Raw genomic sequence first — 60,948 nt, 5'->3', positions numbered from 1 at the left:
TCTGCTCGCAGAACCAGACAGGGCAGGAGGGATGCGCACCTATAGTTGCACACACGTCTCGGGTAGCCTCACACACAACTGCGGGACCGCGTGTGCAGTACCAACAGTTGCCGCGGGACGTCTCGCCGTTGTTATCGCGAGAGCAAAACCAGCGCCCCGCGCCCAGTTAGAGGCACGTCGGTTCCACTGCGCAAGCGCGGTTCTGCCAGCGCCCCTATTTTCCGTAAGGGCGTGTCGGTGCGAGGTCCAGACGCCGAGGGAGGGCCGCCTACGGGAGCTCGCCTGCGTTTTCTCCCCCTCCCCGGGTCAATTCTCCATTTCGCTTCCGGTCCCTCACTTCTGGTCCTTCCCAGTTATCCTTCCGACTCAGAAGCCGGTGGTGCGGTCACCTAGAACCTTCAGTTCCCGTCCGGGTCGGCCGCGCCTGGGGCGGCGAAGCTCCCTGGGCTAGGCCCGCGCGGCCTGAGGGCGGCGCCCTCCCTCGCACCATGGTGAGTGGGGCGGGGAGTGAGGGAGGCAAGTGGCGGGCCGGGTTCGGGGCGCCCAGGGGACCCCTGCGGGTTACAGGATCCGCGGCTGGGACGCGGGGGTCTTCGCGCCGCGTGAGCCCAGAGGCCGGAGGAGGCTGAGCCTCGGCGCCGCCGCGCCGTCCGAGGCCGTGCTTAGTCCGGACGGCGCGCTGTAGTTCCCCACCGGGAAGCCGAGGCTCCGGGAGGCGCAGGGCCGGCGCCGCGTCCCGTGGGGGGCCCAGCAGCGGTTCCTGCGCTATTTGCCTTGTGTCTGCTCTCCGGCTCCCCAACGGGGAGCTTCCCGAGGGCAGGATATTCCCACCTCTGCCTCCTTAACGCCTGACGCGGTGTCTGGCGCGTTGTCGGGGTCCAGGGATGGACGAATGGCCGGCGTCGTGTGACCGCAGGAGGGTGTGATCGCTGTGGTCGGGCGCCGGTGGTCGGCTGCTTCATTTGTTCTAGAAGCGCTCACGACGGAGCACGCAGAGTGCCGGCACAAGGGAGATACTCTTACATGTTGGTTACCATGATGGTCTCATTAAGCGAAGCACACGACGCCGTAATAAATGGTAGAAGGTGTATTGGATGCCACTGTAGACCGATGAGCCCAACATCCGGAGGACGAGAGAAACCGGTGGACAAAAAGCAGCCCTTTCTATTCTCCAGCCCTCGGAGGATATGCCCCGTATTACTGCTTCATACTAGCCGGCTCAGCCTCTTGATTCTGCCTCTTGTTTCTGAACTCTGACAAACATAAGGAATCGCCGGTCTCCGTTCCCTAGCAGGACAGAAGGATCCCTGGGCCTGGATGTTTCTGGCAAAGTGTCACCACACACATTCATATTTGTGGGTTTCCGTCACCCCTGGTACATGCCCTTATCACAAGATTTATGGTTTTTTTGGGGAAATTCCTATGAGTTCCCTCAAAAGGAAGAACCGTGACCAAATTCCTAGTACCCAGCGTGGTGTTTCAAGTATGGAGTAAGCATTGAGAAATATTAAATTAAATACTTAGAATCTGTAGGCTTTAATGAAATAGGTAGGACACAGCCTCAGCCCTCAAGATGATGGCTTCTCCTGGGAGAACCTCTGTTTTATCCCTTAGTAGGTATTGTGTTCATTTATCTACCAAACAAACTTGACAAGTTTGTTTCTGTGTCCATTGAAAGGGAGAGTCAAAAAGATTTAAATTGAGCTCGCTTTTGCTGAGCATCTGATGACTTCATGTATTTATCTCATTAAATCATCGTGACATCTTTATGAGATAAAAGGTATGATCCCTGCTGTAAAGGTGGGGGAACTGAGGCTTAGAGAGACAACTTCTCAGGGATGGTAAGTTGGAGAGCTGGGAGTGAAACTCAAGTCCTTGACTCAGCAAGTACTCTTTCTACTTACACTACAACCCAGAAAATGTGTTCGTGCCTAGCACTGTGTTTCAGGGATAGTTGACTTGACATTAGTGCAACAGTATTTATATAAAACTCACTTTGTAAAAGTCAGTCTTTCCTCCCTCAAATTTCACTGGCAGGGAACAGACAGTTGTGATGCTGGGTGGAAATTGTGTGGTAGGTATAAACCCAGACAAAGGGGGGCAGCCTGGCTGGGATGAAGGGGCCACAGAAGAATTGTCTGGGACGGTGATAACACAGGTAAATTCTGAAGGATGAGTGGCCAGATCCACGGGGTTTGGGGGAGTGGAGAAGTAAAGAATTTAGGTAGAGAGAGCAGCATAAGTAAGGTCACAGGATGTGGGCATCTTGTGATTGATGTTGCGATTGTTACTGTGTTCATGTACTAGTGTAGGCATTCCGTTTGTGCCTGTGTCCTTGTGAAACTTTTCTCTACAAAGTAAATGAAACGTTTTTCTAGAGAGTAAAAGAAAAAGCTCTTTAAACATGGATGTTTTTCTTCCCTTCTCTCTCCTTTTAGGCCCGAAATGCGGAAAAGGCCATGTACGTATCAACTCGATTTCGTCTGTAAATTTCTGTTTGGTCTTTTGATATAGCTTTCTTTCTCTACCTGTGTTGAAATAGTATTCGTATAGTAGTTGCCCATACATTTGTTTTCCCCATAGTGTTTTCTGACAGCTCCCAGAACTTATTCTGGATGAACATTGGCTCACCTGGGGTGGTGCAGGGGCTGTTAGAGTGACAGCCCATAATATTAGTCTTTTTAACATCTGGATGTGTTGCTCACCACAGTGGCCTGATGAGTAGAGTTTCCCACAGTCCAGTCCTTACACGCCGTGTGGGTGAAAGGAACACAAATCCTTATAAGCCCTACTTTTTGGAACATGGAAACCCATAACTTCTCTGTGGTTTCTTGATTGCAATATGTATATATGTTTATGAGTGATGGTTGACATTCAGTATGGTCATGAGTAGATTACCCATCCAGGAACTTGGATGATAAGAGATCTTCGAGCAGGATCTAACGGAGTCTTCTCTGTTCCCGGTAGGACGGCCTTAGCAAGATTTCGCCAAGCTCAGCTGGAAGAGGGAAAAGTAAAGGTTGGTCTAAATCTTCCTCATGAATGTTTAAATTATTGAGAAGAAGTGCAGTACAACTCCCTCCTGAACAGACTTCGGACTCCAGATCTTCCTCTTTCTCGTCCATGCTTTCCTGTGTCTTATGAGTCTGTACACTTGAATCCCAGGTAGCTGGGGCAGTGTGATGATCTGACTACTTGTGCTTCTGTCTACTCTGTAATATGATGATTGGGTTTCCATGTTATCCCAGCACTGTCTAATACTGAATAGTACAAAGTGGGGTGTGCTGTGAGGAGCAGCTCTAACCTGAAACCAGTAATGACCTTAGCTCATGGAGACTCAGCCAGGTTAGGGGTGATATGTACTGTTGTTTGGATATATATTTTTTTTTAATTATACACACACCCGCACACACACCTGTATACACACAGACATGCATGTATGTTTATGTTTGTTTTAAACACTGAGAGCTGTCATTTCCTAAGGTAGTATAAGTATGCCATGAAATGGGTATAACCGGTGTACTTCGCCATCTCTCTGTAACAACTGACCCTGAACAACACGGGTTTGAACTGCATTGGTTCACTTATACACGGATTTTTTCAACGGTAAATACTACAGAACTACACGGTTTGTGCTTGGTTGAATCTGTGGATGCGGAGGAAACACGGATGCTGAAGCCCGACTGTAAGTTAACTTAGGTTAACCCCCATGTTGCTCAAGGGTCAAGTGTACTGGACTTTTACGTTGTTTCCAGTGGCTGCCTGTACCAGGTGCAATGCAGTGAATGTTTTTGCCTGTGTAGTTCTTTCCTAAGGAGAGGCTGCAGCGTGAGCCATAAGGCTTGAAGAAGAGCACCTGCAACTGAAGCTGCAGATGTCTTTAGCCTGTTAGACATTTCAGGCTTCAGGCCTGAGTCAGTCATGAATGTTGCACAAAGCTTGTAATTTCATACAGTACAGCGGCAGCATGTGTTTTGCTTTTCCTTAGGAACGAAGACCCTTCCTTGCCTCGGAGTGTACTGAGCTGCCCAAAGCCGAGAAGTGGAGACGACAGGTACGTGCTGGGTGAATCTGATCTTACAGGAGAACAGGTCTCTGATGGCTTTTGTACCTACATGACTCTTCAACCAGAATTCTAAGAATTTTTAATTACTCATTTTGAATTATATATTTCTTATGCTTTCAGACTTACTCAAAAGTCATAAAAATATATTGCCTTTTATTTTTTCCACAGATCATTGGCGAGATCTCAAAAAAAGTGGCTCAAATTCAGAATGGTAAGCTAGCTTGTCTGTTTAAAGTGCTCGATTCTCAAATCCACAGGTAGCCTTGGGGACGTCAGCCTCCTCTCTCCATGATCAATAGGACAAGTAGGTACAAAATGAGTAAGAACGTAGAAGAACTGAACAATAATATCGATCAGTCTGACCTAGTTGACCTTTATGGAACAGTCCACCTCACAGAAAAGAGCACCTTTTCCTTTTTTAAGAGCAAATGGAATATTCACCAAAATAAAGCATATTTTAGGTTATAATATGAACGTTAGCAAACTTAAAATAATTAAAACTTCGCAAAGTATGTTCACTGATTTTAACACAGTTAACACAGAAATGGATAACAAAAAGACATCTGGAAAATTCCTAACTATTTAGAAATTAAACATACTTCTAAACAACCCATATATCTAAGAGGAAACCTCAAGGAGATTAGAAAATATTTTGAATTGCATGAGAATGAAAACATAATGTCAGAATTCAGGGGACAAAAAAATTTATGGCATGCATGTAAAGCAGTGTTTAGGTGAAAATTTATAGCATTAAAATAAAAGAAAATAAGAAAGGTCTCAAGTCAGTGATCTAAGCTTCTACCCTAAGAAACTAAAAAGGAAGAGCAAATTAATTCCAAAGTAAGCAGAAGGAAGGAAATAATAAAGAGAAGAAGTCAATGAAATTGGAAACAAGATGAATAGAGAAAATAGAACAAAAGCGGGTGCTTTAAAAAGATCAGGACTTACCTGGTGGCGCAATGGTTAAGAATCCACCGGCCAATGCAGGGGCCCACGTGCCGCACGCAGCAGCAACGGAGACTCAGCGCAGCCAAAAATAAATAAATAAAATTAAAAAAATAAAAAGATCAGTAAAATCGATAAACTTCCAGTCAGACAGACTGATCAAGAAAAAACGAAGACACATGGGACTTCCCTGGTGGTCCAGCGGTATAGAGCCCGCCTTCCAGTGCAGGGGACACAGGTTCAATCCCTGGTCGGGGAACTAAAATCCCGCATGCTGCAGGGCAACTAAGCCCGTTTGCCACAACTAGAGAGCTTGTGTGCCACAAACTACAGAACCCATGCTCCCTGGAGCCTGCACTGCACAACTAGAGAGAGAAAGCCCACACGCTGCAACAAGAGAGAACTCCGCACACCGCAAAGAAGAGCACACACGCCGCAACAAGCCCCGCAAGGAAAGCCCGCGTGCGGCAACAAAGACCCAATGCAGGCAAAAATAAAAACAAAAACCAAAAAAAAAACCCTCAGCTAACTGGGAATTGAAGGGAACTTTTTTTTTCCCCTGATAAGGCACTTCTACCAAAAAACCTATAGCCAGCTATAGGTTGAATGCTTTCCTCCTAAGATCAGGAACAAGGTGGAGATATCGATTCTCACCGCTTCTATTCAGTATTGTACTGGAATTCCTTTCCAGTACAATAAAGCAAGAAAAGGAAATAAAAGGCCCAAAGATTGGAAGGGAAGAAAAATGCTCTATTCTGAGGTGACATAATTTTCTATGTAGAAAATCCCAAGGAATCTACAGAAAGATTTCTAAAATGAATAAATGAGTTTAGCAAGATCACAGAATAGAAAGTCAATACACAAAAATCAATTCTGTTTCTGTGTACTAGCAGTGAACATTTGGAACTAGAACTTTTATTAAAGTGTTATTTACAGAAGCATCAAAACACAAGAAATACTTAGGTATAAATCTAACAAAGTATATATATGATCTGTATGCTGAAAACTATAAAACAGTGATGAAAGAGTCAAAGAACCAATCAAATGGAGACATAGACAGTGTTTGTGGGTGGGAAGACTCAATATAGGAAAGGTGTCGATTCTTTTTCGTTTCAAAATCTATCACAGTCAAAATCCCAGCAGTGGTTTTTGGTTTATGTTGACGAACTGTTTCTAAAATTTAAATGGAAAGGCAAAGGAACTAGAATAGCCAAAACAGTTTTGAAAAAGAAAAAAATTGGAGTATTCATAACACCTAATTTCATGATTTAATGTAAAGCTAAAGGTATTCAAGACAATTGGGTATTGGGGAAAGATAGACACACAGACCAGTTGAACAGAGTAAGAAGTCCAGAAACAGGGGCACACGTATGTGGTCAGTTGACTTCACAAAGTACAAAAGCAATTCAGTGGAGAAAGGGAGGGTTTCTCCCTTGGAATAGCCCCAACTGCTCCCGGCTCCCATCTGCCAACGACAACACCTCAGCAAACTCCCTGTCGTCATCCCTTTAAATCCGTCCCTTAGGGACTTCCCTAAGGGCGGCCCAGTGGTTAAGAACCCGTGTTTCCACTGCAGGGGGCACGGGTTCGATCCCTGGTCAGGGAAGTAAGATACAGCGTGCTGCGCAGTGCGGCCAAAAAATAAGTAAAAAATAAAGAATCTGTCCCTTAGGCTCAGTTCTCAGGCCCTAGTCTTTCTCAAAGATGTTCCCACTTAACAAGGTGGGAACAAGCCCTTTCCTGAAAGGACTAGACTAACACAGACTGCCGCCAACCCTGATGCTGACGCTGCCTCACTGCATCTTGGCTGACATTGATTGGACGCTGTGTCCCCACCTCTAAGAGTTTACTGTTTCAGTGGTGGTATAAATGGAGCTGCAGGATTGCTTCAGTTTGTATTTCTGTGGTTGCTAATGAGGATGAAGTTTCTTCCCCCGCAGCGCTGCTGAAACTGTGCATGATTGTTGCCCTTCCATGATTTCGGTGTGGGTGTGTTTTCTTACAAATTGAAATAGTATCTTTGTGTTATGCACCTTTTTAGGTGTTGACATTCATTCTTAAGGCTACACATCGACTGGTATTTTCAAGAAACGATAGGATGTTTTTGTTTTCTAGCTGGTCTAGGTGAATTCCGAATTCGTGACCTGAATGATGAAATTAACAAGCTGCTAAGAGAGAAGGGACACTGGGAGGCCCGGATCAAGGAGCTCGGTGGTCCTGACTATGGGGTAAGCAAGCCGCAGCCCTGGGGCTGAGCTCGGGTGCTGTCTGCCTGCAGGGTGGCTCCTGCTGCCCCCGCAGCCCTGCCACAGAGCAGGCACTGGAGAGATGAAAGGAGGCTTGAAAGTGCCTGTTGCGCGTGGACAGGAAACGTGAAAGCACGGGCTAGTGGTGCTTAAAGGTCCACAGCGCAGGCCTCAGTACGTGTACTGGCCAGGTGTTCCAGAGTGAGCCGCTCAGGCTCCCTGGGCCTCTTGTTTGAAATGACCTTGGCCCCTCACAGCCTTCTCTGAACTCCTTGAGAATTGGGACAACCATTCCATGGTCGGCTTCTGTACTCAAGGGGGCCCTGGGGACATGGCTGTGTTTCCTTTCTCTGGATTCTTTAAATGCAGTATTCTAGAACAGTGACTTTCAAGCTTTTAGGCCCATGACCCACTATAAAATAAACACACACACACACACTCACTCACTCACTCACTCACTATATCACAACACAGTACTGAAAAAATACTTGGTATATGTTGCTGCACTTTGATATTTTCTATTCTGTTCTATCTTTTTTATTTTTCTGTTCTATCTTGATTTTTTAAAAATTGATGATTATGACCCATGTAATGGATTCCACGACCCGCCAGTGGGTGTCAACTTTGAAAAATGCTGCCCCAGGCCCTGCCCCATTTTCCCAGGTCATTTGAACCCGTAGTATGTAGTCAGTGGACTGTAGTATGTTATGGAAAAAATACGTGCAGTTTTTCTATGTATTTAATGCAAAACCACAGTTCTCACGTTAGTACCTGGCCTAAAAATGAGGCATTTATTCTTGTTGCAGAAGGAAAGGCACTTCCACTCCTGGAGTACCTGTGCTAGGAACGTTCTCACTGCATCTTCAGTAGTTCTGTGATGGTGATTTTGCTCCCTGTCAGACTGCTTTAGTGCAGGGGTTTATTACCCTTCCTGGAAGGGTTACAAAATTAATATGTACAATATTCTTAAGTTCCACCACCCAGAGTCAACAGTAATGTTTTTATGTATTTCCTTGTAGAGTCTTTTTTTTTATTAATTTTTTTTATTTGTTGGCTGCGGTGGGTCTTCGTGGCTGTGCGTGGGCTTTCTCTAGTTGCGGTGAGCGGGGGCTACTCTTCATTGCGGTGCGCGGGCTTCTCCTTGCCGTGGCTTCTCTTGTTGCGGAGCATGGGCTCTAGGCGCGTGGGCTTCAGTAGTTGTGGTTCGCAGGCTCCAGAACACAGGCTCAGTAGTTGTGGCGCATGGGCTTAGTTGCTCCGTGGCATGTGGGATCTTTCCGGACCAGGGCTCGAACCCGTGTCCCCTGCATTGCCAGGCGGATTCTTAACCACTGCGCCACCAGGGAAGCCCTATCGTCTTTTTAATGCTAAAGAATTTTATTTTCATTTTCTATGTACAAAAGTAACATTTAGGGAATTCCCTGGTGGTCCAGTGGTTAGGACTCAGCACTTTAACTGCCGTGGCCCAGGTTCTGTCCCTCGTCGGGGAACTAAGATCCTGCAAGCCGCTCAGTGCAGCTGAAAAAAAAAGAAGTGACACGTTTAGAGTTTGTTTTACAAGATGGTGGTGATGGTTGCATGACGCTATGAATGTACTAATACCACTGACCTGGACACTTAAAAATGGTTAAGACGGCAAATTTTATGTTACGTGTATTTTAGTACAATAATAAGAGAAAAAGTAATATATTGTTATTAATTTCAGAAAAGTATAGAGCAGAACACCATGCAGTCATGATCCTTTTAACTAGGAGCAACTTCTGGAATATTTCTGTCCATTGTTTTTCCATGAGTCCTGTAACTGAGGTCATACTCATGTATGTACAATTTTGGTTCTAGGTTTTATACTTCTTTTCAAAATGGTAACTTTGATTGTATAAAGAGTACCTACTTTTATGTAAAAGAAAAAAGAATATATAACAAAAAATATAAAAATTCTAAAGTATAAAAAAATTTATATATTCTATGTGTGGTACAGATTACATTATATATTTTCCTACCACTGAGAAATGACTGCTATTAACATTTTCTACTTATCTTTCCAGAATTTCTTCTATATACATATATATTTATTTTTACAGATAATGGTTCATTATTCTAACTGTATGCTTTGTTCACTTAACAGTTTATCAGACACATATGTTCGTGTCAGTAAATAATCATTTATATAATTGTTTCAAAAAGCATTTCTGAGCTCATAGAAAGTTCTACAAATTGTATAGAGAAATCCTATGTACCCTTTATACAGATTTACCAGTTTTTAACATTTTTCTCTATTTGCTTTATCATTTTCTGTGTGTACCTTGAGATTTATTTTCTCTGAACCGTTTGAGGCTTAAATACATCATGTTCCTTTACTCCTTAATACTTAAGGGGTATTTCCTAAGAAATACTTTTGTGTGTATTTCCTAAGAATAAGAATGTTCTCTTATATAACCATGGTAGAGTTTAAGACATTTAACTTTGATACAATCATTTGGCTGTTTTATTGATTTCCATCCTTTATGGCCTTTCCCCTTATAGTACAGAGCCTTGTCCAGGGTCACATACTGTATGCAGTTGTCAACATCATCATTTTTAGTGGAGAGAATTCCATCTTCTGGATATTTCATTTGTCTTCTACTGCTTGTCATTTAGGTTTTTTGCAATTTTTTTAAAGCTTTTATTCACTTAACGTTATATTGTGTTTTTCTAAGTCAATAAAAGAGTTCCATACGAACCATCATTTTTAAGCTATAGGATATATTCCATCCTGAATATGCTATAATTTACTTAAATCATCCTCTTACTGTTAGGTATTTAGGTTGATTTTTAAGAGATTAAAAAAAGTACCTAAATATATTTCTGTTGTACATGAATGTTTTCTCCCTTTAGCATTATTATCTTAAATCTATTTGCAAGCATGGAAATACTGGGTTTAAGGATCAGATCCATTTTCTCTTCTTCCTTCCCAATAAGAAAGTTGGCCCTAAAATGCTGGATCATGAAGGGAAAGAAGTCCCAGGAAATCGAGGTTACAAGTACTTCGGAGCAGCGAAAGACTTGCCTGGCGTCAGAGAACTGTTTGAGAGAGAACGTAAGTAACTGGTGTTCGCCGGGGTGTTAGCCTGGAATTCTTGGTCCTGCTTGTAACAGTAGACATGCTGTCTGCAGGGCACTCTTCCTATGCCATTTCTTAGCCGCACAGCAGCCCCGTGTCCTCAGAGGATTATCGTTCTCAGGTGGGCACACAGTTGGGGTGAGAACGGGAACCCAGAACTGACAGGTGTCAGATTGTAGGCTCTGCCCATACCCGTCTGAGTGTGAACGAGGAATCTCCCTGTTTGCAGTTCAGTCAGCTTCATTTTCAGTTACGTGTTTAGTTGAAAAAACTCTTAACTGAAGGACACATGACACCTTGGGCCAAACCCCGAAATGCACAAGTGGAAGAGAATGAATCCAAGCCGGGTACCCTCTCCACTCCTGCCCTTCCTTCCACAGCCCTGGGAGCCTCCAAAATGCAGTTGAAAACTGCTGGTCTGGAATTTCTGTGTATCTCAATTTTGACTTTTCAAGAAGCAGTCCAAGCATTTTATAGAAAGCAGTGTGGAAAGTAGAGAAGGATGAGACCAGGATTCCTCCCACTGCTGGCGTTCTGCTGTTTCCTTCCAGTCGGTTTTCCTATTTGTTTAAAAATACAATTCTGCTCATTCTTAAATTCATTACGCACACACTGGTTTTGCATGCATGATTGACATCACTTAAAATAATTCAGAGTTTAAATATCATGCCGTTTATTATGAATGCAGTATAATTTTATTATAGATAAGTTGTAAAATACAGAAAATCAGAAGAAACACCCACGTTTTCACAACTTATAGATGATGGTTGTTGACATGTTGGGGTGTATCCCCTTCCAGAGTTTTAAGGCTCCTAAAATGAGAGTGTGCTGTGTATGTTACTTTTTTTTTTTTTTGCTTTTACATTGTTTCTAAATTTATTTTTATTTATTCCAGTCATACAGTGTTTTTTGTTTTTTTTTTAACCAAGAAAGTGCGCAACTTAGTCTTAATGCGTATAATGGAAATAGTAGCACAGGGACTTCCCTGGTGGTCCAGTGGTTAAGACTCTGTGCCTCCACTACAGGGGGCACGGATTTAAACCCTGGTTGGGAAACTAATATCCCGGATGCCGCACGGCAAAAAAACAATAAAAATAGTAGCACAGTCCCCTTGACCCCCATCCCAGTGCCCTGCTAGAGATGACCCGTCACTGGTATTATCTGTTTCGAATGTTCCCTTCCAGCCTTTTCCATGCACTTCCATGCTTATTTTATCAACTAAATTACATCAGCGTAAGTGACAGGTGACTCAACCCCAGTTACTTTAGGCAGAAAAGTCTATAAATTTATTGGCTCACATAACTGACAGGTTTGCCTTCAGGAATGGCCGGTTCCAGGTCACATTGCTCCGTTTTGCAGTTTTGGCTTCCATCCTGTGAGCTTTTTTCTCTGTCTCACTCTCCTCTTGTGGTGGCTGGTTGTCCGTCATCGACTTAAATTTTGTTCTCTCTCAGCAACAGATTTCCCCCCACCCCCCCACCAACAGTTGAAGCAGAATTCCCAGAATTGAGTCTGGTTGGCTTTGGTTGGATCACAGCTCCATCCTGTGGCCGGAATGCATGCAGTGCTCTGAGCCTGCTAGGTTTCAGCCCCGTCCTGGATGCAGCCCACGCGGTGGAGGGGTGGACAGGGTTGTGTGTGCAGTCCGTCCATGTCCTCTCATAGTTCTCCTTAGAATGCCAAGTGATGTGACGGATTAGAGAGTCTCAGGGATTAACCGTACTTGGTGTGACCATCCCTCCTTTGGTATTTAGTTATTTCTAGATGTTTATAATTATAACATTTTTGCTGATCTGGTGCTTGAAACAATGTATTATTTTTATTTTTTTGTTTCCTCCCCATTACTAATGAAATTGACAATCGAATTCAGTTACTAAATGAAATTTTCATACGTAAGAGTTTTTTTTCTTCAATTATCAGCTTTCATTCTTTGACTAATCTGTTGGATTGTCATTTCCCTTTTGATTTTCAAGTATTACTAAATATTCTGAATAGTAATTCTTAGTCTGAAAGTATTTTCTTCAGGAATTTCTCATTTATCTTTTGTGTTTGTAGTTTCTTTTGTTTTATCTGTATTCTTAGTTTTTTCATTAAATATTATGGCATTTTCTGTGTTGTTAAAGCACCTGTGAAGCAGCATTACTGGGGCTGCAGAATCGCCTCCCCTCCGCCATGCTTGAATTGCAGATCACAGTCCTTGGCTGTCCAAGTTTTCATTGTTGTATGAATAACGCTGTGATGCACACCTCTGTCCGTAAAGCTTTGCCAGCTTTTGTTTCTGTTTTTAAATTAGGATAGATTCCTTCTAAATGGACTAATTGGGTCAAAGATTTCAACACTTATTTAATTTTACTTATTTATTTATTTTAAATTTATTTATTTATTTACTTTTGGCTGCATTGGGTCTCTGTTGCTGTGTGCAGGCTTTCTCTAGATGCAGCGAGCAGGGGCTACTCTTCGTTGCAGTGCACAGGCTTCTCATCGTGGTAGCTTCTCTTGTGGAGCACAGGCTCTAGGTGTGCGGGCTTTTAGTAGTTGTGGCTCGTGAGCTCAGTAGTTGTGGCTCAGTAGCTGTGGCGCAAGGGCTTAGTTGCTATCCGCAGCATGTGGGATCTTCCGGGACCAGGGCTTGAACCCGTGTCCCCTGCATTGGCAGGTGGATTCTTAACCACTGCGCCACCAGGGAAGCCCTTAACACTGATTTTAAAAAGGGTGGTACCACGTATATAATCCCATTACTAGTGTAGAGAAGTGCCTATTTCATGATATTTTGATGAACACACCTACTATATGCCTGCGTAACATTGTATGAGGAGAAGGCTTGAGTGAGATTATGACGGGGAATTCAGCTAAGCTGGTGAATTCTTTCTTTTAGCTCTTCCTCCTCCAAGAAAGACACGCGCTGAGCTCATGAAGGCGATCGATTTTGAATACTACGGTTACCTAGATGAAGACGATGGTGTTATTGTGCCTTTGGAACAGGAATATGAAAAGAAACGTAGGTCTGCGGGCATTTCATTTCATTGCTGCTGGCATCTGGTTTCTTTTCTCTCCCTTGGAAATGGGGTTTTATTTTTATAAGGAACATTGTTTTTTTAGGGCTTTTTAAAAAATTGAAGTAGTTGATGTACAATATTATGTAAGTTACAGGTGTACAGTATAGAGATTCACAATTTTTAAAGGTATATTCCATTAGCAGTTATTATAAAATATTGGCTGTATTCCCCATGTTGTATAATATATCCTTGTATAGCTTATTTTATCTTTTTTTAATCCAATTTTTTAAAAATTTAATTAATTTATTTATTTATTTATTTTTGGCTGTGTTGGGTCTTCGTTTCTGTGCGTGGGCTTTCTCTAGTTGTGGTGAGCCGGGGCCACTCTTCATCGCGGTGCGCGGGCCTCTCACTGTCGCGGCCTCTCATTGCGGAGCACAAGCTCCTGTCGCGCAGGCTCAGTAGTTGTGGCTCACGAGCCTAGTTGCTCCGCGGCATGTGGGGTCTTCCCAGACCAGGGCTCGAACCCATGTCCCCTGCATTGGCAGGCAGATTCTCAACCACTGCGCCACCAGGGAAGCCCCAGCTTATTTTATCTTAATAGTTTGTACCTCTTAATCCCCTACCGCTAAATTGCCTCTTCCCCCTTCCGTCTCTCCACTGGTAACCACTAGTTTTTTCTCTATATCTGTGAGTCTGCTTCTTTTTTGTTATATTCACTAGTTTGTTGTATTTTTTAGATTCCACATATAAGTGATATCACACAGTATTTGTCTTTCTCCATCTGACTTACTTCACTTAGTATGATAATCCGTAGGTCCATCCATGTTGCTGCAAATGGCATTATTTCATTCTTTTTTATGGCTGAGTAGGATCCCATTGTGTATATGCGTGTGTGTGTGTGTGTGTGTGTGTGTGTGTGTGTGTGTGTGTGTGTTTACATACACCACATCTTATTTACCCATCCATCTGTTGATGGGCACTTAGTTTACTTCCATATCTTGGCAACTGTAAATAGTACTGCTATGAACATTGGGGTGCATGTATCTTTTCGAATTAGTGTTTTTGTTGTTTTCAGATATATACCCAGGAATGGAATTGCTGGATCACATGGTAGTTCTAGTTTTAGTTTTTTGAGAACCTCAGGGTGCTGAACTGGGGAGGATCTGGGTGTGTCCGCTAAAAGCTGCCCTCCCATCTGATTCCTGTCTGATTCCTGCCCGCCGGGGCAGGATGAAGGTGACTCTTTCCAGCAGGGAGGCCTTGGCCTCGCCCTGCATGGGGTTTGACGCTTTCTTAGAGGCCAGAGTGAGTAACGCCTGCTCTCCCTTGTGTGCAGTCAGAGCCGAGTTAGTGGACAAGTGGAAAGCAGAGAGAGAGGCCCGGCTGGCAAGAGGGGAGGAGGAGGAAGAGGAGGAGGAGGAGGCTGACATCTACGCCGTTGCCGACCAGGAGGTATTGGGGGGCGGCGCGGGACCCCTTGGCGCTCACCACGTTCTCTGTGCCGCGGAGGATGGGGGCACGGTAGCAGGAAGCGCAGACGAGGGGCCAGGGTCGAGGCCCGGCTCTTGCCCCTGCCGCCGTCTGAGGCTTCGGCCTTCTCTCCTAGACAGTGGAGATGAAGGGCACCTTCCGGGTTCACAGGGAGGGTTTCAGAGAGGAATGGCTGTGAGGGCACTTGTTAAACTGCTTTACACCGGGGATGACTTACGTGCATCTCAGAGATGGGCCCTCCTGAACATGCTGGAATCGGATTTATAAACACATTTGAAGCCAGTGTGTTTTAGCCCATGACCTCATTGTTTCTGCTTAAATGGCAGTGTCGGTAACTCTTCTGTAGTCTTAACCACCGTCTGTTACAGCTGGAAACCAGCCCAGAGCAGAGAAGGGACTTCCTCAGGGGGTCCCGGTTGGGGATGGAGCTGTAATCCCTCAGGCAGAGCCCCCTTGCTCCCAGCACCCCTGCAGGCCTTACTCCCTGGGCAGGTCCAGGATGGAACTGATTTGCTCGACTGAGCAAGGGGAAGGGAAGCACCCATGCCTGGACTATGGGTCAGGCCCTGTGTGACGTCACATGGCTTGCCATGATGTCAGTGGCAAGGAAGCAGGCTCAGAGAGGCTTAGTGACTTAGTCACCGTCACACAGGATCTAGCAGACCTGAGGTTCGTGCCCTCAGGCAGGCATTTGAAACAGGATGGCAGCGTGTCCTAGGAAGATTTTCTCTAGGTACAAATAATCCATTTGCTCTTTCAAGGGATGTTTGTTTAATGAGTGGCTACTGTGAGGCCCACTCGAGGGGCAGGACAGCAAACACGCTTCGCTTGTAGCTTGAAGCCCTGGGGGACAGTCCGGTCAGCAGACACCGTGGGAAATGGCAGCTGTGATAGGAGCTCTGGTTAGCGACATGGTGAAGGCAGGGCCAGTGAAGGCTTTACTGGGGACGTGACCCATCAGCTGAGATCCGGAAACAAGGGGGAAGTAACCAAGCGAAGAGGCAGCAGGGAACAGCGTGAGCGGACGAGCCCATGGGAGCGCGGGGGACAGAGGACGGGCCGGTGGCTGGAGGGCAGAGTGGAGGCTGCGGGAGGGGAGGTGGGCCAAGCAAGGGCCCCGGCTCCCCTGGGGAAGCATTTTCCTTTACCATGAGAGCGATGGAAAGCCATCAGAGGATGTAAAAATTGTTTCTCCTGAAATGCTTAAGATTTATGGGAAGTTGCACAGCTGCTGCCGAGGGTCCTGTGTCATCCTTCACCCAGTGTCCCCAGTGGCTTGCACAGTGACAGTGCAGTGTCCACCGAGGGACCTGACGTGGTGTGACGCGCGTGGGCAGTGCTGTGTCTTTCATCACATGTGTGGATTCTTTGGGGCTACAACAGCCTTCCTTGTTGGAGTCTGCCCTGAGGAGTGGAACTTCCACCCTGGGCTCGCCTCGGTGGATGCAGCCCGACTTTCCCAGAGCCCTGGGACCAGTTTCTCCTACCAGCGGCGTCTGAGAGCTTCCGCCGCGGCTTTCCTGGCAGCTGGTGACCTGCGGCGGCGGGTGGGGTCAGGGTCCGGCCCAGAGACCTGCGGGCAGTGGACCTGCCTCCACACAGGCCTCCTTTCTCCTCATGCCTCCAGGGCTACGTCATTCCTTAGGTTATGAGCGATCTCTACTGACTCACAGGCAGCCTCTGAGTGATGCTTTCTTCTACATATGCTTTTTTCAAGTTTAATTAAAAAAATAGATAATGTATTCTCAAAACACAAAAAGTATACAGAGATTTAACACAGCTTATCTTTCGCAGCCCTGTCCTCTGTCCGCTGGCTCTCACTGAGATCACTGGCTTCTCTTTTCTTCCTCGTACAAGAGGTCGCGCAAAACACAGTGTTCTGTTGCTTCTTGTACTTAACGCTGTGTCTTGGGTGTCTCTGTGTCTGAGAACAGAGCTTCCTCGTCACTGTTTTTCCTCTTCAATGGCTGCAGGCTGGTGCACGTTATGGCGATGCCAGCACTTACTAACGGTCTCCTCTGCGCGGCCTCTGGTTGTGCTCTTTTGCAGTCTGATGAGGAGGGCGGCCAGGAGAAAGGAGGGGAGGACGGGCAGCAGAAGTTCATCGCTCACGTCCCGGTGCCATCGCAGCAAGAGGTAGGACAGGCTGGGGGCCGCCTGGCCTCCGAGGGGCCCCACGGGGCGCTGTGTGGTTTTCTTGGTCCTTCCTGTCCCTTTGGGCGGCTCTCACTCCCTTCCACAGGGCCTTGGTCCCTGGGCTCAGGTTAGGGCGAGGCGTCCAGACGAGGCAGCATTCCGTCTACCTTGGAGGCAGCAGTCCAGCACTCTGTCGCTCACCTGCTCCCCGGGCGGAGATCGGGGCCCTCGGACACAGGGTGCTGGGCTCCCGGCCGGGCCCAGGCAGCGTGTTGGCCTTGTGGGGCCTGCGACCTGAGCCCTCCGCTCTCCCGCCCGCAGATCGAGGAGGCGCTCGTGCGGAGGAAGAAGATGGAGCTCCTGCAGAAGTACACCAGCGAGACGCTGCAGGCCCAGAGCGAGGAGGCCAGGCGGCTCCTGGGCTACTAGGGCCGAGCTGGGGCTTCCACCTAGCGCCGTGGTGGGTGAGCAGCCCGGGCTGCCTGCCGCTTCTCCTCCTCCCTCCCTCCCCTGCTCTCGCCTGTGTGCTGACCAAGGGCCGTTGGCCTGCTGGGATGCCCCGGTGTCACCTCGTACCGGTGTTTTGCTGACGTGTGAACCCACTTACTTCTGTCTTGAGTGTGTAGGACACGCTGCTCCCTGTCAGCCTTTGAGTGTCTCACGTAGCCTCCTCCTGTCATTTGGTGGGGAGGGCGACCAGTTAGTGACACTCCTAAAAAACGCAGATGTGTTTGTAACTCCTCTGGAAGGATGAGAAGGTGTGTGGGCCCCGAGCCCACATCCCACACGTCGCAGCCCGCGGAGCTCCACCTTCGGGGCAGCCCTGCCCTCAGTTCAGACCCCTCAGCTGGCCTTGCTCCTTCCTGCCCAGGTGGCAGGAGTTTGAGTTTGCTACTGCTGTCTAGGACTGGTTCTGCAGAGAGCTATTTTTATTAAAGATTTTTGTGTGAAAGGCAACCTCCGGGTTTGGGCTGCCTGTCTTGAGGCCGTGTCTGCACTGGGACCTAAGTGAGGTTCACAGTCACCGCAGGGGACGGGGTTCCGAAACACGCAGCCCTGGTGTGGGAGGGCTGGGACCAGCGGCGGCCTGTCTGGGAGCTGAGGAGGTAGTGGGGCCGTCCTCCCATGGCCTCCGCACCCACGGCTGCAGATCAGGGCTGAAGCGGCAGGGCCCGTGGCGCCGGCCTTTGGGGAGCACACAGAGGATGCCCGGGAGTCGGTGCAAACCCATCGCCGAGTCTTGCCCTCCCGGTGGGGAGAACCCACAGCAGAGGGCGCAGCTCCAGGCAGAGTGGGGGGGCTCCCCACCCTCGGGAGGGGTCCTGGGCGTGTCCGGCAGGCCTCCTGAAGGAGACTGGGGGCAGCGGAGCAGTGCCAGCCTGAGCGAGGGGCTGACCGTCAGTGTGTGACCTGCCTTAGGATGTTCCCGAGCCAGGGTGGAGGGGGTCAGGCGGAGGCCGGGCAGGGTGGGGAGTGGCCGTGGGGAAGGCGACCTGGGGCTTCAGAGCTGGGAGGGGAGGGGACGGCCCACGACTGGGCCGGGGGCGGGGGTGGGGGGGCTTCACTTCCCTGGAGGCAGGGCTGGAGGCGCCCCTCGGCCGAGCCCCTGGGCGAGTGTGTGCCGGGAGCAGAGAGGGTCAGGGCTGGAGCGCTGGGAGCCCCGGGGGCCGGGCAGGGTCAGACTCAGCCCTGGGACCCACACCCAGCCCGGGGCTGGCCCCAGGCAGGGGCTCAGGAGCGAACTTAGTGGGGACTTGGAGCAGGTCCCTCTGGACACCGGCCTCAGGTGCCCTGTCTTAAAGGCCAGGACTGGACCTGGTGCCGTCCGAGTTCCCCCCGGGTCTGGGCAGTCCCATGGGGTGGGCAGAGGCGAGGGGGGGGCCTTGGGACAGCCAGCCCCTGGGGAGCGTTTGGAGGGCCCAGCTCAGATGGCCCAGTTACGGGGTTTTCATCCAAGGGTCACTCAGGTGGGGCTCCTCGCATTCAGTGAGAGCAGGAGGTTCAAACGACAGGTGTTTCTTGTCCCTGGAAAGATGGTTGGCAGGTGCGTGGAGCTCGGCCCACCTGGACAGTCCCCCGAGTCTCCTCCCGACGACCCCCCAGGGTCTCGCGGTGGCTTCCCCGGATGGGATGTGGGCAGCACAGGGATCCGTGTCTGGCATCTGAGGAAACTGGGACTCTGCTCATGATGCACAGGTGTCCCTGGCAGAGATGGGCCAAACCCCAGGCTTCTTCCTGTACTGCAGGTCCCAGTTATTTGTCTGCCAGGGGCTGGAGAGGAGGCCTCTGCAGGGCTCCCCCCAGGCCTGGAACAGCAGGGGAGTGTGGCCATTGGTGGGGGTGTGGTCTCCATGGCCCAGCTCCACGGAAACTTTGACAAAATCTGTTTCATGGTTTGTATCAGCTTTGGCTCTGCTCACAGTTTCCCAAACATAGATACACATGTCCATGGACTTCACTCCCCCTTCCTCTCCCCTCTGCCCCACCGGCCCGGTTAGTGAGTCTGAAACACCAGTCTCCACCTGTCATGCCTTAAGACTCCTACACCAGCCCCACCCGGGCCCCGCAGCGCCCTTCTCCCCTGCACCCCAGCCCTCTGCACTCTGCCCCGAGCCCACGTGCTCTGGCTCGGGCAATTTGTAAACCTGGACGAGATTAAAACCTTTCAGGGCGAGGGGGCCCATTTTGTTTCCTCCCAGACCACCCCATGCCCACCCCATCCTCTGCTACCACCAGCATCTCACTGCTTCCTCCCAAAGCCCCTGCTCATACTAATGGAAGCAGTGACAGCAGAATCCAGCGGGGGGACGTCAGGTCCACTAAAGAGCAGACAGGTCCACGATGGGGGTGGCGGATTTTCACATCTGCTCCCCTCCTGCCTCACCCTCTCGCACTCTCCCCCGCAGAAGAAGGCAGACTGTAGAGGAAGGGTCTCCTGTAGGGCTGCCCCTGGCGCTTTTCTGCGTCACCGAGCCTGCGTTTCGCCCCAGGGAGATGAGCTGTGCCCCAGGTCCCTCTGGTGGGGCCGGGTAGGACTGTGTGAAAACTAGCAAGTGTGAGGGGCTGGGAACTAGGGGAGGAGCCTCAGGGCAGGGGAGCAGAGGCAGTGGGAGTGGTGAGAGGGGCTTCCCGACGGGCTGGGGCTTGTCCCTGGCGTCTGTCTAGCAGGCCCACTTGGTGCGGGCAGGGGTGGCTGGGGGCCAGCAGGAAGCTGCGAGGGGAGGAAGCCAGGTCACCCCTCCAGGGCGGGCACAGCGCCTGGGGTGGGAGGGCACCGCGGGGCTGGTGGAGGTTGGGGCGGAGATGCTGAGCCTGGTGACCCTGTGTTTCCAGTCAGAGCCTCCTGTGTGTGAGTGGTACCTTGGAATGAAGCAGGGCTCCTTTGGCCTCCGTTAGGAGGTTTGGGGGCACTGGGAGGGGAGGGCGGACGTCTGATGTTTCTCTGGCCACGAGGCGGCTGCCCCGAGGAGTCCTCCCAGCCCTCAGGCAGCACCGGCCCAGGGCACCTAAGTCCACAGCTGCTGTGGCATATTTTTGCATTCTTGCTGCTTTCAGTTTTTTAACATTTTGCAGCAAGCACTCTTCTGTATTAAGAACACAGGGCGTCATGGCTGGTGTCTGGTCTTCCTGGTGTTTTCCACCTTTGTTTCTGACCAGGGGCACGTTTTCATCCGTAGCCTGGGCTCTTTCAAAGAAAGAAAACTCGGATGATATCGTTAGAGGCTATATATTTTAGTAATGGTGACTGTAGAAGGAAAGGAAAAGATGAGAAAAGAAGGAAGGAAGGGGGAGAAAGTCTCTCACCACTTGGAGGAGTTCTGATCCACGCAACGCTGGGGTCACAGCAGGTGCTTCCGTATATCAGCTAGGATGGTGCCACCGTGTGGCAATAGCACAAACAGTGAAAATTCGTTCAGCTCACCCACCTTTAGCTTTAAGAATGTTAAATTCTTGACACATTTAAAAGATTTTGGGATGTGCATTACTTAAAATTTGGGGCCTTGGACTTCCCTGGCTGTCCAGTGGTTAAGACTCCGCGCTTCCAATGCAGGGTGTGCAGATTTGATCCCTGGTCAGTCGAGGAACTAGGATCCCACACGCCATGTGGTGCAACCACAAAAAAAAAAAAGCTGGGGGGCATTAAGTGAGACATCATAAACATTTTTTAATTACTCCATTTCAAAGGCGCATAATTCATTTTCAGATAAAATTCCACTGTGCTATCCAAGAATTTACCACCAAAGAGAGGAAATGCAGATATTTTTTAACAGCATTCCTGAGATATACTTGACATACCATAAAAACCTACTGTGAGTGTACAACTTAATGATTTTAATAAATCTCCTGGGTCATGCAGCCCTCACGACAGTCCAGTTTTAGAAGGATTCCATCACCCCACAAATGCAAATGGTGGCTGTGTTTTCTGGCAAAGTCCACACCCGGGCCAACACTCCCCACCGCAAACCAGTTCCAGGCAAGGCCAGTGGAGAGGCCAGTTCAGCTGGCCATCCACTTGCCCAGCACGCCCACAGCTGCCCAAGCCTCCTCCCTCTCCCCGTGCCTGTGGCTGGTGGGACGTTGGCCCCTCCTGGAGCCACCTTTCCCCTCCTCCTCTCCACCTGGTGCTGTGGGTAGCCACTGGGGCAGACGTTGTTTTCTGGGGTCCTGGGCTTTGACGTGTCCCCGCTTCCCAGAGCCAGCCCAGCAGGGGGAAGCCTTCCATCCCATGTCCTTCAGCCTACTTCTGCCTTGGATGGAGGCTATGTCCTTGGCTCCAACGTGATGTAACAAAGCTGGGCTCCCACACCTGCTTTCCCTGGCACTTGGGGAGCTCCTGTCTGGTGCTGTTGGGTATTTCTCATGGGAATGGAGATCAGTAACTCTTCCCCCATCCCCGTGGGTCTGCGTTTGCCTACTGGTCCAGTGTCTTCCCCACTGGGCCAGTAAAGCTGGTCAGGGTCCTTGGGGGTCCTAGTCCTGGTGAACTTGCTTTCTGTGGTCTCCTTAAGCTACAGGAAGGCCGTCTTCCCTTTTTTACTGGGGAGGATATGGGTTTTTCTCTGCTTTGTTCACTGATGGATTCCAAGGCCTCAGAACAGTACCTGACCCATAGCAGGCGTTAATCGAACTTTAAAATTACATGGAATTGAAGTTCTGCGGCCCCTTTGTAAGGGTACTGTCCGAAGAGGGCAGGGGTGTCCTCAATTCCCTTCCATCTGGGTAACTGGGGAGACTTTGGGGAATAGGTCCTATGTGATCTATTTTAAGCTCCTGAGAGACATTTGGGTCTCACTTCTCCGAGGAGGCCTGGTTCACCAGGCCATGTGGGGAACGGGTCTGCCCTAACACAGAACTCTCCATGAACCACCCTTGTTCCTCAGCTCAGGTCAGTCTTATCAGGTGGGTCAGTTCCCCCAACTGGACTCAAATCCCCAACTGAGCCAGCCCATCCTGAGACGGTTGCGCAGCTGCTTCCACCACTGCTAGGCTGCCTTTTGGGCTTTGGAATCCCCCAAACCTGGCCTCCCACCAAACGGGGCTCCCTAATTCCACTCTCCCAGAATCCTGGGGGGGTCACCTTGAGCACACAGCCCCACAAGGATTCTGGCCTCCTCCCCAGTTCTGGCGCCAGCTTAGTTTTGGGCCTCATGGAAGCCTTCTCTTTTCCTCCTTGCAGTGTGCGCCAGACCTTTCCCTTCTTCAGTACAGGAAAAATGCTACCGCCTCTCCCATCCTCTGTTAGACGGATTCTGCAGCCCCTTTGGTGTGAGCACCGAGGTGACCCAGTGGTCTCCCTTCCCCAGAGATCCATTCTAAAGGAGGCCATTCTGGGCCCAACGGCTGGGTTAACAGGCTACCCTTCCCTCGAGCCCACTCCTTTCTGTGGGTCTGGGAGAGACCAGGTAGGAGAACCCAGGTTGGTAGGAGAGGCCAGGCAGCTGGCTAGTCCTAGGTGAGCGGGAGGGGCGGGAGCGGGGGGGAGGAGGAGGAGGCGGAGGCAGAGGATAAATTGGCGGTGGGGGGCGTGGCGGGTACGGGGGTCGGTGCTGTGGGCGGGCTTAAGGGCGGAGCCGAGGAGTGTTAACGGGCTGAGGGCAGCCCTGAGGGCGCAGTCAGGATGGGGACGGGGTCGGAAGCAGAACTGGGGGCGGAGTCTGGCCGGGGCGGGTCTGAAGGTGGATTCTGATTGGGTCAAGTCTGAGGGCGGAGTCTCATTGGAGGCGGGCCAGAGGCAGTGCCGAGGGCCCAGTAGGCCTGGGGGCGGGACCGAGAACAGCGCTGGAAGAGTACGGCCGGGGGCGGGCCAGGGGCGGTGCCCAGCGCTGCCCTGAGGGCCGGACTGGCCTGGCGCGGCGCGGAGGGCCGGGCCAGGCGAGTTCGGGGCGGGGCCGCGGCCGCGGGGTCTGGCCGGCCGGGCTGGCCGGGGCGGGCCGGGGCGGGCCGGGGCGGGGCGGCCGGCGGGCGGTGGCGCCCCTTCCCCAGGTGTTGCGGCGCTTCCACGTCGCCAGGCGGCCCGCGGCTTGCGCGAGCCCAGGCCGCCCCAGCGTCCGGAGCGCCGGCCCTTGGGCTCCCGCGGCCATGGCGGGGCCGGGCCCGGGGGACCCGGACGAGCAGTACGATTTCCTGTTCAAGCTGGTGCTGGTGGGCGACGCGAGCGTGGGGAAGACGTGCGTGGTGCAGCGCTTCAAGACAGGCGTCTTCTCCGAGCGCCAGGGCAGCACCATCGGCGTGGACTTCACCATGAAGACGCTGGAGATCCAGGGCCAGCGGGTCAAGGTGGGAGGCCCGGCTCGGGGCCGCCGTGCAGCCGGGCCCCATGGCGCTAGGGGTCGGCCAGGGCCCTGGAGGGTCTCCCCGGAGGGGTCGGGGTCGGGGGCCGCGGCGAGCACCCGACTGGTCCTTGGGGGCTGGGGTCCCCTCTGGCCCCCTGTCCGAGCAGGCCTGGGCCTGGGCGTTGGGGCCGGCCTCTGGGCGCAGAGCGCGGGCCTCGGGGCGCTGGGGTGCGCGTGCTGGGGGGAGTGCGGAGGAGAGGCCCTGCCCTCCGAGCTACACGCTGGGGGACTTTGCTCCAGAATAGCGTCTCCGGTGCCTGGCGGCAGAGCGCCTCGGGTGCGGGCACGGGGGGCGCCTGGCAGGCCTACCCCCGCCCCACCGCGGTCGAGGGCCCCAGCTCGGCCCTCGGGGGGGGGACCCCAGGCAGAAAGGGACACCCCCACGACTAGGAGGGACCAGGAAGTAGTTGCTTCTAGGACCGGAGGGCCAAAACTTTTTGTCAGAATTTCCGGCCTGGCCACGCCTCCCTGCAGTCTCTTTGTGGACCTGGTGGTGGAACTTTACTCGGCCGGGGCGGCCCGGGTCCCCTCCCCCAGCTGCAGCCCGATAGGAACTGAAAACTTCACGGGCCCCGGAAGGTGGGGGAGAGGACCGAGGTTTGGCAGTGGCTCGCACTAAACCGGCAGGATGTGGCTGCCACAGAGTCCTGGCAGTGGTCAGATAACTAATATTTGTGATTAGTGAATCAGTTTCTTAACCTGGGTGTCCGCTCTCCCGAACGGAGTGAGAGACCATTGTTCTTGCTCGGGAACTTAACTGAACTGCGCCGGACGGAAATCCTTTGCCCTCTTTGGTGGATCTGAGTTCCCACCGACTCCGGGACGGCTCCTAAGAGCCCTGGGCGGGGCAGCACAGGGCCAGGGCATCTCCTGGTATCTCCGTGTTTTCAGGTGGAGCCGGGTGATTGAGTCCCGTGAGCCCCGATACTGTGGCACCGGGCCTCCCTGGGCTGCTGTGGGCCTGCTACCGGTTGGCTTTTGGCAGGATGCTTAGCTCTTTATTTCTGCAAAATTGGGATAATTTCTCCCTTCCGACCCAGCATGGAGAAAACGTCAGCCAAAAGCCTTTCCATGCACACGGTGCCTTTGGAGTTGATGTGACAGGGGAAGCGGAAACTCCCTGCCAGAAGGGTTGCTTTTTTTTTCTTTTCTTTTTTTAACAGTCTTTTGGGTTTCTGTGTGTTTTGAATCTCCTTAGGATAGGAAAAAAGAACAAGGTGTGGCAGGCAGCTTTGAGTCATTATTCGGGACCACCCTTTGGAGCAGGTGGCGAGGGAAGGCTGTGGGATGGGGTCCACGGATAAGTCTGTGCCCTGAGACGCTGCCAACAGCCACGGGGAAGTGGCGAGTTGAAGGATAGGCGTAAACAATCGGGCTGCCTGCTCCCGCTCCCCTCCCTTCCCCCTCTCCTCCCCTCCCCTCCCCCTCCCCTCCCCTCCCCCTCCCCTCCCCTCCCCCTCCCCTCCCCTTTCCCCTTCCCCTTCCCCTCCCCTTTCCCCTTCCCCCTCCTCTCCCCTTCCCCCTCCTCTCCCTTTCCCCTCCTCTCCGCTTCCCCATCCTCTCCCCTTTCCCCTCCTCTCCCCTTCCCTCCCCTTTCCCTCCCTCCCCTTCCCCTCCCCTTTCCCTCCCTCCCCTTCCCCTCCCCTTTCCCCTTTCCCCTCCCCTCCCCCTTTCCCCTCCCCTCCCCCTTTCCCCTTCCCCCTCCTCTCCCCTTCCCCGCCTCTCCCCCTCCCCTCCCCTCCCCCTCCCCCTCCCCTCCCCCTCCCCTCCCCCTTCCCCCTCCCCTCCCCCTTCCCCCCTCCCCTCCCCTTCCCCTCCCCTGCCTTCCCTCCCCTCCCCTCCCTTTTCCCTTCCCCTCCCCTCCCCTTCCCCCTCCCCTCTCCTTCCCCCTCCCCTCCCCTTCCCCCTCCCCTCCCCTTTCCCCACTCCCCGGTGCTGACGGTGGTCAAGGAGGGGCTGGGTGTTCCTGTTTACCTGGCGAGATAACCTGTGCAGGAGCCCTGGGTGCACTGTGTACCGAGCACAGGTTATGCAATGCAGGGCAGGCACTTCGAGATTTCTTTTCCTGCTAGTCACCTTCAGATTGTTCTACTTGGGAGGCAGCCGGGTGGTTCTGGGATCAGGAGAGCAGTGTAGGCATGGTAACCCCCCTAAGAGTTAACAGCGGCCACCCCTCTCAAGAGTCTGATGTGTGCCAGCTGTTTTACAGATGTGTTCTTGTGATTAACCGCACCTCACACGGGGCAGGCAGGCTTCCCCAGGCACACAGCTGGGAAGTGACAGACGTGCAAGTTTTCTTCCAGCTTTTCGGACTCCAGGGCGTTGGGGTCTTTCCCTACACCAGACTGCTGCTTCTGATTGCATGGAGTGGGAAAGCCTGTGCAAGTATTTACTTCTTGATCTTGCAGCCAGAGAATCCTGAGGCCCAGGCACTGAAGAGGCTGTGAATTGCAGTTGGGTGGGTTGGGTGAGAGGACAGCCTCCCTGGCCCTGGGTGCTGGGCTCTCGGGACTCAGCGGGGGCAGGTCATTTTTCCTCACCCATAAACTATCTCTGGGGTGTCTTCCAGCAATGTGATTTTAAAGAAATCAAGTTTATTGAAGTTCAGCTGACACACAGTAAATGTGCCTCATTTCAGGTGTCGAGTTCTGTGAACCTTGACAAACCTATGCAGTCCTGTCACCACCACCACATTCAGAGCATAGATTCCTTCCATCAACCCGGAAAGTTCTCCCGTGTCCCTTTGTGTCAGCGTCCTCCCTTCACCCCAGGCCCTGGCAACCACTGAGCTCTTTTCTGTCCCTATAGTTTCAACATTGTGGTTTTTAACTGGAACCTTTGAGGAACCAGAGTTTGTCGTCGTTGTTTCTGCAGAAAGCATGTTCACATCAGGGATTTAGTTTAAAACCTTCCCAGGCCTGTCTGGGGTCCAGCAAAGCATCCAGCAGGATCTCAAAGCCGCCGGTCCTGTGCTTGCTGGCTCTTGTTAGCTCTTGAGGAACCTCAGAGAGAGATCACCTAGCGCTTTTCCAGCTGCTCTGTGCTTGGGGAGCTGCGGACTGAAGCGGGGAGGCCGAGAGACCGCAGGGTCAGAAGGGCCTTAACTAGCTTACTTTTATCCAGTTTTATATTGAGGTTCCGCATGTCCTTGACTGAAGAGTTCTGCTGCTAAAAAAATTAAAAGTGGGGAACATCACAGATTGAATTAAATCCCTTTATTTCTATAGTCACTTTCTCTTGCGACCAGAATGACATCCCAACAGCTGACCTGGAGAGCTGGGCCCCTGTCTGCCTCGGCCACTTCATCTCCCTGCCCCTGCCCCACACTCAGTCCCCAGCCTCACTGGCCCTTTCTGTCCTTCCAACATGCCTGCCTCAGGCCCTTTGCATCTGCTGCCCTGCCTGCCACATTCCACCCCCAGATCCCCATGTAACAGCTGCTTCATCATTCGGCTGTCACTGCACAGGCCACCTCTTCAGAGAGGCCTTCCCTGACCTCCCAGCCCCTCCGTCCCATTACGGGGTAGGTTCATAGCATTTACCAGGACTTGACATTCCCTTGTTTGTGGTTCTCTCCCGTACAGTTTCTGCTCCTTGAAAGTGGACACCGCCTTGCGTACCTGTGAATCCCCACACCTACAATAGTGTCAGACACACGGTGCTCACTACCTGTGTGTTCATTGATTTTTATTTATAGGGAGGAAGCTGAGGCCACAATAAAGGAAGTGACCGACACGCCCAAGGCCCCACACAAGTCAGTGGCAAAACCAGGCTTTGAACCCAGGGTCTCCCTGGCTCCTAGTTGCAGCGCCTATTTTTACACTTGACTACCCTTCTGAGTCCCTCTCAGTTCGTAAGGATGACCCTGAGATCTGCATGTTAATGACTCTAGCGAAAAGACAACTGTGGTCACCGCACTTGGAGAGAAGCGAATGGAGTTGGGCATTTTCTAGATTTTCAGGAATGAGGGTGAAAACCCCAAGGAGTTTCAGGGTGCTGTCAGCTAACAGAGCAACAGGCAGCCCTGGGCAGCTCCCGTAGCAGCCCTGCTGGTGGGAAGGCTCTGGCCGTGGCGTGGGCCCCCGGGCGGCCCTGTGTGAGTTCACTGGGCTCTAGCTGTGCAGGCTGAAGCTGGGGGCAACTCTGGGAGCTGCTGGTGTCTCAGCAGTGATGTCTCTGCAGGAGAACCCTGGACTAGGTGTCCAAAGGTCTTTGCAACCTCATCCTAGCCCTGGCCAGTTCCTTGTCCCTTCTTGGAGCCGCGGGCTTCGTCCTTTTTGAAATGGAACGAATGATCTTTGCTCTGCCTACTTCTCAGGGTTGTTGGATGGCTATGGACATGCTCAAAATAGTTAAAAATTCCCCTTGTATGTTTTTGGATAATTCATCCACATTGTTCAGAATTTCAAAATTTCAAAGACATAAAAGGGCGTACCGTAAAAAAAAACAACCACCCTCCTTTCCATTTCTGACGCCCTGTAAGAGAAGGCAGACAATGCTACCCATCTCTTGTCTATCTTGAAAGTGCTATTGTGAATAAAACCAAAGAATTACAAACATAAGAGATTATTTGATTGTTGCTGTTGTTAGCATTTTCCTCCCTAGGGATTATTATTAGGATTATTTCTTAACCTGCCCCTCCCCACCTCCCCATCCCCCCGGGAAATCTCAGCCGGTTCTAAATCCTGAACACATCCGAGTTCTGCTCACCCACCCTTATCTGGGACGACACAAAGACCTGTTATGTAAACTGGTCTGTGCACCTCACAGGGGACGCGCACGCGGGTTGGCCCTGAACAGCTGCGCCCCTTTATTCGGCCTTCTGTCGGGGTCACTGTCCCCATGCTGGGAAGGCAGCCAGGGTCCTCCCACACAGAGCTCAGTCTCTGCCCTGGGGCCCGGGCTCCACGTTGCGGGACCTTGCGCTCCATCGCTCTCCTGGTCCGAAAGTGCTTCTTTTTTTTGTTGTTGTTGCGGAGCACAGGCTCTGGATGTGCAGGCTCAGCAGCCATGGGCCAAGGGCCCAGCCGCTCCGCGGCACGTGGGATCTTCCCAGACCGTGGCACAAATCCGTGTCCCCTGCATCGGCAGGCGGACTCTCAACCATTGCGCCACCAGGGAAGCCCAAGAAATCTGTTCTTGATGTCGGTGACAGTCATCCTCATGGCAAAACGAACCTGCCTCCTGAGGTTTCTGCCAGTTCCGAGGCAGCACGTGCTGTGGGAAATGGTGGAAAGGGGGCCAGTGGTAGAGCCTCGGGCCCCAGGTCACAATCTTGGCTTTGCCGCCTGGGGCACGTCGCATCACCGCTCCTGATCTGTTCATCTGTCAACCCCGAGCTTAAGGACCTGACGCACAGCAGAGCATCAGCAGGTGGGAGCTGACACGGGCGTGGGTCCCCAGAGAGAGATGGTGGCCTGGGGCTCGGGAGGCTCAGCTTCTCAGCCTGGCTGCCCAGCTGCCCTCGTGTACCGATCTGCTTCCCCAGCTATGAAATGAAGGCAGAATCCCCATGTCCGTGCCGTGGAGGGCCGCTGTGTGTGAAAAGGCGAGCCCACTGGGGTCACAGGGGGGTGGCATCGCCCAGACCGGGCCTTCTCACAGCTCAGGGCCTCCACCTGCCTCCTTTCTTTGCTTCCATCCCTTTGGTGTTTCGGCCTGTTTGCGTTTTCCTTCCTTCTGTCAGCCCTGTGTGGCCCTTGCAGAGAGGCTTTGGGCGTGAGGGATCGTGAAACTTAGTAGTAAGGGGGCAGCCCTCCCTCCCTGAGTCCCCCATCTCCTGAGTTGTCACCACTGTTCTCGTGCTCTGTTCTGCCTGGTCCTTGCAGCCGCCCGGTGAGACCCCATTTCACAGACGGGGAGATGAAGGCCATGTGCGGCAGGTCTGAACCAGAACCTTGCCTGCCAGCTCCTCGTGTGGCGCCTTTTCCTCATTGCTGTTCACGCCCTCTACCACTACCAGCCGCCACACGCACGTGTGTGAGCTCATGCGCGCGCAGGCGCACACAGACACGTGCATGAACACACGCATGGAAAGGTTTGGGACCAATGTGAAGTCTGGGCCGTCGTGTATCACTTGCATTTTACATTTTCTTACATTTTGATTAGCGGGGTCACATCAACATACTGATGCCATCTGCTTGCTAAACAAATCCTTATTAATTCAGATTAGTTGGCAGAAGTGGTGCTTATGGCCAGTGTGAACAAAAGAAAGCGCCTGCCTTCTAGAATGGCCTACGTAATGCTGGGTTTTTTTTTTTTTATAAATTTATTTATTTATTTTTGGCTGCGTTGGGTCTTCGTTGCTGCGCGCGGGCTTTCTCTAGTTGCGGTGAGCAGGGGCTACTCTTTGTTGCGGTGCGTGGGCTTCTCATTGCGGTGGCTTCTCTTGTTGTGAAGCACGGGCTCTAGGCGCGCGGGCTTCAGTAGTTGTGGCTTGCGGGCTCTGGAGTAGGCTCAGTAGTTGTGGCACACTAGCTTAGTTGCCTCGCAGCATGTGGGATCTTCCCGGACCAGGGCTCGAACCCGTGTCTCCTGCATTGGCAGGTGGATTCTTAACCACTGCGCCACCAGGGAAGCCCCGTAATGCTGTTTTATTGAACGTACAGCCAGTGCTGGTAGGTAGAGGCGTCTGCAACCTGCTCTGGGGATGTAGTGAGTCAGGACCGTTAGTCACTAGCAGCGCCTTTCTCCGTGGGTTACATACGCATCCCCTCCCTTCTTACCTGTCCTGCTTGGCCTTGCAGGCCTCCCTCTCCTACCCCAGGAAGAGGTCAGGGTAGCCCTAGACCAGGTATGTGACTTTCCACACAGGTTGTTTAAAAGGCAACAACCTGGAGCTTAGATGTGTCGCTAGGACCTGTCCCTCTCAAAGTGGTCTCCTTGGGAAATTGCATAAGTATTTCCGGATGTGGGATCACAGGGTGGGTCTGATGACTCAGAAGGGTCAGAGGCCACTGGAGCAGAGCCTGCCACGCTGTCAGGAGGCCTTTGGTCCCAGATGAGATCTGACTGTGAAAGCAGAGTCCAGGCTCACGTCAGGCCGGGCCTTGCCCGAGGGCAGTCGCCGTGTGTGGGTGACAAGGTTCATCCTGATCCCAGAGGCCTGCAGCGGTGACCTCCACCTCACGCGGACAGTCGGCGGGTCATTTCCCTAACGCATGTCAGTTTCCTTGGGCGCCATGTGAGGAGGCTGGACCACATCACTGAGGGATTCCATTTTCCTTGAGGAAAGTTCCTTGTAGTTTCAAGCCAGGTAGTCCCCACCTCTGCCTTTTTTTATGTCTGAGAAGTGTAAAAATCAGATCTTTTTTTTAATTAAAAATACTCTGTTTATATTTTTCAGTGAAGCGCTTTTATTGTTTTGGTTTAACTTGTTTTTTGCTCTCGGGTTTTAAATCTGTAGTGGGGACACGAACAGTGGATGATTTCATGATGAAAAAAGTGGATCACAGGATAAGCTTCAGTTCGCCAGCTATGAATTGTATCTGCCATGTTTGCATTACAGATGAAATACATGGGAAAAATCAACCTTAATATTGCAATCACAAGGTAAATACCTCAATGTAAACCCCAGCTCTGCGGTCTGCATCAGGTTATTTTCCCCAGAATAAGCTCTTGACCAGTATTGGCTGAATGAAGGAGCGAGTGAGGGAGAGGGCGGGGCGGGGGGCGGGGAGAGGCGGAGGGGCATGTCTGCGCTGGAGGTGGGTCCGGAAGCTCAGCTTGCAGAGTGGGGTCCATGCAAGAGCCGGGGAGATGGAAGGCCCCCGTGTGCTAGGATGCCTGGGGCAGTTTGCTCTGTGTGTGTGTACGTGTGTATGTACATCAACACGTTATTGTTTTGCTTTACGTAAGTCAGCCTTACCTGACCATCCTGTCCAAAGTAGTACTCCACCAAGTTCCTTTTTAAAAAAATCTTTATTGAGATATAATTCATATACTGTGAATTCCCCCATTTAAAGTGCGCAATTCAGTGTGTTTTCCTGTTGTTTTGAATACTCACCAGGGTCAACTTTAGGATATTTTCATCACCCAGACAGGAGCCTGGTAGCTATCAGCAGTCATGCCTGTTCCACTCTCCCCCAGCCCATCTCTGTGGAGCTGCCCCTTCTGGACACACGTGTACATGGAACCACACACTGTCGCGGGGTCCTTGGGTCATGTTTTTGAGGTCTGAGTTACTTTTCATCCCTTCCTCGCCCTGCTTAGTTTTTCTTCCTAGCACTCCATCCACCCCCAAGTCACACTCACCGTGTCGTTCTGTGCGTCTGCACCTGACACTGTGCCTTCCCCGTGTGTCCTGGCAGGTGAGTAAAGCACTCTCTCCAGGTGATGGGATATTCCCATTCATCCTCTGTGAACTCAGTAGGTGTAATCAATATGAAAAGTCCTGTGTTCCTGAAGCTCTGTGGGATTTGCTTGTGTTGCTTCGATTCATTCCTTCTTGTCCTTCTCCCTGTTCTCTGGAGGTTGCGCAGGGCGGGAGCTGGGCTTAGGGTCTGGCCTCTGTAGTGACAGCGTGTTCTGCTGTGCTGTGTTCTGGCAGCCCGTGCCCCACCTTCCAGATCCCTGATTTACTTTTCAGCTGCCTCTATTCCGATGTTCATTTCATCTTTTAGTTTCTGTATTCTGACAATTACGTTTTTCGTTTCCAAGATCTCCAGTTGGTACTTTTTCCCATCAGTAAGATTTTCATTCTCAGGATATTATTAACGCTTCTGTTCTTCCCAATTTTTCACTATGAAAAAGTTTAAAAATATAGGAAAGTTGGAAGGATAACATAGTGAGCCCCATATATGCTCTACATAGATTTAACCATTGCTTGTGTTTTGCTGAATTTGCCTTATCTTTTTGTATGTGTAATATAAATTTTTTTATTTGAAAGTAAGTTGCAGATAGCATGATACTCCACCCCTGGATACCTCGACATACAGCTTTTGAGAATAAGCACAGTGTGTTATCATACCTAAGCAAATCATTGTTTCTATCAGCATCTACTTAGTCCATTTTTAAGTTTCCCCAACTTCCTCCAAAATGTCTTTTATAGAGTTTTCCCCCTTGAGCTGGAGTCCAGTGTGGGTTTAGTCCAGAACGATGCCTCACTTCTGTTTTGATGACTGTTGTTTTTTAAGAGTCACCTTCTGGATTTGTCTCCCGTTTCCCTCGTGGTGTCTTTTCCCTTGTTCCTCTATCCTTTGTATTTTCTGTAAGCTGGAGGTTGAGTTTAGAGGTTCAGAGACACTCGGGTAGAAGGGTTTTGGCGAGAATGACTCACGGGTAATGTTTGCACCCACACTGCCCCACGGCAGGCGGGACGTGATGAAGGTCCCCCGCTGGAGGTGAGGCCAAGCTTGATCTCCACTCACATTTATTGTTAAAGATTCCTTTTTGCTCCATTTTCCTTTGTTTCTTGGGTTATAATTTAAGAGCCAGGGCCTTGAGCTGGCCTCTTCTCTCTGGAGCAACAGACAAGTTAAGTGAGATGAAAAGGGAAAAACACCTGAAACTTAGAAGGTGCTCTGTCGAGCTTAACTGTGGTTGTTGGCTGGAAGTTTCCATGTGACACCCAGGACAGAAACTGCACGTCAGTGAGTTCAGGGTTTGTTCTGTGAGTACCTCCTCTCTCCCAGGTGCTGTTCTGAGTACCTACAAAAGGAAGACACATGAGATGTGTCCCTGTGCCTCGGAGCTCACGTCTGGCTGGGGCGACAGACGTGCAAGCACCTAAGTAGCATGAGTGCCGTCCATGCTGCTGCTGCAGGGGCTGAACTGCCAACCCAGGAACCGAATCATGCGGCCTTACAAGCACACGTGTGTTTACTGTGGCCATAGCAGGACCAGATATCTGAAATTCGGACTGTTCCTGCTCGGGTGCCGTGCTGTCACGGGGCTGCTTGCCTGGTGCCCAGGACACAGACGATGCGCAGTCCTCTTCCCGGGCTTGGAGCTGGGCGTTGAAGGAGGACAGTTCCCAGTGAGGAAAGACAGGGGCTGTGCTCCAGGGCCGTGTTCGTGTGCAGCCCCGCAAGCAGGAGAGGGCCTGGTGTTCATCCAGTCAGGGGAAGTGGGGCCCCGTGGGGCGTGGGAGCCGCCTTCCGGTCATGCTGGAAGGTATGCTCTGGGCCAACGAGCGAATGGGTTGGCTTTGTCTGATGCTGGGTGGTGGCCCAGCCGCAAGTCCTGGTCCGGGTGCTGCGACCCCTGCTCTTGACCTCCCTGGGGGGCACAGACTGCTGCCTGACGTCCTGCCTGGGTTTCGTCCCCATGTACCCCATTGTGCCTGAAGGGGCTACAAGCAGGTAAGAGGCCACCTGTGAGTCCCACCTTGGTCGCCAGCACAGGGCCACCAGCTCCCCAGGCCCTCCTCGCTGCACCGGGAGCTCGGGCTGCCCACATCCCCCATGGGCGGAGGCTGGGCCTTTCTTCCCGGCAGGACTTAAGGACAGGCTGACTGATTCCTGCAGGAGGAGGGGGTTTCATGAAAAAAGCACAGGACATGGTCTGTGGAGGAGCCGTGCACACAGCGAAGGGCACAGGTTTCAGAGTCAGACTGAGCTCTCCTTTCCTGTGCCCTGGGACCCGTCTTGTAAAAGGCTCTGAGATGCACCTGCAGGGCTGCCTGAGGATGGAATGTACCGAGACAGGGAGCTCCGGCACAGTCAGCCTGGAGGGGCTCACAGCGCGTCTGTCACCTTCATCACCTGGGTTCCCACCACTGTTCCCAAGATGCTGGAGGTGAAACACAGATGCCAGGAAGCCATCTGATCACCCTTGGTCCCCCGGCTGGCGGAGCAGGGCGGGGAACCAGGGGTCCCGCCTCCCTTCTTCCAGTGGTGGTAGCTCTACAGGGAGAGCTGCATGGTGACAAGGGACACAGAAAGTTGCCTCTGACGCTGGGATCCTGAGCAGTCGGGGCGGGAGGAACCTGGGCCCAGGAATCCGTCCGCAGCCCTTGTCAGCCGCTGGGAGGCGCGTCTGTGTCAGGTCCGCGCGGCCCCCGTCCAGTGTTGCTGCCCCGGTTCTCCTCACTTAGGCTCCATCCCCTCCTGCCTGTCTCACCCGCTAACACATTGGAGGTTTTGCAGGGTCTTACCGTCGCTTCTGGCAGTGCACCTGCCTCTCGGCCGAGGCTTGTTTTCAAGCCAGGGGCTGAGCTCTTCCCTGAGGACTGAGGCAGAAGTGACAGCGGCTGGCCGGGGAGTAGCTTGCAGACCACCTCCTGGTTCAGACTCCCCACATTCCGAGACACGATGAACAGCAGCATGGGGGCTCATATTTGGGTCTCTCCAACCAGTTTTTGGAGTTTTGTCTTGAGAACTAATTTTTCCAAAGTCCCTTTCTGGTATGAAGAAGCAAGGAACTTCCCACTGCCGGCCTCATCCTGTGGGAGAAAGGCTGTTCAGATAAAATCCTCTTCTGTTTCCATCGGGAGGGATGGTGCTGGACAAAGGTTCTGGGACCTGAATCGCCAACTGTGAAGTTGATTTTATTTATTAGGTTTATTTAAGCTACTAAGCAGAATTGACTTCCCACTGGGACACATGGGAACCCTCTCTGGAGAGCAGCCCTTGCCCCGCCAGCCTCATCTCGCTCCCACTGGCCTGACCGCAGGACCTGCCCTCAGAGGGCTTCCTTCCCGGTCAGGCGCCTGCTCTGCGCCAGGTTGCAAAGGAATGCGATGGGGTCTGTCCCCACCAGAGCCCGTTCTTTGTTTTATTTGTTATTTAATTTTTGGCTGCGTTGGGTCTTCGTTTTTGCACGCGGGGCTTTCTCTAGTTGCGGCGAGCGGGGGCTAGTCTTCATTGCGGTGCGTGGGGTTCTCATTGTGGTGGCTTCTCTTTTTGCGGAGCACAGGCTCTAGGCGCGTGGGCTTCAGTAGTTGTGGCGCACGGGTTTCAGTAGTTGTGGCTTGCGGGCTCTACCGTACAGGCTCAGTAGTTGTGGCTCACAGGCTTAGTTGCTCCGCAGCATGTGGGATCTTCCCAGACCAGGGATTGAATCCGTGTCCCGTGCATTGGCAGGTGGGTTCTTAACCACTGCGCCACCAGGGAAGTCTCCAGAGCCCGTTCTTGATGGCGAGAGGCAGAGTTACAAACCAGGAGCCCCGCACATACAGCCCTGGGCCAGTTCCCACCGTGAACCGTTTCGTTTGGCCTGCTCAGTGGTGATTTGCTGGTTTGTTTTTTATTGAATTTGCTTTAGGCAGGATATCCTTTTCTGTCACCTTGCTGCATTTTATGTTCCCTTCCTGGCCCCCAAAGGCACCCAAGTTTGGGACAGGTGACATCCTCTGTGGTGTATGCTGTCATAGAGGCAAGAGTAAAGGGCTGTGGACCACGAAGAAAAGAAAGCTGAGTCCGCTTGGTGTGGGGCCCAGGCCTGTGCATCGGGGAAGCTCCACTGACCAGGTGACCTTGAACTGGGGCCCTGACGGTTAGGTAGGAGTTCACCAAAAGGTCAAGAGGAATGCAGTCTATCCTAGAAAAGGAGATAATGGCAAAATGGTAACACCCTTCATGGGTGTGGGGACCCAGAGGGACAGTGTTAACTGGGAGGTGTTAGGTGTGGAGCTTAGAAGGGAAAATAGCCTCGTCCCTCACCTCGATACTGTACTTCCCCTTGAAATTCCCACCCCACAGGTCTGAAACTCACCTGACTGACCCCTGCAGAGCTGGAGGGGGGCAGCTGCCCTCTCCCGAGCATCCGTGCTCTGGGAGCCCTTTTCCATCCTGGCCGGGCCTCAGTCCTACCCTCTGTGCCCCAAAGATGCTTCCGGACTTCACTCTGGGTATCAGCAGGCCAGAGAATTTCCCCCAAAGTCAGATGAGACAGGCTGGCTGGGAAGGTCGGAGAAACTGGCGATGTGCCCGGTGGGAGGTGGGTGGCAGGTGGGCGTCGGGGAGGGGGCTCGGGTGTGATCCGTGAACGAGGCCCCCGTCTGTCTGTCCAGTGAGTGCAGGTGGAGAACTTCCAGGTGGGGAAGGAGGTGGGCGGGGGTGGTGGCTTCAATTTGGCAGGCAGGTGCTCGTCCAGCCGATGGACCGTGTATTCATCGAGCACCTTCTACCTGGCTTATGCAGAAAGCCAGCCAGACACAGCCCCTGCCCTCAAGAGTCCCACGTGAGGTAGGGACAGTAAACATTTAAGAAGTGTGCGTGCACGCCTGTGTCCAGCCAGGCGGTGCAGAGGCTGAGGCCGGGCCGTGGGGTGCGGGGCTGGGATGGCGAGGGTCTGGGACGAGCGTTTCAGGCAGGGGCCTTGATGCGACCTCCCGGGAGCTGGGCACGCGGGGTGGGCGACGGCAGGAAGTCGGGGCCTGTGGGGCCTGCAGGCGATGCGGAGGGCTCGGACGATGCACTTGAGGGTGGAGGCCGGACAGCGGAGGGGCTGCAGGATCTCAGCCGGGTTCTGGCGGCTCCACAGTGGCTGCTGTGCGGGGCGTGGGCCGGGCGCTGGGCGGGTGGAGGCCGTCCGCAGGGAGCCTGGCGCCGGCTTGGCTGTGATGCGTGTGAAGGAGCGGGAAACGCAGAGCAGAGGGGCCTCCACACCCGTGATTTCCTGGGCGCTGGGCTCCTGCCGAGGTCTGTGCTGGGGAGCAGGCAGGCAGATGGGCTCGGACCCAGCACGACGTCGAGATGCCTTCCTCGGCCAGTCACTGCACCTCCAGAGCCGGCTTTCTCCTCTGTGACGTGGGGCTCACGGTCTCTGCCCACAGCCCCGTGAGACCCCGGGCGAGGCCGGCACCCGCCGCGGGTCCCCGCACTACCCCTGCACAGGTCCCCACTGCGTCCACGCGGCACTTCTGCTCTGGTTTCTAATTTTCTTTTTTTTTTTTTTTTAAGTTTTTGGCTGAGTAGTTGTGGTGCACGGGCCTAGTTGCTCCACGGCACGTGGGATCTTCCCGGACCAGGGATCGAACCCGTGTCCCCCGCAATGGCAGGCGGACTCCTAACCACTGCGCCACCAGGGAAGTCCCTGCTCTGGTTTCTAAGGCAGAGCCCGGGCCTGTGCTGCCCAGGAGATGGCTCAGGACGGTGCTGCTCTGCTCGTCTGGGTCTCCGGTAGCTCAGGTGTCTGATAAGCCTCATTAACCTTCTCACCAGCCTCCCTGGGGCCCTGCCTGGTGGAGGAGCTGTGCTTAGCTGCCCGGAAAGCGGGGCCGCTCCCAGCCTGCCTTCACCCAGCTCTTGGAACACAGCGGGCATTCGGGCCAAGCCATAGGGCCGCCTCTGTAGGACCGTCCTCCACCCAGCAGCCGGCAGCTTTACAGACATAAGTCGGGGCACGTCCCGGCTTTGCCTGGGCTCCCTGAGGACAGCCGTAGGCAAGAGTGTGCGCGGAGCTCATCTGTTTCTAGAACAGAGAAGGGAGGAAAGGCTGTGGAGGCTGCATTCTCATGTTGGTTCCTCTGTGGACAAGTGGGGCTTGATCGGGCCCGGCATCCCCTGCCCTGCACTGGCTGAGTGTCCGTCCATAGGCTGGCGGGTCCCTCTCATCTGGGTCCCGAGTCCCGAGTGCTCGGTGGTTTCCAGCGGGCCTCCCGGGCTAGGATCAGGGAGGCTCGAAGGCTGTTTCTGTGCTTGGCTGGTTACTGTGACAATGGCTAGAGCACAGGGTGCTGCTGAGACACGTGAAGTGGAATGAGAGGCGTCTGATACACATCCCCTGCTTCGGACGATCTGCCCCCGTCTCCCACCACGGTGAAGTAACACCCACCTTAGGCCGTGGCTCCGGCACCGCCGACGGCCTCGCCTTCCGGGGTGCTGCTTTGCTGCCATCTGGCCACGCCGCCCTTGCTGTGTTTCCATCGCGGCAGACAGGCTCTGTCCTGCCTCTGGGCCTTTGTCCCCTGCGCCTGACCACTGTCCCCACGACTGGCAGGAGCCTCAGCCCAGGGGCCACCTTCTGTGACCACCCTGGGAGGTGCTGTCCGGGGAGGCCCTCCCGTTATCTTTGCTTTCTTCAGGGTGCTCGTCCCCCCTCTCTGCAAGTGTCCCACTGGCCTTCTTCTCCTCTGCCTCCTTTTAACTGGAAAGGGAACTCTGTTCCTGTTTCACCCCCTGCAGCGTTGCCAGTCCTTCCAACAGGGGCTGGGACATGGCTGACGTTCAGTTCGTACTGAATGAACAAATGTGTGGTCGTGCACACAGCCCGGTGTGCCTTTCTTTGAGCCCTTTACGTGTTCCACTTTGCATTAAAGCTCCTTGGCGTGTATTAAAAACGCCAGCCCCAAATGATGCCAGCTCAGTAATACCGTTAAGGGGACGCGTTTATCCAGCCCCTTCTCTGCGCTCGGCTCTGAGCACACTTGAGTCTATCATTCACCCTTACGGCACCTTTTTTGACAGATGCAAAGTGAATTAGGTTTTAGCCTGCAGACACCAAGGTGGGAAGTGACGGGACTGGTTCAGGATCTCAGGCTGCCGGGCCCGAGCACTGACCCTGCTTTTCTCTTCCCCTGGCTCTGATGTGGGGAAGTAGGATGAGAGTATTACCAGTCATGAGAAGGACCTACTTTCCAAAAATATTTCCTCCATTACTGTCCAGATTTCACGAGTTGGTTGACCCAGATACCGTAATCTGTAGCTATTGTGTTGGGTTTTTATTTTTAATTGTTATCGGTTACACTTGTGTATGATGGTTCAACAAGGCTTGGTCTCCGGATACTCCCCTCTGCCCCCAGCCTCTAGGGTCAACCACTTCCGGCTCTTCTCTGTTTCTCCTTCTCTTGCTTGTGTTGCTACCCCTCCTCCCCCAGGTACACGCATCATCTATTGACTTCCTGCTTTGGAAGATGAGGGTTTAACTCTCAGCACTACCCTAGCCCCCATCACACACACGCACGCGTGTGCACGCACGCACACGCACACACACAGACACACACTTTGCATCCTCCCAGTAGAGGTGTGTGGTAATGTTGATTAGATCAGCATTAAGTTCCTTTCAGTTCTATTCGCAAAACATAGCCCCAATTTGATCACTTCTCCCTAACTTCACTGCTACGACTGTAGTCTTTTACCTGGATTATGGCTACAGCCGTCCAACTGAGCTCCCCGTTTCTGTCCTTCCTCTTTTTTTTTGGCTGCGCGGCTTGCGAGATCCTAGCTCCATGACCAGGGATTGAACCCGCGCCCTCAGCAGTGAACCCATGGAATCCTAACTACTGGATCACCAGGGAATTCCCTGTCCTTGCTCTCTTTTGATCTGTTGTCCATACAGTAGTCAGAGTGATCCTGTTTAAAAATAAATTTGATTGGCTCAAAACTCCCTGGCTTCCCCTTCACTCACGGTGAAGGACAAAGTTCTTGCTGTGGTCTCCAGGGCACTGCATGATCTGGCCCAATTCCTCAGTCATCCCTCATTTCTCTCTCCCTTTTCACTCTGCTCCCAGCACACTGATCTTCGTGCACCAGTCAAGTCTCTGCCTCAGGGCCTTTGCACTTGCTCTCTCTCTCTCCCTGGAATGCTTGTCTCGCAGGCATCTGCACAGCTAGCTAACTTTCTTCAGATCTTTACCCAACTGTTATCTCAATGAGGCCTTCCTATCTAAAACGTCATTCCTCACCATACTTGATAACTTCTTCCCCTGCTTGTTTTTTCCATCTTATCACTATCTAGCATACTGATTATTGTATTACTTATTTTATGATATTTTATTTATATTCTGTATTTCCATATAAACAAATATATATCCATATTATTATCTTACTTAGCATCTGTCTCCTGCCCTAGACTGTAAGCTTGAGCCCAGGAATTTGCATCTGCTTCCTCTGCTCTCTCTGGTACCTAGAACGTAGAGCAGGTGTCCAGTAAGCGCTGTTGAAATGGCTGAATGAACACATTTTGGTTAGTGAGAGCTGTTCACGGCTGAGCCGTGTAGCACTATCTTTCATTCCCTGTGCTCCCTCGTTTTTCCTGGTGGTCGTGATCATCCTGTTTCTGCGTGGGGTCTATGTATGTACCATTAACTCAGCTCCAAATCCTCCCCTAATGGGCACACTCACCCTCTCCATCTACCCCACATACTGTGTGATTGTCCCCGCAACGTCTTGCTGCCTCTCAGTTCCATCTTCTTGAAGAAGTCTCTCCCAGAAAGTTCTTAATTTCTGTTTTAGATTTTCTGTGGCTAGAGGAATATCCTGTGACTAGAGAATATTCTTCTTACAGAAGAATACAATCTTTTGAGATTCATTGAGGCTTATCTTAATATTTAAGATCTTATTTAATCAAAGATTAAATACTTGGTATATTGATTTGTCTTCAAGTTCACTGATTCTTTTTTTCTGTCTCCATTCTGCCGTTAAGCTCATCAAATGAATTTCCCACTTACTGTACTTTTCAGTTCTAGAATTTTGACCCTCTTAAAATATGTTTTTAGAAATAATTTCCGTTTCTCTAACTGAAATTCCCGATTTGCCCACTTAGAGTGACATTTTGCTCCAGTTCTTCGAACATATTTTCCTTTAATTCTCTAATTATATTTAAAATAACTGCTTTAAAGTCTTTGTCTACTAACTCCAATACTTGGGCCATTTTGGCCTCATTTTCCATTGACTGCTTTTCTCTCTTGGGGTCAAATTGTATTTTTTTTTTTTTTGCACGTTTAGCAGGTTTTTAATTGTATACTGGAAATACTGGTTGATACTGGCTAGTGACTCTGCATCGTGTTGGAAGGGCACTGATTCATGTCCTAGTAGTCAATTCAGTGACTGACTGATCACCTTGAACCTGTGTGGCTTGTCTTCATGTCCTGTTAGGGCAGAGAGATGCAAGTCTGACAGTGTTTCTCTAGCCTTTCGCCTTGACAGAACACGGCCTCCAAACCTGAGAGCTTGGTTTAGGATTTCTTGGGCAGGTGTCGGGAGGCCTGCCTCTTGCCATGGTCCTCACTCGTAGGGCACAGCCTTCCTGATGTCTCAGCTCAATATCTGGGTCCTTCGCAAGGTCCTAAGGAGGCCTCTTCCCCGTGGCTGGGTTGGAAGATCCCCCAGCACTGTTCAGCCTCCACCTCTGGTGTGTTCTCACCCCCGGAGGAGCCGCTCTCTGGTTAGAACCTGGGAGCCTCACCCTGTGCGCGGAGCCCGCGGGCTAGGACCCACCAGGGACCCCCCCGCCCCCTCATCGCTCCTCATTCCAGTCCCACCAGCTGCTCCAGGCTCCATGCCCTGCTTGGAGTCTAGCCCCCTGTCCTGTGGTCAGAAAACCGTCCTGAGTAGAGTGCTGGCAATTGTGAGGCGCCTTCCATGAGTTTTGCTTCTTTCAAGGATTAGGGTCTCGTGCTGTGTTGTTTACATCCTGAAAACAGTAGCCTCCCGTGTTTTTCTCAGTCTCCCGGTTGTTTAAGGAGGGAGGTCTCGACGGCCACTAGATACTCTTCCAGAACTGGAGGCTCCCGACCGGCCCACATCCTGGCTTGCGGCTTGGCTGCTGTCTTGGGATCTCCCTACCACCCGGGGTTTCCCTTCGCCTCTCTTTTGAGTTGAATTCTCCTTCTGGATCCCTCATTTTCTTCGTGTTGGTTGATTTCAGCAGCTTCCTTAGAAAGGGTGGCAGGAAGGTAAATTTTTTGAGGTCCCTATGTCTGAAAATGCCTTTGTTAAACCATCGCACTTGACTCAGTGATTAGGTGGAGAATTCTAGGCTGGAAATTATTTTCCCTTGTAATTTTAGGCATCGTTTCATTGAATGTCTAATGCAACATGGATCTTTTCTGTGAAGCCTTCAAACCCGTTTTTCCTTTCTCTCTTTTGTTTTCCCTGCAACTTTTTAGGGTCCTTTCTTCTTCCTCACTGTTCTTGAGTTCCCAAGGCCAAGTGTCTTTTGTGGGTCTGTTTTCCTCCACTGTGTACTTAGTGGGCCTTTTCAATCAGTTCTGGGGAATTTTCTTGAAGCATTTCTTTGATTTTACTATTCTTTTTTTCCAAAACTCTTACTATCCTGATGGTGGACCTTCTAGGCTGGCTCCACAATTCCTTTTCTCTCTTTTCCATCTCTTTGCATTTTTTTCCCCTACTTGGAAATTCTTCAAGTTTATCTTCCAACGCTTATGTTGCATTTTTCATTTATGTTATATTTTTAATTTTCAAGAGCTCGTTTTTCCTTTCCGAATGTTCCCTCTACTTAAAATAAGAGTGTTCTTTTATCATTTCATGGACCTTTTCTTATCTCTGATGATTATTTTGGAGATTGTTTTGAGAAACTCTGCCTAGTTTCTATTTCCGCCAACTTGCCTTTTCCCGTGTCTGCTTGGCCTCTGTGTTTGATGCTCCCCTCTGGGGTGTGGAGGGGAGTCCTAGGTCGTCTGGATCCCAGGCTGGTGTGGTGCCGAGGTCCCTCCTTTCACGTCACCCCTGCGTGAGCTGTGCCCTGGGGCCTGCTTCCTGGAGCCTCTCACCCTGCGGAGCAAATGGGACGTCTCAGGCGGGGAGTTTGGTTTGGCGAGTCGTGGCCCAGAGTGCATCAACCGGTGGACCCCTCTTGTGAGGCCCAGGAAGAGGTGGTCACCTCCACAGTGCCAGGGCCAGAAGCCCTGCCGGCAGGAACTGTCTGAGGCCTCTGGGTCTGTCCCCACCCTGGACGCCCCTTGAGAACGGGATAGAGAGGCACCCAGAGTGCTTGTGCCAGTGGAGGAGGGTGGATGGCCTGCGGCTCAGGATGTCACCTTCAGGGCCCCGAGGACCTGTGGTCTGCGGAGCAGAGAAGGCAGGCCCTGAGCCGCTGAGAGCCCTGGACCCGCCCATTCTGGTGCCCTCCGCGGCGCAGCCTCCTGGCCCGGGCACAGTGACCATCCAGGTTGACCCCTGGCCCAGCTTCCGCCGCCCTACCTGGGGTCTCTGCCGCCATCCTGCTGCTGCTGCTGGAAGCCAGGAATGCTCCCGCCCCGCCGGGCGCCCATCCAGGCAGGCCCGGCAGTGGCCCTGATGGGTGCTGGTGCAGTGAGGACCTGGGCGGGAGGAGGGTTGGGACCGGGGTTAGGGTTAGCAGGCTGCGCCAGCTGATGGCAGAGGCCGCCTGAGAGGAGCCTCCCCGGGCCGTCCCTGCCCAGCGTGAGCATCTTCCCTGGCGCCGCTGAGGCAGAACAGAGAGCCCGAGTGCTGGGGGCCTCCCGACGGTGGGGGCAGCGGGCACTCACGGCCCAGAGGGGCAGGCAGTAGACATGGCGCCAGCAGTGAGCCTGGTGTCCAGGGCAGAGAGGATTCAGGGTCCAGTGTGCTTCCCGCCACGGTGCAGAACCCACCCCCTTGTCCTGGGACTCTGGAGGTGGAAACGGGGCTGCCCGCCTCCACGTTGCTCCCCCCGTCCTGCTCAGGCCGCTGAGTTGCCTTCCAAGGGCTCAGAAGACCTCTCCGCTCTGTCCACCTTCTGGCCCGTCCTACGTGGGGCCTGCCGAGCTGTGGCCGGTGGCCTGCCCCCGGAAGCAGCACTTTGGGAGTGGGTCTGGGGGCTCGGCCTCCCCGTCCCCTGCGCTCGGCTGCACCCCCGGGTTCACGGGACCCCTGTTCCTTTAGCTGCAGATCTGGGACACGGCTGGCCAGGAGCGCTTCCGCACCATCACCCAGAGCTACTACCGCAGCGCCAACGGGGCCATCCTGGCATACGACATCACCAAGAGGAGCTCCTTCCTGTCGGTGCCTCACTGGATCGAGGACGTGAGGAAGTACGCGGGCTCCAACATCGTGCAGCTGCTCATCGGTGAGCGGGGGCCCCTGCGGTCCACCCGTCTGTCTGTCTGTCTCACTCTCTCTCTCCTTTCTAAACAAAGGGCAAACAGAGCACAGAGAGGGCTGAGCTTGGCCAGGTAGGAGCAGAGCCAGGACCATGATCTAGAAAATTCGGGGACTTCCCTGTTGGTCCGGTGGTTAAGACTCTGAGCTTCCACTGCAGGGGGCACGGGTTCGATCCCGGCTCAGGGGACTGAGATCCCACGTGCCACGAGGCGCGGCCAAAAAAAAAGAAACTTCGGATCCTGCTAATCACTTATAAAGTCAGTCAAAGTGGAAATGAGACGACGCAGGCCAGGAAGCGGTCGCCACGCGGCCACACCTTGGTCCAGGCTAGTTCGGTCTTCATCATGTGTGTTCTCATAACCCTGCCTGCTCCTCATGTGTCAGGGACGGGGCCGAGGGTCAGAAAAGTGAAGTCATTTATCCCGTCCACATAGCCCGTGAGCATGTAAACGTGGCTGATCGTGATTCGGTGGCCTGCTCTGTCGACCACCCTGCAGGGAGTGCTTCTCAGGTGTCCACGCCCCTCCCAGCCACTCTGAAGTCTTGGTGGAGGGCAGACGCCGGCACCACCCGCAGAGCATCTCACTCGGGAGCACTGGGTGGGCCCATGCATGTGCATTTCTAACAAGTTCCCGGGTGACACAGTAATCCCACTTTGAGAACCGACGCTGCAGGGGGTGCCGTGGCCTCCATTTTACCTTTCCCTCCTGCATAAACTTCTCGGGCCTGGATTCAAGAAGCTTTGGAGCATGTGTGTAGTCCCTGGGGTGCTCGTCCCAACAGTCAGGCTGATTCCTCTAAGGTGAGCGAGTGCAGATGGGCCTGGACTGGCGTGTGGGTGTTCTAGGCGGACTGGACTCCCTGGGCAGGAAGGGAGTCCTCCCTACGTGGCCTGATGCTCCCCTTTCATCCAGGACTTTTTTTTTTTAGTTTTTTATTTTTTTGGCCACGCTGCTCGGCTTGCAGGATCTTAGTTCCCTGACCAGGGATCGAACCAGGGCCCCCTGCAGTGGAAGCGCAAAGTCCTAACCACTGGACTGCCAGGGAATTCCCAATCCAGGACTTTTAAAAGAAAACATTCTATCATAGAGCACTCTATACAAGGACATAAAAGGAATAGCGTAACAAACCCCAGATTCAGCAGAGCCGGCAAGTCCTGTCCACGGTCATTTCAGCCCTCGGCCCCTCCCCCAACCTCATATTATTTTGAGGCAAATCCCAACACCAAATGATTTCATTTGCAAATGTTCCAGCATGAATCTATAAAAGATACAAACACTTAAAAATATATAATAACAGTACGCTTTTCACATTTAAAACATACTGACATCTCCTAATACAATCAACTTAGCTGATCTGGGGTCAGATTTATAATTGCTCATAAATATCACATGTGGTTTTCTTTTCAGTTTGTTGAAATCAGGATCCAAATAAGCTCCTAACATTGAAATTGGTTGCTGCATTGTTTAAGGTTACCAAAGAAACTGTAGATTTTTTTTTTCTTTTTTTTTGGCCATTCTGCGTGGCTTGTGGGACCTTAGATCCCCGACGCGGGATTGAACCTGGGCCCTGGCAGTGAAAGCAACAAGCCATAACCACTAGACCGCCAGGGAAGTCCCTAGATCATCATAGATGCTTATCTATTTTTTTGTCCCTATAATCAGATTATAAAAGTCAATCACTTAGAGACTTAAAAAAAATTCTTGTAGAAATTGGACCAAGGAGCAATTGACCAGATTATTTAAAACATAATGAAACATCTCATACCTCGTGGGAGAAGGAAAGGTGTGCTCTCAGGGGCAGCTGTAATCTGTGCTCTCATTATCAGAAAAGCAAAATAATCAAAACCCACAATCTTACAGAGAATTAAAAAATTCCAAAGGAAAATATGAGAGCATAAATAATCAGAAAAATGACAAAATTTTAGCCAAAAAAAAATAGCAAGGCCAGATTTCTTTAACTTCAGCATTGGTGGAGTGCCCGCTAGGTGCTAGCTTGTGTCCACTGTGTCATTTAATGTCTGCTCTGCAGAAGGTGGCCTCGTAGATGAGGGGTTGAGACTCAGAGATGGAGTGAGTTACCCGAGCGTCACACAGCAGGTGACAGGAAGCTGGCGTCTCTACCCAGGTCTTCTTCCAGCTCTAAGCACCGTGTTCTTTTCACCAAACCTTCCCGCTTCTATTTCTTAGGAAAAAGCAGTAAAATGCACAGGCCCCTGGCAAAGATAAGGAAGAGATGAGATGAGGGACTAAAGGATGGGATAAGAGCATTAAAGATAGACTCTCCCGGCTCGCTGCCTTTAGCTGTAGCCGCGCCCACCTGGGCCCTGGGCCTCACCACTGCCCCACCTCCCCGCAGGGAACAAGTCGGACCTCAGGGAGCTGAGGGAGGTGCCGCTGGCCGAGGCGCAGAGCCTGGCAGAGCACCACGACATCCTGTGCGCCATCGAGACGTCGGCCAAGGACTCGAGCAACGTGGAGGAGGCCTTCGTGAGGGTGGCCACGGAGCTGGTCATGCGGCACGGGGGCCCTCTGCTCAGCGAGAAGGGCACTGACCACATCCAGCTGGACAGCAAGGACGTCGGAGAGAGCTGGGGCTGCGGGTGCTGACCGGGGTGCAGGGCAGGCAGGCGGGGCTGCCCCACCTCCTCCCGCCCTGTGGTCTCCTCGCCCAGCTGAGGCCTGGCCTCCAGGGTGCCAGCCAGATAAAGGCCTGGAATTACCCCGCCTGTGGCCTGGATGCTTGATGGGAGCACTGCCCTCCAGGAAGGAAGAAGCAGGATTCCTCCCACGGGAGGCCCTGTTGGCACAGGGTAGGGTGTGGGGCCCTTCCTGCCAGCCAGCTGCTGTCCCCGCCACACGCGGCACGTCCCAGGACTGGCGCGAGCCCAGCGGTGTGGACCTTGGCCCAGGGGCTGGGAGTGGGCCTCCCGGGCTACACGCTGCCTGGTTAGGACCGTTTCACACGAGGCCGCAGCAGGGTGTTGCTTTCCAGGGATGTGGCCGGAGCTCCGGGTCCTCCCAGGGCATTCCAGGGCCTCCTGTGCAGGAGCAACAGCCCAGCAGACTCAGTCCTGAGCTTCGTCCCGGGGTTTCCCTACCTCCCTCCTTCCTTCAAGGCCAGCTCCTGCCTCAGCCGGGCCTCCCTCTCCCATTTCCATGGAGCTTCTCCTTTTCACCCGGACAACGGTGGGTCACGGCCCACAGAGCTCGTCTGCTGGCTTGGGGCCCAAAGTTTTGCCACTCAGGTTGCAAAAGCAGTGAATCCTTTAGCTCTGGCTCTCGGAAGCTGGGGGTTAGTGGGAATGAGATAGGAGTGCGGACATTTAAGGGAAAAGTAAACGCTCGCACCCCTGAGCCCATCCTGTCCCACCTGACTTGCAGAGATCCTTCGTGCCACGTTCAGAGTGCCCGCTCCCCCGCCGCTCCCAGACCAGCTTAGAGAGTTTCCCGCACAGAAAAGGCGAGGCCCCGGCAGGCCTGGGTCTGGGCCCACCCACTCTAATGGTCTCTGCATATGCTGGACACTGAGGTTAGACAGCAGGGCACCAGGGTCACTGGGGCCCTTGGAAGCAGCACCGTTTTCTGGTTACAGCTCAGAGGAGCGCAGGGACTGGACTGGGGGAGCAGGTGGTCTTCCCAGGCCAATCCCAGTCGCTCCCATCAGTCCAGTTCAGCCCTGCAGGCCCCCCGCCCCAGTGTGGGGCCCCAGGAAATCAGCTGCTCTCAGAGCCATGGGCGAGGCCACATCAGGGAGACACAGCCCAGGGCCCCTGAGAGCCCAGAGGTGCCGCACAGCTGCAGTCGGGCTCCCTGCCTTCCATCCCAGCACCTGGTCTGCGTCACACCCTCCCAGGCAGGCCTGGACACAGAGCAGGAAGTCAGACCTTGCCAGGCAGCCCCAGGAGGCGGGTCAGGCAGGGCTGCTGGCCCTTCCAGCCGCGGAGGCTGAGCCTGGTCCTGGAGGGGAAGGACGCTGGCCTGGACGGGCCAGGAGCTGCTGAGCAGGGGTCAGCCCGCTGTCGGCCGAGTGGGCTGGCAAGTGGGAGCAGGAAGGCTGCCTGGCTTCCCTCCCCCGTCCCTGCTAATGGGATGGGGCCCAGCCCCTCCACCTGCACTGAGGGGTTCCCCAGAGAGGGGCCCCCTTCAGGCCAAGGGCAGAGGTCCTCCAGCCCCATGACCTCTCTGCAGGGGGCTGATGTTTGGGCAGAGCTGGGTGTTCAGTCCAGGCCCAGCTGGGAGAGAAGTCTCACGAAGACTGCCTTGCACAGACCTGCTGCTCTGGGGGGTGGGGTGCACGCAAGGAGCAGCGGCCGGGACTGCGCCCCAGTTCCAGCGAGCACAGGTACTGACCCCGGGCCCAGGGCTGCCTCACAGGGCTTAGGGAAGGAGGGAGGCCCCCAGCTCACCTCCTCCAGAAGGAGCCCTGCCGGGCTGCCGGCAGAATCCGGCAGTCCGCATCCAGGGTGCACAGGTACAGGAAACACCGGTGACGGACTCACCTGCCACCTTGGGCTGTGAGCCATCCCCCTACTCCTGTGCCCGGAACCCTGCACAGGGGAGGTGGCCTCACGGTGGCCCTTCCTCACCCAGAACCAAGGAAGCAGCACTTCACTCTCTCCTTTCACAATCCCAGGGCCCGGTGGGTCTCCTGCCACCCATCCTCCACACGGAGCAGCCTCGCTCCAGGGCTGTAGCCTAGAACTCAGGGGTCATTTCGGGCTCCCCACTTTCTCCCCCACCCTACAACCGTGCCTCCGGCCCCTCTGCCCAGATGGGCCCCATCCCCGCCCCCCGGATGCCTCCCTGACCTCCTTGGCCTGGGCTTCCACCAGCCCAGGCACCATCCTGCTGCTGTGAGGGGGGCAGCTATGAAAGGTCCCTCCCCCATCCTGACACTTTCCAGTTGCCCCTGGGCCCTCGGGATGTCCATCCTCACGCGGGTGTCCAAGGCCTCACACAGCTCCGTTCCTTCTCCCCTGCACCGTCTTGCCCACAGGAGCAGCTTCTGTCCAGGCAGACCCCTTCCTGCCCTGCCCACCTTACCGACCATGCCCTTGAATACGTGCCATTTAGAATCCCACAGATGACCAGCTGGTCCTTTGCTCATCGTACCCCCTGGCAAGAATGCGTTCCTTCCCTACCCACCCTTGGCCTGCGAGGTTCCCGTCCTGGGCTGAAGCCATTTCCTACGGAGGCTTCCCGTCCTCCGTCTCAGAGCCAAATGCTAGCGCTCAGGGCCTCCCTGGGCACACTGCTGGCTGCCTGCTCTGGGGTGCCCTGGCAGGTAGGGGCCTCACTACCTCTCTGGGCCTAAGTCCTCTGTCAGATGGGCCCGGACGGATGGACTTGGCCAAGGGACAACGGGGAAGTGTGTAAGACAGCACGGCCCCGCCTCTTCCCTCTCCCAGGGCCTCTTCCTTTGTTTATAAGTTACCCAAGAACAGGAGCAGGTGAGATCAGGGGTCAGGGGCCAGGAGGGGAAGCCCGGCAGGAGGGCCAGGAAGTGTCCCAGCCATCGGGCGGAGGAGGGCGGTCTGTGGCCTGGGCTGAAGGACCAGAGGAAGGCTGGTGTTTTATACTCCCGGGAGGGGGACAAGCAAGGGACAGGGATCCTGACTCCTGAGCCAGAGAGGTGGGCCCGGTCCAGAGGGTGGGTGGGTGTTGGGGTGGAGCTCAAGGACACAGGCCCCAGCAGGCGTGAAGCTGGAGGAAACTCCTAATTCACATTGAATGCAGTTACTTCTCCCCGGAGGGCTGCCGAGGCTGGGGCCTCAGAGACCTCTGAGCCTGCACATGGGCTGGGGTGGGGAGGGCCTCAGCCCAAGGATGCCACTGCATTTGGGGATTTTTCACATTGCCTATTTATGAATATATAAATCTTTATAGCGAATCTATTTTTTAAAACATGGAAAAGTTGCCTTTATGGAGACTTAGCAGAGCCAGAGTGTACGCATTCCTAAACTATTAAACGTTTCTGTAACGAGCCGGCAGCGCCCAGACTGGTTCTCTTGGCTTGGAGCTCAGAGCTGGCTCCAGTGCCCACGGATCCACAGATGTCCCACCTGCCTGGCCGGCTCCCCCGACTGGCCTCCAGGCCCACACACTGCCCCCTGCCTGTCTGTTGCCCAGAGCCCTGTTAAGACCATCGGGACCCCTGGACGGAGGAGCAGACAGTGCCTCAGGGGCAGGGAGGAGCTGGGGTTGGGTCCCATCTCTGCCAGGGATACCTTGGGCGAGACTGCACTTCTCTGGGCCCCAGGATCCCTCATCTGGTTTCGTGTTGGGGAGGCAGGTTGGGAGGTGCTACTTGGTGAACGCCAGGAGCACCAGCCCAGCAACGCTGCGAGGCACACACGTGTTACCATCCCTCCACCCTGGATTTATTCAGATGAGCCGACATGCTCAGAGTAGGGAGTTCCCTGCCTGAGTCCTGCAGCCATGAGGAAGTACAGCTGTTATTGCAAGTCAGGGTCTGCGAGGTCCCGCAGGGCAGGATGGGTCTCGCTCATCACTGTTCTCCAGCGCCGAGCCCGGACCCATGCGCACAGTAGGCGCTCAGAGAGCTGCTGAGCACCTGGACCAGAGCCTTGACCCCAGGGACCCCATGAGTCCACAGCCCCCCGAGATCAGTGGAGCCCGTCCCTGGTCCCTCACAGAGGGGGCCCCTGCTGATGGGAGGGCACAGCCGCTCAGGGCACCAGGTGTGCTGTGCCCACCTGCCCAGCCTCCCCCAAGACAGGCTGACAGGCTGGGGGTCACACCAGCCTCCACTCAAACCCCAGGTCGATCCAGGCTGGTTTGTGACCTTGGACGAGGCATTCCTCCACCAGAGCCTGGTTTCTTCGGGACACTGATCCCTGCACTGCCTGCATCCCATCCCAGGAAGCCATTGCGAGGCCTGGGGAGCCGGGTGTGGGATGGGTGGGTGGGAAGGAGAGGGATGGTCCAGGTGGGCCACACTCCAGGCACCTGCCATCCATCTTTCCGGGGACAAGAAACACCTGTCGTTTGAACTACCTACTCACACTGAATGCGAGGAGCCCCACCTGAGTGACCCTTGGATGAAAACCCTGTAACTGGGCCATCTGAGCTGGGCCCTCCAAACGCTCCCCAGGGGCTGGCTGTCCCAAGGCCCCCCCTCGCCTCTGCCCACCCCATGGGACTGCCCAGACCCGGGGGGAACTCGGACGGCACCAGGTCCAGTCCTGGCCTTTAAGACAGGGCACCTGAGGCCGGTGTCCAGAGGGACCTGCTCCAAGTCCCCACTAAGTTCGCTCCTGAGCCCCTGCCTGGGGCCAGCCCCGGGCTGGGTGTGGGTCCCAGGGCTGAGTCTGACCCTGCCCAGCCCCCGGGGCTCCCAGCGCTCCAGCCCTGCCTGACCCTCTCTGCTCCCGGCACACACTCGCCCAGGGGCTCGGCCGAGGGGCGCCTCCAGCCCTGTCTCCAGGGAAGTGAAGCCCCCCCACCCCCACCCCGGGGCCCAGTCCTGTGCCCTGCCCTCCCCTCCCAGCTCTGAAGCCCCAGGTCGCCTTCCCCACGGCCACGCCCCACCCTCGCCTGACCAGGCAGCTACACTGTTCTGCTGACACGCCCAGGACCCCTCCCGAGGGTGGGGAGCCCCCCCACTCTGCCTGGAGCTGTGGCCTCTGCTGTGGGTTCTCCTCACCTGGAGGAAAAGACTCGGTGGTGGGTTTGGACCGACTCCCGGGCGTCCTCTCTGTGCTCCCCACAGGCCGGCGCCATGGGCCCTGCCGCTTCAGCCCTGATCCGCAGCCATGGGTGAGGGGGCCACGGGGGTCACAGGAGGACGGCCCCCCAGAAAGGAGCAGGGCAGAATTTAGGGGCACCCCACTTGGGGACTTGAGGCTGAAGGGGCTCAGTTCTGAGGGCCCAGGGCCAGGAAGCTAACAAGGGAGCGCTTCTCAGGTCTGATGGGGGATGTGTCTGGCCTGTGCCTGTGAAGTGACCACGGGCCTGGGCCTGAGTCCACCTCCATGCGGGGCAGGAGGACAGCACCTCCTCACAGGGTTCACAGGGTACAGGAGAAAGGCCCGTGTGGGGGGCCTTTATGCAGAGCCTCCCACATATTAAGTGCCCAGCGAGTGGATGCCAGCTGATTCCTAACGCAGAAACCAAACTCTCAGCCTCCGGACTATTCATGTTGATTCATATGTTTTATTTGTCCCGTTGATGTATATTTTAAAAAAATTTAAATTTAGTTGCCAATGCTTAAATAATTCAGTTTAACATAAACTTCTTCCAACCTCTCTGTAAGAACGGGCACCTGGCCACCTTTCCACGTGGCAACATTCCACTGGGCCTCTGGATGGAGCGTGGGATCCCTGGTTTACCACAGTCCCCACCACTCCCTATTGTCCACCAGCCCCAAGTTTGGGGCTCCTGGTCCAGCCTCACCTCTGTGGGTCACTGCCCTCCGGTGGCGCCTGGTGCCCACTTGGCCTCCCTCGTGGCACCCTCTGACCCACAGCCCCACTATGTGGACCTCCTTGCTGGGGGGATCTTTGGTATAATTATATTGGATTTGGGCTGGCCAGTGATGGATCTGAAATTATTATCTCATATGGTGGAAAAAAGTTTAAGCTTTTAACTGCTGGCACCAGAAACCCACTGAGCGAGAGAAGCATCTTGTTTGAAGACTTTGGTGACCGTTGCTTAGGGTAGAGGTGGGAGCCCAGAGTTTGCAGGTGTCTGATGCCAGCATCCGGAGGGGACTTGCTTCCATGAGAAAAGGGGGAATTGGTTGTTTTGTTTCTGAAGAAGAGGCATAGAGACGAGGAAAAGGAGAGAGAGTGAGAGAGAGATGATGACAAAGGACGGGGCGGGGTGAGGCCAGGTGGCCTCATGGCCAGGTCAGGGTGGCCAAAGCCCATTTTGGGAACAGTGATGTGCCTTCCAAGGTCTGTCACAGGTATGTCTCCTCTCCTCCCACCTGGGGTCTGTTCGCTGCTGCGTTGTTAGGACAAGGTTTTTTGTGGAACTTAGAACATTGATGTGAGAGTGGCCTGGACTGTCTGGCGGTCCGTCTGCGCCAGCAGCCAGGAGGGTGTTAGAACGGGACTCCCGGGACCTGGGGAAGTGCCCGGGGTGTCCAGAGATGGTGGCATTGGGGGTGGCTGGAGGAGATGTGGAAGTGGGATACACCATTTTGCTAGGAACTTGGTGGATAGAGAAGCCCCAGTCAATATCTGTCAAAACAAACATGGTCGCAGGTTTCCAGGATGAGACAGACTCGGGTGCTAAGAGGGAAGCATCTCCGAGCCTGGGTAACGGCTGAGCCGCTGGTTTATTTTGAGCTACCGGTGGTTGGAATGCCCAGGGCCGGGGCCGCGATGACCCGGGGGGCCCCGGCTCAGGCTCGGGGCACGGAGACGGTGCACAGCAGGCCCGCCAGGAGAGCCAGGCCCAGCGCGGCCACGACGGCCAGCGCCGCGTCCCACCAGGGCCCCGTGTCGGCCCAGGTCGCCCGCAGGATCCAGCCGCAGCTGCCCAGCTCGGAGCCGCTGAGCTGCCCGAGCGCGCGGCCGGAGGCGGGGCCGGGGCCGCCACAGCGCACGCGCAGCAGCTCCGCGGGCGCGCGGTCCTCCAGCCAAAGGCGCAGGTACGTGACGCCGCAGTCGCAGCGCCAGGGGTTGTGCGCCACGTCGAGGCTCTGCAGCTGAGGCAGGTGGTCGAAGGCTCCCCGGGGCACTGAGCGCAGGCTGTTGTTGGCCAGCAGGAGGTGGCGCGTATGTGCCGGGAGGGCGGGCATCACCGCAAGTCCCCGGCCCCTGCAGTCCACCAGCAGCCCCATGGTGTCCAAGGCGCGGCAGGCGCACGCGGCGGGGCAGTCCTCGGAGGCCTCGGCGGCCGCCCAGATCAAGAGCAGGGCAGCCCAGATGGACATCGGGCAGGACGGGCTGCGGGGACAGTGGCCGTGAGGTCCTGGCGGCCTGCACCCGACCCAAGGGCTGGTGGGACCCGACCGGACAAGGGACCACTCACCTCCCTCTCCGGCCGGGCTGTCTCCTCCGTGAAATGGGTGCTGGGATCAAGGAAGTGAAGCGTGCGGGGTCCAGGCCTGTTGACCCTCCCCGGATGGTCAGCAGGCAGGACCGTGACGGCCGCTGCGGTGGGAGCACGGAGCGGGCTTAGTCCTTCCTTGGGAAGAGGAAGGACCCTCCCGTCCTCTGGCAGAGACCCAGCCTGTACTCCGCGGTGGGGGGAGCAGATGCCTGCTAAAGAATCCCAGGCCTGGCCCCGCCCCCGCCCCGAGGCCGGGGAGGGCCTCCCAGGCTGCTCCCAACACCCACCCTCAAGCCTTGGTCTGGCAGATGGTGTGCACGCCACAGACCACACCTCGGCCCACGGATTCCAAGTAGCTTGGCCCCAGCGGAGTGAACTCTCACAAGTGGTCTCTGGTGTGGAAGGCAGCTGGCTGAGGATGCTGACGGGGGCATAGGGAAGGGGACCCAGAAGGGGCTGAGCCTGGAAAGCTGTTGATCGAGGCTCATGCTTGGAGTTGGGAAATTGAGGCCCAGAGACGGAGAGTGACTTGTGCAGGGCTGCCCAGCGCTCCACGTCAGAGACCACACTGGCACTCAAGTCTCTGCTTTCTGCCTGGTCCAGTGCCCCTCCAGGACTCAGTGCGGGCTGTTTCCCCTCGCGAAGACAAGCTTCCGATGAACGTTTGTTGAATAAACCAATGAATCTTGACTCAGCCAAGGACCTGGTGTCTCAGGGCGAACGCCTGCCCGTGCCCCCCGCCCCAAGGAGGGACAGAAGCTGGACTTGCCTGCCGGCCTCCTCTCTCCCTGCCCGGCCTGGTCCCACCGCCTCCCCTGCCAGGGGCCCACACAGTGGGAGGTGGTGCGGGGTGATGAGGGCCACTTACCTTTCAGGCCTGCTGGCGGGGCGCCCCTTTCCCGGCCTGAGCTGTCCTGGCTGAGGCCACAGTGATCGCTCTGTGTGGGGCAGCCGATGGCAGCCCCTGCCCGAGCAGGAGGAAGGAAATGGTGAAAACGGCCTGGCTTATCCCTGTGTGCAGCCCCCAGAGGGCCTATCTCCAGAAGTGGGGGCCCTCGGGGTCCCAGGGACTTGCGCACAGAACCGCAGGTCAAGCCCAGTTTATGGAAGGGCACAGTGCCTCTCACTGCACCGCCAGTGCCCCATGATCCTCAGCGTGCGGGAGAACCAAGGGGGGCCCCGGTCCCAGAAGGTGTGCAAGGCTTCCAGGAGGAGGGTGCCGTTGCACCTTCAGCGCCTTCCAACACTTTCTGATCCTTCTTTTTGACAAAGAGCTGCATCAGTCTCAGGCTAGAAGTCAAGACCATAGTCGTCTGTGCATTGTATTTATTTCTATAGCGACATTCTACTCTGGGGAGTGACATCAGCTTCCCATCTATGCTAGTGATATAAAGTTCTCTATAAAAGATAAATGTATCTTTATATTTTAACGTTATAAAATATGAATTAAAATCAAGCTGAACAGTGAAATATTACAAAGAATTATATTGGGAAATTAAAACATTAATGTATGCTTTTTATTAGAAGTTATAAAAATGTCAGCAATATGAAATATTAACTTAGTCAATAAGGGATTTGCAGAGATGGGAAAAGTTGCACCCGTGGCGGGCTGGGGGGACTGAGGTGTGGGAACCCCTGGGGTACAGCAATGCTTTGGGAACAGGGAGAAGGGGTTCTAGCAACCAGAGGGGCCCAGGAGAGGAGCCCAGAGTGGGGGGCTGCTGAGGAGAGGGACCCCTGGCCATCCCCCATGGCTGTGGCCATTGTCAGCCAAGGACGTGTCTCGGGCTCCCAGTCCGGACGGTTGTAAACCCTCTAAAACTCAGAGGGTTCGGGCTGGAGAGCGAAACTGAGGCCCAGAGCTGCCATGCTGCCAGCCGAGGGGACACTGGACCGTGACCAGGACCAGGTATCACCCCAGCAGGAGGGAGGGAGCCCGCACCCTCTCCAGCTGATCCTTGTTCTTAAAACAGGGTCGTTGCACCAGAGGTCACGGCGCTGGGCAGGAGAAATCAAAGTCAGGGGGCTGAGGGCGCTTTACCCCCGGCACCCCAGACCCACAGGAATGTTCCTCACGTTCAGGACAGGCAGCAGGTGTTGGCCCTACGACTCCCAGGCTGTTCCTGACCTGACCTCATCTGGTCGGGCCCACGCTCTCTCCTCCTCTGGGGCCTCTGAGGTTTCCTTCTTATTTTCAACACGTACAACTTAAAACCACAAAAAGCGACACAAATAAGAAATCGTTTTCATTGTGGAAAACCTGACCTCTGCAGATGAGCAGAAGAAGATGATAAAAATTGTCCTCGCCACAACAGTGAGAGGCCCGCGTACCACACACACAAAAAAATTGTCCTCAACCCCAATATCCAGCAAGACTACCTTTTATTTCTGTCCTGTGAGTATTGTTTTCTTACCCAAACAGGGCCACACAGGGTCCACGGCCTTGGGGACCCTGCTTTCGCGCCTGTGGACACAGCCCCAGGTCACCAGCATTCACGTGGCTCCACTCTGCATGCATCTTCTACGTGGGGATCCTGGGCATGCAGGGCTCGCCTGCTCGCCTTATCTCCCCGCAACAGGCGTTTGTGGGGACGGGGCGGGGGGTAGCCTCTGGGCTTCCGGAGGGGACACCCGCTTCCAGGGCTGCCTGAGCTGGCCGGCCTGGCTGACCACACGGTTCCCCCGAGGGGAGGCTGAGGCATTCCTGCTCCGGCCTCTCGGGCTCCTTGCTAGGTCCCTCCCTCCCTCCCTCCCTCCCTCCCTGCCTGTGGAGGCCCCTCTCTCTGGCTCCTTCTGTCTGTAAACGTGCTCAGGCCTCCTTTATTCTGGAAAAATCCTGTGTGCGTGTGCGTGTGTGTGTGTGCGCGCGCACACAGGCCTCCACGTCCTGCCTTCCCACCTGCTCCAGCGCAAGGGGTTCCTGCTCCTGTAGGAATCCCCAGGAACGGCCCCCACCATCCCACAGCCTGATCCCTGGATCCAGAGAATCTGGTGCAACCTCAGGGCTGTGTTTCATGGGACGGCTGACCCCGAAAGAGGGAGGTTTTCCAGGAGGCCTGAGCTGAACGTGGGAGCCCTTAGACGCAGACAGCCTTCTGCGGCTGGTGCAGAAGAGGAAGCGAGAGACGCAGCACAAGGGGACTTTGTTGCGGTCTCCTCTTCGTCGGCGGGGCTTGGTTACAGCAGCAAGAGAAGATCTACACAAAGGCCGACTCTGCTCTTGAGCTCTGAACTCTGCCCCCTTCACCGGTTCAAGGTCATGGCTGCTGCAGCAAGCCCACTCCCATCGCCCTTCCTGCTTCACTGGACCCTTCCCATCAGATTACAGATGCCTAGAACACGGCGCTTCTGGAAAGCCCACCCCCTAAGTCCACATCTTCCCCCAAATGCCTCTGCTTTCTCTGCCTCTTCCACAGCATTTTGCAGGACCTAAAATTATCTTCTGTTTACATTTTGCGTGCAGTTATGAAATGTCTCCTCCCACTGGATGCGAACTTCAGAAGGGTAACCGCTGTTTAGGACACACCAGTGCCTGGCACAGAGCAGGTGTAACAAGCATCTGTCAGCCTTGGGGACCATGTCTCCGCTGGTTCCAGCCAATCCGCTTCTCTCTAGGACGGCTGTCTCCTGGGTGCCGGGCTCCGCCTCTGCTGACAGAGGTTTGACCTCATCTTCAGTGTCCTCAGGTTAAAATCAGCTCCTCAGCGGAGTCCTCCCTGGCCTCCTCTCCAGCCTGCCCTGTCATTGCCTTGTAACCGGAAGCTTCATAGCAGGCCATCCTCGTCCCCTCTCCCCACCACAGGCCGTTCTCTTTCTGGAGCCCACCCCCAAACTCCACCTGGCACTCTCCATCCTTTCAGATCCACCTAGGGCATGACCTCTTCCAGGAAGCTCTCCTGGACCGCTCCCCCAGTAGAGTAAGTGGTGCTGCTGTTTGCTGTGTGTCTGCCCACGAGCCCAACAGCTCCGGGGGACCATGGTGGCCACACGGGAAGTGTCCTGGGCGCTGTTCACAGAGGAGGCGCGACTGAAAGTTGGGCAGGGCTCTTAGGCGGTTTCAGGCGGTAAGTGCCTAAGAAATAATGAGAAACACAAGGGGGCAGAGCCCCCTTTCCCCTGCCCTGACCTGGAATTGGAGGCTTAGTCCGTTCACTGTGTTATAAGGGAGGACGCTGAGGAGGACCTTTATCCTGCGGGCCCAGGACCCTTCACTATCCCCCCGAAGCAATTCTTCCTTCTCGCAGAAGCAGAAACCCTGCTTGTGAGTCTGAGGGCGATCATCACCTAGACACATCACACCTGTAACCTGCCCCCACGGGTTCGCTGGAACCCTTGCACCTCCTCCAGGCCGCCTGGAGCCTAAAAAAGATGTTTCCCTGAGTTGTTTCGCAGGAACTTGGAGTCATCTCTGTCCAGTTTGAGCTCGAGCCGGTTAAGACTGGTTAGGACCACCGACCCTCCAACTGGGCCTGCGCGAGTGTCCGCTCCCTGACCTTTGACATCAGAGGCCCCGAACTCCACCCTCCGAAGATGTTAATGAGGCCTTTTTCTGAGCATGCGTCCCATGAAGAAGCCTGGAGCGGAAGGATCGCTCCGCACCTTTTTCTTCTGTCCAATCACCGTTCCCTCCTCCGCAGCCTCAGCCTTATCCCATAGATACCCCAGCCCCTCGCCTTCCGGGAGGGGGATTTGAGCTTTGCTCTCCCGTCTTCTCCCTTGGCGGCTCGTGAATAAGCCCTCTCTCTGCTGCAAACCTGGCGTCTCAGCGCACGTGGGTGACTGTCACTTACTGTGTCTTTGCAGACATGCGCCTCCATCAACAGGGCTGTGTGGGGCTGGGCTGCGGGGCTACGCCTGGCTCCCGAGCCCGGTGTGCTTCACGCCAGCTCTGTGGTCTGGGAGAGTCTCAGCCTGCCTCTGCCTCAGTTTGCTCGTCTGTAAAGTGGGGAGAATGAAGCGTGAGGCTTGAGCGCGGCCGGCGTTGATCGAGGGCTGCTGGGAGCCGGCTTCCTCAGGCGCAGGGGTGGCCTGAAGCCCCTGCGCTGCCCCCGGAGTCGGAGGGCTTCCGTGTCGGGACGCGGCCTGTAGCCCTGACACGGGCCTGCCCGCGCTCGTCTCCTCAGGCTCAGCAAACACACCTGGTCGGAAGCGAACAACGTCGCCGCATCTTCCGTGAACTTACGTCGTGCTTCCGCCTCTGCAGGGCAGGTAAGGCTGCTGTCTCCGCTAACGTAGAACACACACTTTCCTTCTTAAGGTCATTTACGTAACTTTAAAAAGTGAGCCGATTCTAGGGAAATTGTAGAGTTGGTAGGAGCGCAGGTGGTGGGGGGACATGGCTCATCCCCAAGGAGGGGACTGAAGCGAGTCAAAACCTCACCCACAATCCCCCAACCTGCTTTGAGCGTTTGGACCCTCTCACCTTCACTCCGAGCCGTCGCCACCTGGTGGTGAGAGTGTGAAACTACAAGATGTTTTCATGGCCGTGGTCGGGGAGGGTGGGAGGGGGGAGGCAATTCCAGGCCAACAGAACGATTTTGTTGCCAGAAGGTGAGAGAGGACAGTAGTTAGAATTTCCTAGAAAACACGTTTAATGAGTTGCAGACCATTTGAACAACCCCAAAGAAGCCTCTCTAGAAAAAGGCAAAAGGAGAGTGGTGGACGGGGAGGCTGTTCACAAATATCCCATTCTCCTCCTCTTCCAGAAACACGGCAGGGTTCGTGCCCCGCCCCTGCCCCTACCCTCCTCTGCCCACCCAGGGCCAGCTGCAGGCCCTGCCACCAGTGCAGCTGCCTAGGGCCCACTCGGAAAGGCCCTGGACTTGGGGTTTGGTGCTCTGCGGCCACTGTCCCGAAATTCATAATCATTGTACCTTTGCGTTGTCCTGTCGGTGAAGTCCAGTGGGACAGTGGCGCATGCACCGGGCACTTGGAGCCTTGGCTGCACAGTCTCCGCTTTCTGTCACCTCCCCGACTCCTGGCTGCCTGCCCCCCTGGCCCCCCAGGCCCCCAGGATGCCCTTGGCCAGGGTGTGTTGCGTCAGTCTGCGGCTGGTGGCAGGGGGATCCATCAGGCCTGCGTCTTCCCCCAGTATCTCCGTGCCCTTGAGAGCTCCTTCAGCCGGCTCTGTGTCCGGCGTGCGGGGAGCAGGGTTGGTCCTCCTTCTAACCTGCTGGTTATTACTGTCAGGCCTCCGAAGGTTACTAATATACCTAAACACCTGCCGGAACACTCCCAAATCACCCTGTGTGCTGAGGAAGCATGGTTTTTCACTAGGAAATGTATTTGTTATCTCTTGCTGCTGCATAACACATCATTCCCCAAACTAGCAGCTTAAAACAGTAACACGCATTCCTTTATGAGCTCAGTTCCTGTGGG

At 54.1% G+C, this 60,948-nt stretch overlaps 3 protein-coding genes across 3 annotated transcripts; 2 read left to right on the top strand and 1 right to left on the bottom strand.

The window, feature by feature from the left end:
* Window positions 1–201: 201 nt before the first annotated feature.
* LOC309828179 (pre-mRNA-splicing factor ISY1 homolog) lies at window positions 202–17,934 on the top strand. Its single transcript, XM_082663332.1, has 11 exons — window positions 202–491; window positions 2,439–2,461; window positions 2,968–3,019; window positions 3,989–4,054; window positions 4,235–4,277; window positions 7,127–7,239; window positions 10,216–10,333; window positions 13,233–13,355; window positions 14,693–14,808; window positions 16,897–16,983; window positions 17,305–17,934. Exons 1-11 carry the CDS (start codon window positions 489–491, stop codon window positions 17,410–17,412), a joined length of 852 nt encoding a protein of 283 aa, XP_082519458.1. The 5' UTR covers window positions 202–488; the 3' UTR covers window positions 17,413–17,934.
* A 5,520-nt stretch (window positions 17,935–23,454) lies between these two features.
* On the top strand, window positions 23,455–50,530 carry RAB43 (RAB43, member RAS oncogene family). The gene is made up of 3 exons (XM_082663333.1): window positions 23,455–23,760; window positions 44,327–44,510; window positions 46,904–50,530. The coding sequence occupies exons 1-3, from the start codon at window positions 23,563–23,565 to the stop codon at window positions 47,152–47,154; spliced, it is 633 nt and encodes a 210-aa protein (XP_082519459.1). The 5' UTR covers window positions 23,455–23,562; the 3' UTR covers window positions 47,155–50,530.
* Window positions 50,531–53,798: 3,268 nt separating this feature from the next.
* On the bottom strand, window positions 53,799–54,451 carry GP9 (glycoprotein IX platelet; the record flags this gene model as incomplete). Its single annotated transcript, XM_082664930.1, has 1 exon — window positions 53,799–54,451. The coding sequence occupies one exon, from the start codon at window positions 54,449–54,451 to the stop codon at window positions 53,918–53,920; it is 534 nt and encodes a 177-aa protein (XP_082521056.1). The 3' UTR covers window positions 53,799–53,917.
* Window positions 54,452–60,948: the final 6,497 nt, after the last annotated feature.

The sequence above is a fragment of the Grampus griseus genome, assembly GCF_964374135.1.
Source record: "Grampus griseus genome assembly, chromosome: 10".
Taxonomy (NCBI): domain Eukaryota; kingdom Metazoa; phylum Chordata; class Mammalia; order Artiodactyla; family Delphinidae; genus Grampus; species Grampus griseus.
This window is presented reverse-complemented; position numbering and strand designations above follow the sequence as displayed.

Bases quoted from the DNA above. Each gene is read 5' to 3' on its own strand.
- LOC309828179 (XM_082663332.1), top strand. The intron at 14,809-16,896 runs GTATTGGGGGGC...GCTCTTTTGCAG, and splicing joins ACGCCGTTGCCGACCAGGAG to TCTGATGAGGAGGGCGGCCA. The intron at 16,984-17,304 runs GTAGGACAGGCT...TCCCGCCCGCAG, and splicing joins CGGTGCCATCGCAGCAAGAG to ATCGAGGAGGCGCTCGTGCG.
- RAB43 (XM_082663333.1), top strand. From the start codon at position 23,563: ATGGCGGGGCCGGGCCCGGGGGACCCGGACGAGCAGTACGATTTCCTG. The intron at 23,761-44,326 runs GTGGGAGGCCCG...CTGTTCCTTTAG, and splicing joins TCCAGGGCCAGCGGGTCAAG to CTGCAGATCTGGGACACGGC. The intron at 44,511-46,903 runs GTGAGCGGGGGC...ACCTCCCCGCAG, and splicing joins CATCGTGCAGCTGCTCATCG to GGAACAAGTCGGACCTCAGG.